The 72,089-nt window shown below is 38.7% G+C and overlaps 1 protein-coding gene across 1 annotated transcript; it reads right to left on the reverse strand.

Annotated features, from left to right (window-relative positions):
• Window positions 1-3,625: 3,625 nt before the first annotated feature.
• LOC139692142 (uncharacterized) lies at window positions 3,626-5,044 on the reverse strand. Its single transcript, XM_071590198.1, has one exon. The coding sequence runs from the start codon at window positions 5,042-5,044 to the stop codon at window positions 3,626-3,628; it is 1,419 nt and encodes a 472-aa protein (XP_071446299.1).
• Between the last annotated feature and the right edge of the window lie 67,045 nt (window positions 5,045-72,089).

The raw sequence follows: 72,089 nt of genomic DNA on the forward strand, positions 1-72,089 counted from the left end.
AATAAAATAGCCCACCCTTCGTTAAGGCTGAATAACGATGGAAAGTTAAGAAAGTGCATATACCACCATGATTGTGGGACTTGATCCCCTTTGGAAATCTTTGGCATCTGACCCATTAGTAGCATCTTGTAAATAGTGCTCATATGTAAATAATTATAACATAAAAATCAAATTTTGCCTAAGGACTGTCTTGGTCACTAAATTTAATGTTGGTTGGTAGTGAGACTTAAATTATATATGTGACAATATGAATTGCGATTATGCCCATTATCTGATAGGAAAAAAATTGGCCTTATTCTTGTTCTATATTTTATTATTTACATTGAACATATTATATACTCCCATGGATTAGTGAACTTCGATGACATAGAAGGGCGTATGCATTCTGATGGTTCCTGAAATTGAATTGCTAACAACTATGAAGCCCATACTAGGCAGATAGAATATAGGTGCCAGAAATGAGTAATCTATGTAGCATTTATACAATGGCAATTATTGAGCTAGGCTTCAAACGAAGGTGTCACTGTATCAATGCTTTTAAAAAATACCTTATTTAAATTAAATATGATTTAATTGAGTTGATCAATGAATGATGCCAGTGATATGATTCACCACTCCCCACGGTCTGCAATAAAAGTGCTAGAATTGTCTTTTGCACACTAATCACCCCTAGAGGAAAGAGCAAGGACAATTGTTCCTGGTGGAGTCATCCCATGGGTCAGGTCATAGGGGAGAAGCCAGACAAAAGGTAATTTGTGCAGCATCTGTCATGTTATAAACACAACTGAGGAAAATACCAGGCAACACCTAATCTTCTCATGGTAAATACAGACATGCAAATAGAATAAGAATTATGGCAACCATCGCCCACTGCAGTGGGCGACATACATTCAATTAGAGGAAATGATTGCATGTGCCACTTGAAGGAAAGATTTGATATGATGAGAGGATTCGAATGCATGGGAGGCAAATGGGTCGGAAGTGAGTTAGGGGAGTACAGTTAGTGAAAACGGAACAGACGTGGGAAGAAATTAAAGAGCTCTGCAGAGGAAATTGTTGAATCATGATGTACATGTGGTTTAGAAACCACAACAGATGTACATAAACATAAAAATGCCCAGGGACTCAGAGATATATCAGTTAGACTATATTATGATTAGGCATAGATTTTGGAATAGGGTAATTAATGGGTGTGGTTTCCTCGGAGCTGCTGTGAATTCAGATCATATTTGAGTGTTAATTAATTGTAATGCAGATTCAAGAGGAAAAAATGAGAGTATGAGGAAATGGAATGTAAAAGCATTCATGGGGATGAAAAGGAAGGAGTACCATTTATCCTCCAGACAGTGGAAACATTTATGAAGTAAAATTTAGTATTTATGAAGGTTAAGTTGTAGAAAGAGGGGAATATACCAATAAATAGATATTGAAAGTTGCCAAAGAAACTATGCGAAGAATTTGTGAGAAAATGACAAAGAAATCAAGGATTGCAGCAAAGATAAAAAGAAGATACATACGTGTGGACAAGAGAAAGAAATAGAGCAATATAAACAAAATTAGGAAGAAGAAACAATTGTATAATGAATAGAAACAGGGAACTAATGGGTCAAAAGAAGCATAATTGAGGCTAGGTGAGGGTATGAAGAGTTTACAGAGGATGGGTGGAATGGTTTTGCTGTATAGGAATGTAAAATTGCACTAAGTAAGAAGAGGAAATCCATGGACACTATCAAAGATGCTGCAGGAAAATTATGGATCAACCCCAGAAAGATTCAAAAGAAATGAAAAGAATACATAGAGGATCTATGTTGTAAATATATTAGGCTAGAAAATTTAGTCTTAAATAGAAACAAATAATGTAAAAGAGGATATCTTTAGTCTTTGGCATACTTGATCGTGAGACTTAAAAGGCATTGAGGTGATTGAAATCAATTCAGGGCAAATTCAAAATACCTATTGATGTGCCTGCAGAAGCTGAGAAGATCTAGAAGATATATACTAATGTTGGAATAAGGACATTGGATATGCATATACTATATGGTTGTTGAGGGAATGATAAACCAAAGAAAGGATTTAATGAGATAATGGAAACAGTGGGAAGAATAATGTTCTGTTTTATGTAGGAGGATTTTCTATATTAATTACTACCTACTGATAGCTGACACAATATGATTATTGAAAATATATTAATTAAAGATAGTTCCTAACAATTATCCTTTTGTATGAACTTTCTTAGTTTAGCCATATTATTTCCTTCTTCCATTATTTATATTTCCTAAGCATGCAATCTAGAAAGCCTCTTCTTTGCTCTTTAACGTGTAACTAAAATTCTTGTTTCTTTTACAGTATTTAACATCTTAGTATTTCCCCATCTACTTTTCTCCCTTATTTGAATTTTACATATTAACTTCCTCTCATCTCTCACCACATTTAAGCTTCATCATGCATCTATCTCTCTGTCCAACTTATTTTCTATATTCTTCTTCATACCAACATCTCAAAAGCTGCTAATATATACTATAATCTTACCTCAAGGATCAAGTTTTAGATCTATATAAGGTTAGAGTGGAGTTGAGTTCCATATTTTAGTTGTTACTAAAATTTTTGTACTTATATTTGGCAAACTATCATTGATTCCCCTCTTCTTGCAAATTCTGCTTTAAGCTTTGCAATTATTCTCTTACCTTCCAAATTTATCTCCTAAGCCTTCCATTTTACTATGTCAATTTTCCTATTCAATGGTGTTAAAATACCTGAATTAGAGTGTTTAACTTAGCTTTCCTATTTCTTGAGAACCTCAGCACTTGAATTTTCTTGCTTATATTTGTGCCATGTTTATTGAATTGCTCCTTTAAAGCTCTCAATAGTGACTGCAATACCTTGGCTAACTAATTATTGCTTGTTCATCTGCAACCCTAGTTGACATAATCAGCTCTCTATCTACTTTTATCCCCAGCTTAGTATCTTCCCATAATACCATATAATTAATCTCCTTATATAGGTTAAAAAGTCCTGGCAATGACAGGCAACCCTACCTCAATTCACCAGCAGTCAATCTCAGTCATTCATGGAATTTTATGATGCTGCTATATGATGTGTTTAGTCTTCATGAATTATTAATTGAAATTTTTTTCTGTCAAATATGACAAGTAAATACTCAGGCAAGTATCATTAGGAATATATAAAAATATAGATGCCAGCGTAAACTGGCTGAATAAATTACCTGCTGTAATTCTTTTCAAAGAAATTTTAAGTGCATTGTGGTTATATACAAAATGCGTTCTAAATATTTAATAAATGAAATCACTTGGGAATTTTTTAATGCTAAAAAGATGTAACTCTAGCACAGGTAACTGCTGTAGTAAAATAGATGAAAAGTTTTGCACCACTGGGAGTTCCTGACACCCTACTCAACGTCTTGAAGTAATCATTCCTCCCTGCTTCAGGGTGCCTTTGGGCTTTACCAGTACATTTGAAAAATAGAGAACGCAAGCCTTGAAAAATGATCAATGTCTCCACATGGAATTGTATTTTCAACGCTATTTATGAACAACAAAGAAAAAAAATATATACATGTATATTTTTCAATTGCAATGATAGTGGTTTTATGAATTCAACTTGAAGGTCATTGGCTTGACAGTGGATTTTTCCACAAGCCAATAAACTCTAAATATTCTTCATATGCCTCAATCAGTCGAATTTTGAATGAGCGATTTTCTTCCATTCTCTCCAAAATTCTTGGGGCTTGGTTTTCAAATAGCACTTGTGAATTATTCTGGTAATATTGTTCAGCATCATTTAAGCTATATCTTTTGGAAAAATGACTTTCACGTGGTGAACTAAAATTACCAAATCTTTCAGGACTAAAATGAAATTCAGCAGATCTTCTAGCAGGGCGATATGCCAAACATTTTGGAAGCAAGTAAATGGCAGCCATTAATCCAAACTCCCGCATGTCTTCCACACTAGTTTTAAGTGCTTCAAGTGGCAGTGTTTTATTAGCTACTTTTGGAGATACAGCTCTGACAAACTCAATGTGATAATAAGATAGGAGATTGGAGAGATGCTCATGGCGAAACATGCGTCTTGTGCAAACATGTAGAAACATTAGTATATCTGTAATTGGTGGAGCATATCTAAGCAACTGCATGTCAACAAATTTAACATCAACTGGCTTTCTTCCTCCATGATGCTCCCTTTCATAAGCAAAGAGTATATTATTACCACATAATTCACCATGACAAATAACTCTTTTGTGCCTATTCACAGTATGCAGCATACTAAACACATTCTTCCAGCTATTCCATATGGCATGTAAAAGCTTATTATAAGACCTTTCTTTAGGGTACATAATTGGCCAAATTTGGCATATGACAGAAGCAGTGGTTTCTGAACAAGCATGAAGAATTTTGTTTGATAGTGACTCTTCATCTGAGATAAACACACTCTCATTCACCAAAATGATGGCTTCATTTTCTCCCTCATATTCTAATGATTCTGACTTAGACTGCTGGAGGAGAACTGAACCACCATGAAATATTGCAAGTGCTCTCATGACTATCCGGCAGTGTGAGAGATCTAAGAGTGTCCACATGTCCATCGGTTGGTAGCCTAAAGGGAGCAGATCCTGAAGAATGATGGCACTTGCTTCAAAATTTGGGCAGGGCTGCAATGACACCGATTCTCTACTTCCTCCTCGAGCAAAATAACACATTGGAATCGGGAGAGGTATTTCAGAAGGTAACAATGTCTTCATTATTGAGGCAATGTGTGAATAAAAGTATGCTTCCTTCCCAAAGCAGTCATTAACTCTCACAAAGTTCTTATATTCTTCAATTTCAGGAACAAATTTGGAAAAAAATGAGTGTGTGCGCCTTACATCATCAGGATACTCAACAATTACCATTAATCGGCAGTGTCTTCCCATTTTTGTGTTTCCAAAGTTATAAACGCTATCAAATTTGTACTCTATTACTTTGAAATTAGGTGACATCATTGCTGCTGAAATCATGGCATTCAAATCATCTTTTGTGAATAATTCCATTTTTGTGAAGAGTGATGAAAATATGGCAGTAATTTAACCTGAAATATTGAGTAAGGAATAAGGTGAAGAAATAAAATATTGGATTGACTATTGCCACATGAAAATTATGAGGATGGTTCAAATAATCCTTAAAGAAATGAACAAATGACCTTTGTGTTATGGTATATGTATGTTACACCAATCAGGCTTAATTAAGTTCATTAAAAATTATCATTCACAGCAACCATAATGTCAGGTTTATCTGAAAGATTGAACAACATATTAGACTTTGTTGCATATTGAAATCATCTCCAGTCTCAAAATTCAAAATATTATATCTATATTTCCTCTTTAGCCCATACCTATAACTGTCTTTATTTCTGTTCTAGATAATGCCAACATTCACAATGAGTTTTTCATGTATTGTTTTCTTGTTTGTAAACGCATGTTTTTTGAGATAGTAGTCATTTGTTATTGAATTATTCTGCTTTCAATATCATATGAATCTATTCCATAGCAACCATAGATACATAAGCAGTACCATTTTAAACATATAGGGAACTTACTTCAAACACTGTCATTCGCTAATTTGCATTACAATGCAATAATTTCAAGGTGTAATATTCATTCGCCTTGACTGGGATACAGGTTTGAATCCCGGTCAATGCAAATGATTTTTACACTTGTTGCATATAGTTAGTATTTTTTAAAGAAATGAGATCTTTGAGATAGCTGCTTTTTTAAGATGCATAGAATATCTTCCAGGGTGCCAACTTATACCATCAGTGCCGTCTAAACCACTACATAAACATGTAACATGAAACTTTGGGAGGAAGCACCAAACTTTAGAATAGTTGACCTTGGCATAGGAGTATTTTTTTGGTATAAAGAATATTTAACTAGAACATACATCCCCCACTGGCTTAACACTAGAATATCCAGGCATAGCCATTTAGACTACTCTTGATTTTGTTTTTCCTTCAAACCAATTTAAATTTTTTGACCCTGGAAAAAACTTTTTGTGAGATTTTTCATTTTTTTTCAATACTACCATTAAGAAAAAGTGGTTACAGTTAATTGAAAAAAGTTGTGGCACCTAACTTGAATTTTGAATGCCATTTTAAAAAATTTTCTTATGATGGCTGTGGTAGTTATTTTGATTGGTCCTATATTTAGGTATTGTTATTTATAAATCCCTATTGCTTTGCATGTCATTTCATGCAAGTATTCTCAGACTCGTATATTATAGTTGAAGATCTGAGTTTTACATTTTAACCATTCAGTGACAAATGTCAACTAAGGTTAGACCCTTTTTCACAGTTTTGAATTCTTTGGAACATTGACTTGAGTTGTGGTAATATGACTGCAGTCACACTCAGATGAGTGTGACTGCAGACTCATATATATATATATTAGAATATGTTTAAGCACTCACCAAATGGGTCATACACAAAGATGTGTACTCTAATAAAACATCACAGAGGGACTAAATACAGAAGTTAGCAAAAGAAGTTGTATACCCAGAGGTTTGCCCTGCTTTCTGGTAATATAGGTACCAGCCCACGGAAAAGAACATTGAAGAAATATTGAAATTAATGTCCCTTACTTGTCTAAAACATTAATTAAATAAAATAGTTAAAGTTCCATGAAACACAATTTTGCTACTTTTTTCAATATTTATGTGTACGCAGAAAATAAATCAAAATGTTGTTCAAAGGTGTGAAATCATCAAAATGGGCCCATAAAAAAGTACCTATATGCTGCATTAGAGGTTGACTGTATTTGTTTGAAGCAACAAGGCATTAAGGTGCTTAAAGGAAATGCATGTATTAAAATGTTTAAAATGGTGTCTATGTACTGTATTACTAGTAAAAGTCCTAATTTCAGCCAAACAATTTTGAAAAATGAAGAAAATATACTTGTATACTTCATTGATATCATGTTACTTCATTGAATGCTCAAGGACAACACAGCAAGTTCTTTGCATCTTAGGTAAAGTTGATAGAAGACAAGTAGGGCATTCTAGTTTTGCTTTTTTAATTATATCTTAAAAATTAAGGGTATTAGCTGTGTGGAAAAGTAGAATTATTACTTGACATTAACCAACCAATGCATTGCACAAGGGCAGGATGTGTTTAGTAAGGAATACTACCAAGAACCAACCACAGTAATCAATTTGGAGTATGACTTAATAGGTGTGAATAGAGCATATCTAATACTTACGCTCTATATGGTGTGTGAAACACACTCATCATGGTTGGGGTGGTAGTTTCTTTCAATGTGCTTCCTGTGGTTTCCTGGGAAGATCTAGCAACCGAAAAATCACTAAGCTTGGATGAAGCTGAGGGTGCCTAGAGGCATTGTCCAGAATTAAGCCAGTTATTTAGTAGCTCTGCACTCTACCAACTGGATTAGTGTCTCTTAGTACCAATGATTTTGAAAAATTGATATGCTCATTAAATGCTTTAGAGTTATTCACAGTGTTAACATGTGTATGCTACATAAGTACTCGTATTTTTTCATTCCAGACATTATTATTTGAGATCTAAATACATAATCGCATTTAGTACTTCAATATAATGCACATGAGTCCTTTCTCACATAAAATTTGAAACTAGATTTCAGCAAGAGGCAGATCAAAAGGGAAGGCTTTAACTGTTTATTAAAAGAAAAGAAACAAAAAAGCACTTATGATGTGGCGATCCAGAATTTTTTATTTTCTCATCAATACTAATCAAATTATACCGATAACTGAAATAAGTATCAATCCATGACTCACCGGGAAATTACTGGGGGCAAAATAATTCAGTCAGCCCCAGGAAGTAGGCCACCAAACTAGCGTTTTCCTTTTCCTTCCGAATTAGCACGATATGGACGTTCTGCGGTATAAGGGCGCAGCAGCTTTTATCCCCACTTACTCTAATCTCCACCTTTTAAGCGAAGTGATCTGCCGCACAGGAAACCAACTCACAGTGGATAAAGACGTCAGTAATGAGGTCATATTGAGGTGTTTGCCTAAAAAACCAAAGGTTGGAGGGTGCTAGTATTTCGAGTCGGTATTCTACTGCTTAAAAGATTCCTTCCTAATAATGGGGAGAAGGGCTCTGGTACTTCGGCCCAAAAACTCTTTCAGGCGACCCTTGGAATATGGACTCCAAGAACGTAGTTTGCCAAGGTCCTAGATCTGGAAATATTTTGGGAATGCTTTCTTCATACCCTACATCGATGAAAGACAGGTGTCTATTGCGTTCACTGAAGTTATATGGGCATGCTCGTGGATTTGGATTTTAAAATTAATGTTCTATTTAGAACAAAATTATACAAAAGTGTTGCTGAAATCAACTGATCCTGCGGACGTATTAATTTAAATGGGGAAAGTTAATAGACCACCGGTGAATTTACTAAATGCATGCATTAATAAAACCGCTGCGTAATGTCTTCAAATGTTATATGGTAAACTTTCGATGAGCTGATTGAAACAGTTGCCAAGCAAAGTTAACCTAGCTCTCTGTTTCATTTGCCTTCAACTCAATTAATTTTAGTTAATTTGTGAAAAGGTATTTAAAATCCTAGTCTTTTTTATTTTTGCCTAAAATAAAAAGAGGTAAACCTGTAACATGTTCACTTACTTTGTAAACGCTACAGTCGAATGCCGTTTTAGTCTTAGGTCTTATATAAGTTCCTGATTGCAATTATTGAATCAATTAGATATTCACCATATTCACATTAGAAGGTAAACATGTTATGTAGTTATTATAACTTCGTAAAAAAATAAACATTAATGCGCTTTAAATGAAGTCAGTAGTTTTCCGCCAGGCAAGGCCATTGTTGCGCTTTTTGATTTTATTATATTTATTTGACCATAGCCGACAAACTTCTCGATTTGAAAAGGCTTGATTAAATCACGGAATTATTATTTGCTATCGACAATGTAGAGGCAAGTTTTTCAGGACCTGAAAGATAATGAGCATCCTTTATGACTTAAAAATTATAATATAGTAAAATGTTGACAACCTTGAGGTGCACAGATCTTTCTGAAGCTCCTCGTATTCACCTATCCCAGCGATGCACAACCTTATGCCATTGATGAACCGCACGAAGGATATACAGATCACGTATCGCAGTTCGAGTTTGCGGGTCCAATTAGGAAAATGATAGAAGTTACTTCGCGAATTGGAATTATTTACTACATTTGTAAACAAAACATTTGGAAAGTAAACAAGAAAAAATCAAACATTAAATTTAACAAAAGAGTTATTAAATATATCGAGCAATAAATAAATACAATGTGAAATTTCAAGGGCCGCAACATTAAAAAGACAGCAGTTTAATAGCAGCGGTCGGGGGCTTAATTAAAAGTATGTAGCGGCGGGCTTTTTAGCCTGCCATTTCTTATTCAAACATCTTTTTCCCCTCCTATATATTGATCACAATACATTCTCCTTTCTATAGCATCATTATATCTCTTTTGTCTATTTTCTAAGTTCTCATTTAAATTTCTCGATCTTTTTATTTTTACCCATATTGCCGAACTTGGTTCACTTGTCTTCTCTTACCAAATTTATTCTGCGACGCATAGTTTTACTCTCATAGCACAAGCCTTGAAACTTTGTTTGTTTTCAATCCATAAAATCCAAGTTTCTGATCCATTCAGCTTCACAACACGCTAAGATTTGAACAATCCATTGCCTTTCCAAAGCTAACGGCGAGTCAATAGTAGCTGATCCATACGGGGCGAAAGGGAAATGGACAACATTAGGTCTGACATTATTTCACGCGTCCTTATGCTTTGGAATCTACATTAGAGAGCCGATAAGATTATAGGGTTACATGAACTTGGGTATTGGTTACTTTCATCCGCATTAGTGGTTAACAGGAATGGCATTCGCTCGCAGGAGGAGAATGCCCTTTTATCCGCGCGCCCTCACAACTCATCAGCTTTGCTTAAGTTATATATTTTTTAATTCCATGAACATTAAACCCAATACAAATAAACTTTAGGTGAAGGTAATCAATAACCATTAACATTTAAAGAGAAAGAATGTATAGTCACCGCATGTTAGAAAAATGATGGCTAATAACTGCCAATTCCCCAACTTATAAGTTTATCGGGGCCCAAATAGTCATCCATACGAACATTCTTATTACATACATATATTCTTGCACAGAAATATCATGGTGTAAAAATAAGGTAACGAAAAGGAGGTACTAAATTAGATTTACCAGTTCTGCAAACAAAAATGATCGCGTGAGCAAAGGGGCGAATTGGCCTGGTGTTTACGGGGTGGGAAATTACACAAGATAAAATGCCTACATGTTTACCTGGCGGAGACATGGACATTTGTTCTCGAATGTCCTTTGGATGGTGTGACCGCCACTGGGTGCGTGCGTAGGGTTATGCATACGCTGCAAGCGTCAGCGACATTCAACTTTGTTTGTGAAAGGACAGTTTTAAACTTTCTAATTTTGTTTATTTCAGGACACTACGGATGCCTTGTATCTGCACTTTTGATAAATATTACTTTTACCACCGGTGAATGCTTCATCTAATATCTACGGTCACAACTTTCTCGGTCGATGGTTTATATATTACAGAGACTCAGGGCACGAGAGGTTGGAGATCCATGCAATTTTCTCTAATGAAGGTTGAATTAAAAAATTTAATAGAACCCCTTATTTTTACATAAATTGGCGAGAAAAAGCGAGGAATGATTCCAATGACAAGCATGTATTTTAAATCGGAGAAGCAACTTTGAAATAGCATTCAGGAAGAATAGTTATGTTCGTATTTTCGAATTTGTTATTTTGATATTCTACTGGTTAAGGTTTGATATGTAAACATGCTAGACAACGGTACATCGATTAGTCCCTTCAATTTCCTAACAAAAAAAAGAACCTGACAACCAACACTAAAGTAAGATCCTTTTCAATTCCGCATACAAAGAGAATAATTCCTTCTTTCATATCGTCCAATATGCTATCCTATTCCTGCCCCTTCCTCGCTTGTCTAACATTTCCCCTCTATCACAGTCTTCAACATCCCATTGTCAATCAATATGCTCTGTATCCATCTTCTCTAGCTCCTTTGAATTTCTCCCAATAATCCCCTCTCCTCCCTCACCATACCTAGCACTTCCTCGTTTATTTTCCTTTCAGTCCAGTTCCCCTTTTCCGTCCTCTACACCCACATTTCAAAAGCCTCCACCTGACGTCTTGCTTATATGAGCATAGTTTCGCGGCGTACAAAACCACGCTCCATGCCAAAGTTTTGATGAGCCGTTTCTTAACACCTTTGTCAACGTCCCTGTTATCAATTCCTTCCTCTTTGTGACAGCTTCTTTGTCTAACATAATTCTTCTCCTTACGTATATCCCAACTACTTTGGTATTTTGATCCTAAACATTTCCGAGATAGGTGAACTGTTTCACCTGCTCTCATTTATGAACTCCTTTTTTAATATTATACTAGTGTTTCTATTTCTCTAAAACCGTGATACCATTGTTTTGTTTACATTAATTTTTATTCCATACATATCGCACTGACTTGTAAATCCGCTCAGCAATACTTGTAACCCCTTGGTGGACCAGCAAACTAATGTAAAGCCTGACTATCCGTAAACCTAACTGATTTTATGAATTGTACAACAACTTTCATTCCTATCTCCAGTTCTGCCCACGCCTTTTTAATCATTCCCTTCGCACATACATTGAATGGCATCGGCGATAATGGAAAACCCTGCCTTAATCCTCTCCCTAACGCTGCCCATTCGGATTTTCCATCCGCCACTCGCACCTGAGCAGTCTGAGACAGGTACAGCATATGGATGTCTCCTATTCCTCCAAATCTACTTATATTTCCTTCAACACATCAATTAAATCCACCCATTCATTCTGTTAAAAGTCTTTTGGAAATTTACGAAACGGATTAATACATTTTGATTGTATCCTATGTAATTTAGAAGTATCCTTTCGGAAATTCAAAGCATCATAGGCACCTTGTGTTACATATTGTTGGGGTAACTTCGCTTTTAAGCCTTGTGCCGGAATCCTTGGGAGTGTTTTATCCCCGAGGAAGTGGCAGAAGCTTAGCTTAGTGCACCAAAACATTCAGTCCCTGTGGCGTCATGCTGGCTTCTTCTCAGGATTATCAGTTCCCTGTCGCGTTTTCACGCCGCTGGCTTTTTCATTTTCCATCAATTCAAAGATGTTTTTCTTCTTTAAGCTTCAGATTTATCCAGGAGATTCATCATCCAGAGATTTTATTCATCCAGGAGATACATTTGCTCTATCCAGCAACAAAAATTTAGCAAACTTGTGGATCTTATCCAATTTTTTTCCGACCTCAAATGAAATCTCATTTCACATAGTTTCCCCGAATCACCAGTCACTAGGAACCAATCAACGAAATCTTTAGGCTTAAAACGGCAGGGCGACGTCACTGCCGTCCATAATTATTCTAAGCGTACCCTTCATTTTGTCATCGATTTTGATCCTGACCGGATGAATATGTCATTGGCCTCTAATTCTTAACGGGTATCGGCGTCACGTTTTCCCCTCGGAAATGTTCCTCCAGCTCTATTATGCACCTAAAGTACCTAAGGCTTGGACGCACTAAAAAGTACTCTTTTTTGACACTTAATTGTGTGAAATGCGGTTAGAGTAACCCCTCGTCTGCGTTTACCAAGCATCCGGATGCAGGTCCACCGTAGGCAAAACCACACCGTCAGCTATGGAGGATGCCAAACATTCAGGTCTGCCAGAAAACTTCCTCCGCCAAAGCCAACCCAACGTACTCGCAACAGGAACTGCCGGCCCTGTGAACTCAATAGCCTCTCCCGCTCCTCCGACTGTTCCGCCCTCCCCCCCAATTACTCCCACCGCCTGCTTTTGACTCAACACTTCAACCCTCCTCATTCCAAGAAACTACAAGTTGGCTCTCGTCCTTTTTTCCGAAACTTAACTCCCCTTCCTCCCCTCAAGAAAATAATGGTTATCCTGCCGGCGCTGTTTCTCCTGCATTCATCAAATGCCATGGGGACACTCGGCTCTCTTCATGGTAACCAGTAAATGAGTCCAATAATATAACTTTCTTACATTTGAAAATAGCCTCGAAAGAAAAACGAGGTCTGTAAATTAAGTAATTGGACTGGCAACGTAGCGTTCGACCTGGCGACACTGGAGGCTCTGGGCTTGGAGGGGCGGCAGGGGAACATGTGATCCACCTTTAGTACGGGTTTTAACTCGCTGGAGTCATTTGGTTGTCCGCGGCGATTTTTTTGTGAAACAGTTTTTTCTATTGTGTTTTAAAAATGAGTGGTATCAATTTCGAGCAACGGTGTGCCATCAGATTTTGCTTCAGACTTGGGCACAGTGCAACGGAAACTCTTGCTAAACTTCAGCAGGCCTACGGAAATAGTGTTTTGTCAAGAGCTCAGGTTTTTCGGTGGTTTAAGGTATTTTTAGAAGGAAGAGAGTCGTGTGAAAATAAACCACGAAGCGGAAAGCCTGAAACGATGGAAATGTCGACAGAATCTGGGATCTTGTGCGTTCAGATCGTCGGTTGACATTCACAATGATCGGGAAAGAGTTAAATTTGACTCACACCACCGTTCATCAGATTTTGACCAAAGAATATTGGGATGAGAACTGCAGAAAAATGGTCCCAAAAAACCCTTCACAAGACAAAAGGACCAGTAGTTTTTGGCCAGTGAAACATTTCTGTGGCTTCTCGGCCTCCTTATTCGCTTGACTTGAGTCCTTGTGACTTTTTTCTCTTCCCGAAGTTGAAAAATCACCTCAAGGGAACTCATTTTGGGAGTCAAAAACATTCAAACGGCTGTAACCGACCAGTTGAAGGCTACTCCAGTAGATGCAGCACTGCTATGAGGAGTGGAAGAGCCGTCTTCAGCACTGTAAGGCTTCAGAAGGAAGTTATTTTGAGGGTGACAATATAAATTGTAATTATATTCGACTGAAAAAAATTAAAATAAAATCAGTCTCATAACTTAATTTTCAGTCCTCGTATACGTGTTTTCAATCCTCATTCAGTTGATATAGTTAAGTGATCTGTTGAAACTAACTTTCTGTCAGTCAGTTTTCAAGTGTTTCTCACGAACGAAAGCATTGCAACACACGTCATCCTTTGATATTAAGCGACTGATTGTGATAAGTTTCGCAAGCTAGTAATTTCTCAGGGGCGAACCCAGTTACTCTTCCGCTGGTAACCCAACCAAGGCTTTGGTTATGGTTTATATTCTTTTAATTTCAGTTTTAATTTGAGAGATGACTTTAAATTAAAACATTTCATGGCATTATTATAAAAATAGTTCGAGGAAATGGAGCACTACTCGTAAATGCTTAATAAAATAGAGACAAATGCTTCGTAAATAGCAATCCAATTATTTTAAAGCATGCTAATTGCTTACATTAAATGCACGAAACGTACTCAGCGGTTTACTTAGCCTGATTGCGTTTCATGTAACTTACTTAAGGCCATTTAACTTCAACAAAAAACTGATAACAACGACTTTACAGCGATACGTATGATTTTATCGCTACGCAACTTGCCTGGGATTTATAAATCATTTTCGGAGATCAATGCTGAGTGTGCATCGAGTTTTAAAATCGGGGTTCTGCATTCGAAGTTATAAAATAAAAGTGTATGAACTCGGGGAAAATGAATGCTAAAATTAAAACACGGGAAGAAGAGTAACGAAGGCCACACAACGGACCCCCAACAGAAACGCCAACTTCGGCTCTCCTGCAAATTAAATTACGCCTGTATTTTTTCTCCTGCAAATTAAATGACGCGGCATTATTGCTCTCTATCCTCAAAAGTCCATTGACTGATGAACCTTAATGCAGTGCCGAACAGGGAAGACCTCCAATTAATAAGAAATTGTAATTGTAGAACTTCATCGATACACCGCTACAACTGATTACACTAATGAGTGGTGCCTTCGTTCATGATGTGAATTTGATATTAGGTTATCATTAAATAATCTTTGAAAATATTTTACAGTTTGATAAGATGCCGGAAAAATGGTACCTTTGCTAAAACGTAGACAAATCTGAAACTTGGGAAAAAAATGGTACTCACCTACTCAAAACGGAAATATGGCCAATTTCTGTGAAAAAATGAGAGAGAAAGGAAAATAAATGGTCAAAAACCAAGATAAATATGATTCACTCAATGCAGACAAAAAATTATGCACGTTAATCATTAATTGATAATTCTGACAATTACAAATAATTAAGTTACAACTAAATTGAGTTATGAGTGTCTTCCGGGTATTTATCAATATTCTGTGCAGGATAGATGAACAGCTTTGATTTAAAGTGGACATGTAAGTAGTTTGATTTGAATAAGAATCAGAGAAGATAGCTTTAAAAGGAAACGAAAAGTTCTCCACAAAGTGTGTTCAACACTTTAATGGCTTTTAGTTCTGCCAAAGAATTTGAGTGATGATATCTGGTAATTACAGGCAATAGTTATGGAATAGTACACTGTCACTCAGTGTGAAATTTGGACATATTTTAAGAACTAGTTTGACCACATGCTAAGAGGTTCTCAATTTGACTGAAAAGTAGAAACCTTAATCTAAAAGTCGCTTAGTAATAAAAATATCCATTTAATTTTCCCTGGAAAGTGAACCCACCATTGAATGAAGTATATTGTTTTGTTCTGTTAGACACCTAATAAATAAGAAGGTAGAGACCTTATTGAAAACAATACATACCCATTGCTTCGTTACTGTTGAACGTGAATGTTAACAATATAAAGACTTTCTAAAATTCGAATGGCTACTAAAAATTTGAAATATATTCTAAATAATGTCCACCGATTCCAAAAAAGAGGTGATTCTACCGACTGTAGCTTTAATTTGCGAGGCACCCAAAAATATACGAAATTAACATTTGAAAGAGTTTTTCTCCAACTTTAAGGAAACTGTTATGAAACTTAAAAAGCTGTCGATGGCTGATTCAATCAATGAACTCCAGGGAACGCCCAATCTGAAGCCAATAGCAAAGTGCTTCTGAACATAAGCATCATCTGGGACCCCTTTTTTCTTGAAACATACTCTCGCACCATTAAACTGGCAAATCGTCACGTGGCTTTTGGGGGTGGATTTAATCGAACTGGCATTCATTCTTATTTTATGGATGGGAAAAGAAACTAAAAGTGGCAGAATTAGATAGTATAATCATATTTTTCTCGTATCTTAAAAAAGGATGCGTGGCTACAGGTGACTGTCCTTACGAGTAAAAGCCAATTTGAAAACCATTGTAGTTTCCCGAGGTAAAGGTTAAAAAACATATTTTTACAGCATTCTTAACGTTGAAATTTCTCTGAGCGGTTTTAAAAATGCTCTATGCTAGAGTTACAGTGTTTATTTCAGAGATTTGTCTAATTTGACTTTTGTTTTCAGCAATTGGCACTGAGGGCTACAAAATCAAGATTAAAGGCTACTCACATAGTATTTCATTTCCTTAAATTCAGTATCAAAGCATCTAATCTATGTATGCATTGTTGGCTAACATATTTTGGCGTTTCGGTTAAATATGACAGAAAAAAATAGATTCAGTATTCACTGAAAGACATTATTTTTCGCGACCGAGTAAAATTTCCCAAAATCTCAACTCTGGGTACGTATACGCTTTTGCAGTGATATTAGCGTGACCTTCATGCAAAAGATATGCATCATTTCGAAGGATCAGAATTAAGAGTAATTATAAAGTCAGAACATAAATCAAAACTTCCTACTTTTAAAGTAATAAACACGATCTGCAACTTTTACACTCGTATAGTCCCAATGAATGAATTCCTCTCTTAATGAATTAATGGATTCTATACTGGACGAATAAAAAAATTCTAAAATAGATTTTATGCTAGGTTTGCCCATACAAGTTAAATCCGTTAAAATTTCTCCATTACCCAAAATATAATGTTAATAACCGTAAAATAAATTAGCTGGCTTTTGGTTTTGAGTAGTTGCCAATAATTCCAATTGAAAATAATCCTAGTTTTTAATACACTGCCGATCTAGAGTAAACGCCAAGGTGGTCAGAGCTAAATACCGTGTGTCATGTGGCGTACGAGGTTACTACTGTATTTTCGCCGCTAACCATTTCACAGTCATAAAGAACGGGTTTCAGCGGGGGCAATCATTCGGTTTTGAACACGAATCCCTGCGACTAGCAGTGGAACGTCCAACCCACTATAATAGCCGCTATACTTGCTGTTCACAGAGTTAATTCTATTTCATCTAATTTTATAAACTATCGAAGTAGTCTGGGTGCTTGCATGAATATATATTTTGTCGATCCGCACATTTTTGGGTAAAGTTTAACTTTCCTAACTTTCACATGATTTTTGGAGCTGTGCCAAACATAGAACGAATTAACTTGTGGCACTCGATTGAAAGTGTTCAGCCTGCTTACTGGACATTTTCAGTCTAATGCCTTTTGATCAAATGAGCCTGCTAGAAGGTTAAAATCATTGTTACCAAACGGATTACACCGTGACGGCATCAACTTACTCGATATTTTACGTAACTATCATCTGGACAAATCTAACGTCTGGGTTACACGCCCCTCGGTTTACATCAAGATATTTTCCTTCTGCTTTTCCCAATCTTTTTTTTGGGTAAAAAAAATAGACGGTACCCACCTCCGGGTGGATTTTTCCAAGATTGTTTCCTTTTTTCCGGTTCGCATTACAAAAAAAAGAGACTTCGTCCTTTAGTCCTCGACTCAGTCCCCAACTTCCATCCTCACTCCCATAACAAGCGTCTCTTTTGTGGCGTTTATCGAGTGGGTGGGGAAGGTGGACCCGATTCTGCCTCACCTCACCACCCCTATTCCCTTACGGGGAGGGAGAAAAAGAGAGGGTGAGGGAAAGAGAGATAGACGCCCTATCAAACCCCCTTACCTAACTCCCCATTCATCCACCTCCCGAGTTCCACACACCAAACACAGGCACAGTAACACACACACACACACACACACACTACGTGCAGCCTTCCTTGCGCCGAACCGAAGGCATGCATTCGTAAAGTGTCCGAGATCTTTGACTGGTTGCCCGGGGGATGGAGGGATGTGGGATGGGAGGGGACTGATGGGGGGGGGGAGGAGAGAGGGAAGCGTTCGTGGGACGTTGTAGGGTGGGTGGAACGGGTTTGGTTGTGGGTGACTGGGCGGTTCGGGGATGTGGGGGGGTGAGAGAGAGGAGGGAGATCCCCCTCAACTATTCATAGGGTCTCGTGAACTATTCAATGGGGTCTCATCGATAACCCACTCGGGACACAATTAGAACCTTCACCCACAGCCCAACCGCCTTCCCGACGTTTCCCGCTCCGCGCTCGCCCCCCCCCCTCCTCTCCCGGAACCTCCTCCGCTCACGTGCCTTCTTTCTTCTCCCCGGGCAAAGTTACACGCCGCTTTCCCGTGCCTCCGACACACGGCCAAACGCTCTCGCGCGCCAACACAGACGCACACAGCGCCCGGAGGTTCCCTTCCGTCTTGTTACCAGCCAGTTCCCCTCACACCTTTCCCCCTCGCCCCCAATTTCCAACCCATACCCAGGTTACCCCTTCCGCACAAAACCCTGGTCTCGGGTTCAATTTTACTTCCCGACACCCCATCCAACTCCTTACTCTCTCACTCCCACCCTACCCACAAAGCCTCCTCTCCCTCTCTTCGACTCCCCCCCTCCCTCCCTAGCGAGCGCTAATCGTCGCTCGACGGCATTCACTTGTTCGTTCAAATCGAGTTCCGCCTCTTATTTTTATGAGTACGCGCGCCGACGCTCGGAAGGCCAATTTTCGAAGGTAGGGTGGTGGAGAGAGGGAGGGAGAGAGGAAGTGATAGGGAGAGAGGTGGGGAGGGAGGGTTTCCCAGGCGAGAGAGGAGGGAAAATGCCTCGGCATCCTGGGGGTCGTTTGGGAGGGGGGAGGCACGGGGTTGAGCAGAACCGACGGCTCCTAAATGACATCTTTTAATTCCCATAATTAATTGAGGGGATATCGAGGGAACCGCACCCGCTTCATTACGGCCCGGAGGACTCCCAAACGACGCACCCGATCCCCGCACCACCTGACCGGCAGATAAAATTGGCTCAACTTCTGCTTTCAGCCATCCCCTACTCCGGATCGAACTGTTGAGGCTGTTCCTTCCTCGAGGTAGAGTAGGCATCAAATGGGTGCGATTTGGCAATTAATGATTCAATGCCTCAATTTTAATTGGAAAAAAATCTTCATTCATTGGAAACAAGACCACAGATTGACGTCAAAGGTGCATTGACGATGGCTTTGATATAAATGTGAAAACGAAGCAGTGGCCGCATTTATTCCGTCTCTATATTCACACCGTTATGCATGCTCAAAAGTTTTGCAAATATTTTTCAATATTTTTTACTTAAATAATGAATAATGACGACAAGTGGTTAGAAATCTAAGTGCGATAATGATGCGCTTTTTACGAAAAAATTAAAATAGTCTGTCACTCAACGTAAGTTGCAAAATGTGGAGGTGGCACGCATAATTTGTAGCTTCTCTGCCATTTAGAAACGATATCATGGACACAAAATGCTTCTGGATGCAAGGAAATTAACATCACTTGTGTCGAAAGTAACAGAGTACATCAATGACGTAGTATTAATAAATAATTTTTACGGAGGTTTTTCATTTTTTATGTAAAAAAAGGTCCTACATGAGAATATTTGTGATATTAATCCTTCAGCGCGCTACACCATGTAGCATGCTTTTCATCATACATGCAAATGGTTTGATGCAACATTACGGCCTATAAGAAAATTTTAATAATACCCTGCCGGCATCGTTAACCAGGGTTACCATATTCACTACTTTTCGAACGAAGATTTTCATTCCGGAAGACGCGTCCTACCACAAATTCCTATATGGCGTTCATGACATGTAGTCTCAATGACCTAGTGAAGGGTCTCTTAACATATTTGCTCACACACGCTCTTTGAAAGTGATCTGTACGTTCCAAACCCCATAAACAAATAATTCCTCAAAAATAAATATATTTGCAGTAATGATCTGGAAAAGAGGGAGACCTCAAAACACATCTCTACCTCTTCCGCAGGTCTAAAAAGTAGGCACACGCCACAGATTCACTCTCACAAGCCATAGGAATGGAAATCCAGGGGTCATTTGAGGCCCAGACTTGTATGCGTGATATCAATGAAAAAAAATGACTGCAAAAGTAAATGTTCACCTTATTCAATGTAGCGAAACGGTACTTAAGTGGAATAAGAAACAAGATAGCGAAAAGAGAGAAATTGTAGAAGCAGAAAGGCTACGTTGAACAGGAGCTCTTTGTAAGAAGATTTCAATCGTGATATTTTGAATTATTTATGAATTTTGATGATACTTAGGGTGGATACGGGAATAGTACCGATAATTTATTTTGCTAATTTGTATTTCTACATATATTTAGAGATGATAACTTTGAGATTAATTGGCAGAGAAACGCTAGGGCTTAATTTTCTCCGAAAGAATTATGAAATCATCATCTCTAATGTTTGGGGCGTGGAGCTCTTGATGATTAACAATTTCAATGCATCTAGGATTAGTCTGACGCCAACTTGTTATCAATTAAACACTGCAAGCTCCACTTGGTGGAATATTTTCATCCTAAATCAAGCAAAACGTATGAAATATACCACATTACCGAATGCAGAGTTAATTTCTTGCATTATTTTCAAGGGTAACTCTGTTAGTGTTGAAAATAATTTTTGAATGGTCTGAATCCCGAAAAATATAAGAAATATTATAGTTTCGTGAATTTGAATATCTTATGTCGCTGCGTAACCGTGAGTATAAGTACTTGAGGGCAACTCCATTTTGTGGAACTATGTCATAATCATATATGATAGTAGTATTTGCCCACCGAATTTATTACCTATTGCGCGTTTCAATAGACATTGATCATCTCCAGATGCAAAATATATTGCACCGGAAGATGATGCTTGTGAAACGCGCATTACGCGACACATTTTGTGTAAAATGAGATGTAATTTTAAGACGTTTTTTACACTCAATAATCGCTACACTTGGATCATATTTCTTAATTTATAGCATTGAGGTTTTCTATCAGATTTTAGGAGTGAAGTATATAATAGAGAGACAAGGCCCACTCAGGATTGTAACCATGGATATTCCTCATACGATGGTTTGTCTTTGAGAGAGAGGAAAATGTGACAAATAATAGGAGAAAATACATTAAAGAAACTGTAATTTAAAATAAACCACAAAATAATGAAACGATGAATTGTTCGAGTGCTACTGTTTTTTGGATCAGAACTCGTCCCTTAGCATTTAACTCCAGGATCTGCGAAGTAATCTTTTATCACTGTAGTGCTAAGGATACAATAAAAATTGGCAATCTTATTTAGTGATAATTTTAACGCTCGAATTGCGGCCTGTCGAAGTCCCCGGGTGCTTTTTTGTGACGGTGCAAATTCGCAGTGGGAGACCCACCACCGACTGTGAATTTGTATTGCCACGTGAAATGGCTTTTCTTTAGTTGGTGGAAAGGTGGAGAAAAAGAGGCCTTCCATTACGGAATAAACCATGAGATAAGATAAATCATATTCCATTAACTTGATTGCTTTGGCAAATGCTCATCTGCCATAAAGTGGACGAAAATACATGGCGTGGTACTTTGTGCAAATTAATGCATTGAAATTCACTACGATAAATTAAAAAAAAATTAGATGATTTTACTTGATTGGGAATGTAACCCGAAAATCTCAATAGTTGTGCTAACTAATGAAACTACCAAGAACAAACCAGCAGGTACGATTCCTGGCAGTCAATAATATGATATACTAATGGTGAATTCCGATTATTTACTCCATTAAAAAGTGTTCATATTCGAGATAAAATAATTTATTACTATTCTACGTACAATATATCCTGTTGCAATAATTACCATAAGAGTTTTGGCTAATTCATACTATTACTTTGTGAAATTTCAATTATCTCATTTTCCGGACTAGGGATTTGAGACGTCTTCGTATTTCGGAGTCCCTCGCACGAATTATATGTGCAGTACACACCGCCCTGTGTCGGGAAATCATATATCGGCACACTTAACTTACTTTATGTAATGGGTGTAGTGATGTTATTAACAGTAATCTAAGGGTAGAGATGAGTCAGTGGTGGATCCAGGGGTGAAGCACTGTTACACGTAAAATGGAAGACACTAAATACTATAATATATGCATTTTAATAATGCAGTGCTCGTAATATATGCATTTTTAAAACCAGTTCCTCTCTACCATCCTTCCTTCCCTATCTTCCTCTCATTCCATAATGTCTATTCTTTTCCTCCCTCTAGCTCACATTCCCAATTCTCTCTTGTCTTCAACATTTCATTGCCTCTCAGCAGGCTGAAATCCCCTGAAATCACTTTCCTGTCATCTTTGAATATCTCCCAAAACCCTATCTCTTCCCCTAGCATACTCTTCCCTCTAGCGTTTATACATTTGTTTTCGTTCCAGTCCAAATTTTACCACACCTTTGCATTAAATCTCCAATATATGTTTACCTTCAAGCCTCAACGACCAAGTGTCTGAGTTAAAGGATACACTGCGGTACACGAAGGGAAAGAAATGGTATCCTCCGAGGAGAAATTCGATGAATGATTTGCCACATGGAAAAATGGAGGCAATGATTCATCTCAAGGCATTAGGGTTCTTCGTAGCTGGAAGTATTGGAGCACTTTTCATGCCACAGCAGCAATTTATTGAGAGACCTCGAAGTATTTACGCAGCGATTTCTAGCAGCATTCAATGTCAGAGCAGGCACCGCGTTTGAAGTGAAACTGATGATAAACGAGCTGAAGGAACTTGTGCGTCCCGAAAAAATATGCTTGCATTCATTTCCACTGTCGACCTGGAGTCGAAGCTTTCTCCTCGGTGGAAAATCAATCAAAATACACTCCGCCTGACGCAACCACCGGTGGAAATACCTCTTCATTGGAACGCCGGGTGGGTTTTCGCACGGACATCGGCAGTATGATTTCAAAAATATACGATAGGTATAATGCCAGCACTTAGATCTTACCGTGCATATTTCCGCAACTATGCAATGTGCAGTAAAAGATTTTACGAGTAGAACGGATTTACAATGCACATCAGAGTCTTTGAGGAAACTCTTATTATGAAAATAGGTATCCTGTGAAAGAGTGGTGTATTTATGACACGTTTAAGATATTTTTCTTCAGAGAAGCATGAAATTTTGTCAATAACAGGTGTTTTGAGGATGTCAATTGAGCTAAAAAGACTTACGAAAACTATAGATATCTGTAAATAAGAATGATAGCGTCCATGACTACACTATAGCATTCAGCTCATTACCACCTCCCCTTCCCCCCTTCTTCTGCTCGAAAGATTCTGATCTCCGAATGAGGAATCTTTACTCTGAAGATAAGATAGCAAGATTTAAGGCCCTTTCATTTCCTACCAAAATATCAAAAATACAAGAAGACATAATAATTTCCCCGTTACGCACGGGTTTATTTTCATTCTGTATTAATGAGGGGTGTTTAGAACTTCAATATCTTACTAAGTGCCATTTTCTGGTTCTTAAAAATGTTCTGAAATTAACATTTTCTAAACTAGAGCAACTGCAGAAAACCAACATCCCCACTATAGTGCCAGTATTTACTCGCGGTAAATATAATGAAACATTTAAATCTACGAAAATATAAAATAAACACGATAATTTAATTATTTCTCGCGAGTTATTCATCCAACTATGTCAAGAAAGTGAGTAATGTATCCCGAAATATACTTTAAGTGATAGTAAATCCACTCCAGTGATGATGTTCAGTTTTCATTCCTCGTGACGCATAAACGGTAAATTTCGGTGCAAAGTAATTTCAGCCACTCGATAAGTTTCTAAATGATCATGTTCAATGGAGATCTATGCTATCATACTCTGAAGATTCCTTTAATTTTGGAGATAAATTTAACCAAAAGACACTGCGTAGTACCAGGGAGGATTACAGAAAAATGGGAATAGAAGGAGTGGGAGGTAGGGTATCAGGGGAGGTAAGAGCAAGGGACCGGTAGAGATACCAACCAGTGAAACTGCTGGGCCACATGGCCATTAATATCTTATGTTGGGGGTTCTCGTCCCTGCACACTCCTCACGGTTAGTTCCCCTAATCCACATATAAATCCAAGCAACACTTTTAATTTGACCGCTGAAGATGCTTTTCCCAGGATGGGAGTTGAACGCAGGATTCATTATTGGGATATTTCTCCCTAATCGGACTTCATGTACCGATGTCATCAGGAAGGAATTCATCTAAAAATTGATATTTGGACACCAATTCCCCCAAGAAGTCCCAACGTTCCATCGCAAGGTTATTTACTACACTTATTGGCATTTGCTTGATTACATTACTTCTAACAAGTTCACTTTAGACCTTGGCCATGTACCACTCGGATTCACCCATTATTAAAAAAATGAATTTAATCCACGGAAAATTTTAAGCAAAGCGTTTCAAGATTTATTATACTCTTATAGCTACACATCACACGGTAGCATAAAAATTTCTCAGCAATTTTCCAGGCACATTTCAATGACGTTGGGCTGCCTTTACTCATTCGTGAGACGTAACTATAATGGCACATAGAATTGGAGAGCATCATTAATCGACTATCTACAATAAATAGGCATACTTCAAATGGTTATATGTTGGTATATTTTTTTACCAAATGTCAATATTAATCCCTGTTGTACTTTAACTACAGTAAATGTCAACCAAAAGTCGAATGAAGTAGCTATTTCTAGAATCTTCAGCAACATATTCCCCAGAAATACCTAGATGTAAATCATCGTTCTTGACTCCGCACACCAGATGTACATTTCCTGGTTCTAAGAACGCTTGTACGCGGAACGGTAAAGACCGTTTTCGTCAGATTATGAAAACCGCAGGTGATAAAATTGACATTCGGTGAATTATTGTAGTAAAGCTTCCTTGTTTTTTGGTGTGATTATCGTCACCAATTAAAAATTCACTCTGATCGCCAAAGGCGTTCAAAGCAACGATAGTTATTGAGTTCACAACTTAACAATAACAGTTGGTACTTCTTCGTCTCAAAATATCGTCGGTTGACGCAATATCGCTCGAGAACGTTCGTCAGGGCTAGGAAACCCCGACGACCCGAACACGCTAAAATATCTTTCCCTTGCCGGTTTGCAGCCAATTGAAACAGCAATTTATCCCACTACCCTTTGAAAATTGCAACGAACTGTGACGTTGGATGGCAACGATTCCTTATACCTTTAACTTATGTCGAGCCCTTTTATTTTGTCGGTCCTAACTGGAATTAGAAATAAAAGCGAAAAAAATCTGCCGACGGAAATATCTTCATTTCGTGCGCTGGGAGCACTTATCGTGGAGCTCCCTCCTCCCGGGAGCATCATTCAAAATCCGTCCTACGCGACGCTTCACCTGCCGTTACGAATCAATTTTGAACTCCAGATGATGATGCCGAATTGCGCCGTAAGAAGGGGCCCCACCGACTCGTGTTCGGTCCGGGTAATATTTCTTTCCCCTCCCCCGAAGCCCTCCAGCACACATCCCAGCAACCCTAGAGCGAGCGTCGACCCCCCACCCCACCCCACTTCCCCCCATACGAATAGTCTCCTCGCGGTCGTCAAATCGGACAGGTGTCGCACGCTTCCGCCGACAGAGGCCTCCACCGGTCTCCTCGACCCTCGCAACGCACACGGAACCGCAAAACACCTGTCCGTCGGCACCCTTTGCGTGTGGCGTGGGTGGAGGGAGGAGGTGCTGGCAAGGGGTGAGGGGGAGGAGGAGAAGGGAGACTGTGTGTGGGTGGCCGAACGCCCTTTTGAAATGCCTTCTTATGTTCTCCTCCCCCTCTCCCCTCCCCATACTTCCATCCACGCCGTCGGACCCCTTCGCTCGCGAGTACCTCCCCCTCTCCGCGCGAGGGGGTGAGGGGCACTTCGGGGGAGCTGAGAGAGGTGGGCGCAGGGGGGGGGGAGAGGAGGGTGCGTCGACCGCCCTTTGAAAACAAACTGTGACGCGGCCCCCAAGAGCTTGACAGACAGCTGAGAATCAATACGCGAGCTGCACGACGACGGCAAATAAAAAAAAGAAAACGGAAGAGCGATGGGCGAGAGCTGAGCACTCCTCTCTCTTCCCCCCCTTCCTCAAACCACCACAAACCCTTGCAACCCCTGTCCCCGCCCACTCTCCCGCCCGACCCCTTCGCTCGTGATAATCCTCCAGTAGCTGCCATACGCCACACGCAGACACAATTCCATCCCTGCCCTCCCCCTCTCCCCAATACACACGACTCCTCTCTCCGAGAGCGCGCGCACACACACATACACACACACACACGTACGTAACCACCTCCCCTTCCCACTCCCCCAGTCGAAGCCTTCAATTTGAAGGCCCTGAAGGCTATGTGCCAGAGCGACTTGTTTGGCCGGCCCTTACCCCCTCCCACACACCCACCTACCCCCGGTGCTCCGCTCCGCCGCCACCCCTTCCTCTCCCACCGGCACCGCTTTGTGTCCACTTTGTTTCGAGAGCGGGGAGAACAATAGGTGGGAGGGTGTTCTTCCCCCCTCCCCTACTCCCCCTCCCTTTCCTCTACCCGTTCTAACCCCACGCCCCCCGGCGGTCGGAATCCTGCCTCCCACCTCTCCTCCCTCCCACAGACCTCCTCCTCATCCTTCTTCTCCAGCAATATTCCCTTCTTTCCCGAATGGTCTAGCGATGAAATAATCGAGCGCGGGGTCTCCTTTTAACAATGACTCTCCCTCCCACTCCCCCACCCTCCCTTGTAGGACCGCCCCGCCACCCTCGCCTTCTCCCACCCACCCCTACACCCCCTCTCCCCATTGTCATCCTCTCCCATCCACTCTCTGATGCAGCATTCTTTGTTGTTATCCCCGAAGTTACTAAGTTAAATTGACCCTCTATGGAGCCTTAAGTCGAGGCTCCCGGTTCAAGTCCTAAGCGTGCCGGATATCTTTTTTCCTCGGTGTTGCGATGCCTAACTAGAAGCCAATTGGGTTGCAGTTCACTCTGTCCGTCGAATGGAACGGTATACCTTTAAGAACCCTCGGAGTCTTAACTGGGAGAGGGCCAATGACGGAGACGTTCTCTCCTCGGCCTTACCCTTCCCCCTCGTCATAATTGGCTGAAATCATTATCAATACGGGATAATTTCCATAGTGAATAATTACCGTGGATTAATATATTGCTGTAACAGTAAATTTTGTACAATAGAATGACACCTATCGTAGAAATCGGGCGTGTAGCATTTAACTGTGGGAATATGTGTTTTGGAATTTATTACGCTGGTCTCGGGTTGTCGGAGTGGGTCTTTGCATGTCTGTGGATTACACACGACAGTCTGGCAATTTTTTTTGTGGACACCCTGTCAGTTTATCTGATTCATCATCGGAAGTATTCTAACTATTGAATTTTGTTTCGGATGGTTTCTATTAACTATGACATTTTGTATGATAGGTTGACTTCTATTGTTTGTCTTAAATTATTTTCATACTTTCTACCACCGTAGATGTCATCCAAAAGATATCTTTGCCTTCCTCTTCACCGTTTATATAGTCCTCTCCATTCTAAGTATTACATCCTTCAAAATCCCACTCCCTCTGAATATGCCCATTATTTTACTGTGCGCGATTTGTTTTGGTGTAATGATGCATGCCTAGAATTCGCACAGTGAGTTTTCCTTTCAGAAGAAATACCGGTTTTGTTCTCAAGGTAGTCTCTTTTGTCCTGGACACAGTGTGAGTGTCGGGTGTTTATGTCGGCAATATTAATTGTTACTTCATAACTACGGGTATTTCGCAATGTGAAACGGCGAGGATATGAGTAAGAGAATTATATAAGAATAGATATTGTATACCTACATATGTTTTTTTCACCTTAATCGAAATGTGACGTAACGAAACTTTTTATTGTACGTAAACTTTTATAGTTGGGCGCTCTTGCATAGTCATTAGACTTTTCCAACACTATTAGATCAGAGGGCAACGCGAACGCTTATTAATGATAAGTCAAGGGGATGGAGAACATTAGCCATTGTGGGAGAGTAGGCTTCATGGAAATTTGAGAATGTGAATGGAAATGTGGGAAAGAGGAGCATGGACACTTACGAGCACTTGTTTCCTCTCTCACCACTGCCGCCCACAACATCCTGTCACACGCCCCACGACAGTGGCCAGCACAACAATCCTGTTCCCAGGGGGAGCGATGGGGGGTCGCACGCCCCCTGTCGAAGAGGAGGCGGAGGAAAAAAAGTGGATGGGACAGCAGAGAACTAAAGAAAGGGTTCGTTATGTGTGCTTACCCACTCGTTGACATTATATAAAAGTCACGGATATAACCAAAGTTATTCTATATGCCACTGCTATATCACCCAGATATATAAAGCATGCCATACTCTTCAAGTAAGTTCCAAGTCCAACGTTGGTGACAGATGCATCCATCCGTGAAATTTATCTATATTGCGCGGTACTTGCAATTCAACCGAGTACTCGTAGAGTGTATGTGTCACCCGGACATGTTTTTTAAGATTAGGAAAGTTTCAAGATAGAAATTTTGACTTTCTTTCCATGCGCATACGTTTTGAAACAACGTTTATGATGACTTATATCAAATACGATTGTTAGAATTATCGGCTAGAGATTATCGCCGAGCAATCAATGTAACTCTTCTTTAACCCCTAAGGTTGGGCCCAAACACGCACCCGTAAGCATCCTCAAGAATATGCTTACACTTAGCAGAACGAGGAGAATAGGTCATCACGATGTCCCCAAGGTATGCAATTTCGTGCAGTTCATGCGACGAAAAATGTCTTCCAACGTTCCTGTCCGTCAAATCAACAATCCCACTATCCAAAAATGAAACACGCGTCATGGCGTTAGATTTTTCATTCTATAGATTATTATTCACGATTATAATTAATACTTCTTCGGTTCTTTTAATTTTTCAATTATGTTAATGAAAAAATGTGCTATACCCAGCAATTTGGTACTGTGTGCACTTCGTAAGTAAATAGGTGTGATGTGACCTAAATCCGGAAGTATTAATTTATATATTGGGGGATTTTTAAGTACCCATGTGTTGGTATTCTATTTCTTTAAATCTGTACCTTGACTTAACAGGTACTCAAGCAACCTAAGCGGTAACAGTGATTGCCGAGGCCTCATTAGTTTGTACAGTTCTTTTGCTTTATTTTAAATCCTAATTTTCATGATAACTACTCCGAGAATATATAAACGCAATTCAAATAGTTTTTGGAACGACAATTACTCACAAAGAAATACTGAAAAATTTGACAATCTAAATGTTCAATTAACTAAGAAAGGTGGTGATGTGGCGATATTTCAATGATACTGATTGAGATTCAATTGAGACCAAAACTATATCTTTGTGTGACATATGTGGGAGGTATTTACAAAGGTTTGTGGAAACTAGAGATGATGTTGAAAGAAAGACGACCAATTAATGCCAACTTCCACAAATCCTCTCTTTCGATTTTGATGGGACGAACCGATTTGGAATTGTAAAGAAAGTAAATGTGCTGGGAGTTAACAACTCGTCAAAGAGATGACGATAAACGTGCAAACCAACGAGTGATCGGCTCAAAGGAACGGATTCTGCAGGAGAAGGGTTGGCAAACGCCTCCAAGCAATCCCCTAGTTAGGTCGTCAATCAACGGGCGACCAGCGCCAAACAATCACGGTCCTGCGTTGTTAACAGCGAGGCTTGCGTTTCGTTGATTGACACTCCAACAGAAGTAAGCCTACAACATATTAGAGAGTGCCGAAAGGCAAAACATTTTCTTGTATCAAATTAAATGAATAATATATACCAGCAAAATTTAATTTCATATATGTCAATACATGACTGTCTTGGACGTATTGTTCAAAACTACTTTCAAGTTTTAATGCAGTCAATTTTAAGAATGTTGAAGACCTTCAAATGTTAAAAGTTGCGAAACTCATGCCACCATAGAGCGATGCATACTTTGCCATTTTGAGCTCACAGGCATAATGATAAATAGTACATATTACGTCACAATTCCTCATAAAGTCATTCACCATTTTTGAAGCTTGGTGCAAAATACCAAGTACTTGCAATGTTTCACTCTGCGTCAGAACAAATAGGAGTACTTGACGACGAAGGATAGTCAAGAAATAGCGAGTTATTTCTCAACGCGAACTCAATGCCACGGAATTCTATTTCAAGCAAATAGCTACTAGCCACGGCAGTGGAAATACTCGAGCAGAGCTATAAGAGCAATAAAAAATATACTGAAAACATTACGAGGTTTTACTCTCCTTTATCTCATTAGAATAATGAAAAAAAATCGCTCATCTGATGAGTACAAAACACTTATTTTAGGTGCACACCCCACAAAAATTTTGTTTCTGCTTAATTTAATCCGGCGCACTCAATGCAACAAGCACTCCCGGAAAACATGTTGTTGGCACCCTTAGTCAGGCAAAGAGAAGGCGGGAGGGTTGCTGAGGGGGTGGGGGCGTGAGAAAGGCGGACAGACAGAGGAAATAAAAGGGAGTTAGTGGCTTTTGGGTCGCTGGGTGGCGTGCGGGACAAAATGGCGGCACGTGTTTTTGTCGGGTCGAGCGTGCGGACGGCGGAGAGGGGGGGAGGGGAGCCCATTGGGCGGAGGGGCGGATAATAATGGATTGGAGAGAATTGTGGGAGGGCTAAGAGAGTTAAGGAGGAGGCCCCTGCTTTCCTCTGTCGGAAGCGTGGGGGTGTTTTGCCGTTGGAAGAAAAGAGATGGAGAACCCAAGGAGGAAGGAAGGGAGGAAGGAAGGGAAGAGAGTAGGCGTGCTTTAAAGGAAGAAGGGGGAAGATAGCACTTGTCCCAAAGGGTGTAATTAGGTGGCAAGAGGAAAGATATGCGCGTAAAAGGCTAAGTGTATTAAAGGGCTTTGGAGGAAGCGGTGGTGGTGGCGTATGGATTTTTTCCTCGGGAAGGAAGTGAGGGGGAGGAGGGAGATGGTGTGTTTTTTAAACCCCCTCCCCCCCATCCCAATGAAAGCGGTTGGTGGTGGTTCGGCACGCCGCTCGGGGAGGATAAAGGGAGGGTAGGGTTTTTTTTGTGGGGTGGAGCAAATGGCAGGTTGTGCGGGGGGGAGAGTAGGGGGTGAGACGGAGTGGAGAGAGGGAGTTAATAAGAGGCCTTTCCACCTGCATGCTTTCAACCCTCCCCACCGTCTCACTCCTTCACTGTCGACTCCCTTTCTCACGTGACCGGCGAAATCGAATTGTCGCTTTTTAAGTGGTCCCGCAATTGAAGTCTACACTCACACTGTGCAGCCGATGAAACCCTACCCTGACCTTCGTCTAAGAAAATTGTCAAAGACAAATGAGTGACGCGTTCTGCAGTTGGCGTGCACGTCGGCCCGTCTTCGCGTCACGAATATTGATCATAATAATCAAGGGAGTAATAATAACTACCTACCAATGGATTTCAAACTTTAGTGCTTTTAAAGTGAATAGTTATTGGTCTGCTTGTATTTACTACGATTCTATAAAACTTTTTGTCATCAGAGGGTCTACGCTGATCTTAACATGTATGTTGTTGGGAGAAAACGCAACGGAGAAACATCAGCTGTTACTGCTACTCATTTTCCTTCCTGGTATTTAAACAAGAATTTCGAATTTGTATTTGAATTAGGGATTTCTATTTCAATTTTATTATTTCCGCAATCAGTTGAGCAAAGTATTTAAATTTGACAATGTGCACGGGTAAAAAATTTAAAGCCTCTCTACCTTCTGAGCGAAAACTTTGGAAGGGATCACCCGTTTTGATTTAAGGGTTCTTCAATGAAGATGTTGCCAAAGAATGACCACGATTACCATTTATTACCTGTGATGTTTTGTTTTGCATAGGAAAAGTTCTCGTGATATTTAAAGGTCGTCCTTCTAAGACCTCCATGGCCTTACGTGGAAGAACAGGAGACTTAATTTTCTAGTTTTCTCGAATATATGTATTACATCAAATTATGCTCATTTCTATATGTTGTTTATGAAGGTGGAATTTATTCTTGCGTTCTTTAACTCTTGGTTTTGAATGGAATATTTCTGAGTTCGTTTCCGTAAGAAGAAAAAGAGAATGGTAAAAAACGAATGAAATTGTGGGTGTACTAATAACACAGCAAAAAACAGATATTATAAAAGTGATGAGAAATAAAAATTATATAAAAATCAGGTAATTCATAATCGAAAAAAATAGGAATAATTGTGGGGTATCTAGTCGTAAAAGGGGATAGTAAAATTCACTTACAACGATGCTCGAAAACTGAAAACATACTATGTACAGGTACATAGTAAACATACCTGTACATACACTCGCTTGTTTTTCCATTTCTTCCTTAGAAAGACTCGACGCATCGAAGACAGTCTTACGTATCAAGCCTATAGCGTAATTTGTGTCTGAATCCATGTATCATCCTATCTTCGTATCACCGTAGCCGTTTTTATGATGAAAGTGCCATTTAATATAGGCTTACTGTGTGTACTCAGCATTTAATAAAGTTTTCAGTCTTCAAACAATTTTTAATCATCACCATTAACAATATTTATAAAATAAAAGTTTGGAATTAGAACTGCAATTATATTTTAAAATATACCTCTAACAACAATCTGAAGGAAAAGTTTTTATTATCAGATTTCAAAGAATTTTCGAAATGGAATCACTTGGTAGCAAAAATCATGAAAGTTTCCCACCCAAGTTATTTTCACTTTCCACTGTTAACATTTTGACATGACAGATTCACATAGTGTATCTCATCGATTTTACTTAGATGTGGTCGGGCTAATGTATGGCTCTTTAATTTTATATGCAAACGTCCTTGTCAATAGTTTCCAGTTATTTATTTAAGAAAAATAAGAAATGGCCTTGTTACGGGTCACAATGGAATCAATAAATTCCGGTGAAATCGCGTAATTTAAAAGTTATATTTTTGGATTTTAATTATTTAAGATTTTATCATTGAGTCAGTTTAGAGCTTCTAATATTTTTTCCTTCTGAAAAAGAAAGAACAGGGAGTTCTACTTGAGGGTGGATGTCATTTGACAGTGAGGGCGGCGCAGGAGCTCGGGATATTTCGATTTCGTTTTCTGCGTAGCAAGAGGCCCATTCTCAAAAATCTCTCTCGTCAGCGGAGAAGCATACCTTAAAACTAGAGTCCCTTTGCTGAAAGCCCCTAAGCCCAGGAGCCTTTTGGCGGAAAAGAGTTTTGTCATTTTATAAATTCGGACGCATATATATATATATATATATATATATATATATATATATATATATATATATATATATATATATATATATATTACGGTCTGTAAGAGATCAAAGCAGGGGCAATTTCGTATGCATAATTTCATGCAGCTAAACCGCGCAAGTTTGAAAAAATCCGGTGAATAACCGTTTTCTGAATTTTCATAGTGCGTGTTTTTCAGAGGAAGATTTTATGCTTAATTCTAAGAAACAATATTCCAATATTTCATTAATTCATACAAGAAGAGTGACATTCGTAGTGGTTCATTCATCACAAACTATTTTTGCATTTTTACAAAAATCAGCTATAAAGACATGATGGGACAGAATGAAAGCCTTAAAAAATTCTAAGAAATGATAGCTGATTACAATAACATTTGATTAAGAGTATGATTGATAGAACGTGAAAAATTGGAGCTCATACTTTCAAATAGCCATCTTCAAATTGGAGACAATCGGGTTCCCTTCCATCTCACGATCGTAGTTTTACAATATTATCATCACGGGTGATTGCGGTGGCTGTCGTCGAAGATCAACACGCTCACTATTACATCACCAGATATGGGATTATAACAGTCTCCTTCCCCTTAACTTTCCCGGGGTTAGGGAAGAACTCGAGGGGTTAGAACTCACCCTCCTTCCTCTCCCTTCACCGTTGAAGCCCTTTCCGAAGGAACCCTTTCCACCCACCCCATTTCCTCCACGCCCCCATATCCCCACATCCAACTCTCCACGAAACCCCGAAGACCGCACCTTGTCTCTCTCGCGCACCCACACTTCCCCACCCACGACGGGAAAGGGGGCCGGAAGCCTTGGGACTGTTGCTGCGGTGGTGGTGGCCTCTGGCGACCGGCCTGCCCACCCACCCACCTACCCAATCCATCCACCCACCCAACCCCTTCCATCCCTCCACGCTGCCTCACTTCATTCCTCCCCAACTCCTTCGCACCGCCGTTACCTCCTCACCGAAGGAGGAAGGCGGGTGGAGGGTCGCTGGGAAGGGGGTAAGACGACCCTCCCCCGATCCCACCTCCAAACCCTCTCACACCCCCTTGCGGCGGATTCATGAATGAGTGAGGAGGACCCCGGTGTGGTCTGACCCCCGCCAACCCCCCTCCCCATTTCACTCTCCTCCCCTCCCACCTCGCCTCCTCCACCGGGGAAGAGGAGGAGGGAGGTAGGAGGCAGGCGCGCGAGACACGCGACTTGCCCCGCATGCGATCCCTTGGTGGATGCGGGGAGTCGGAAAGGGGAAAAGAGCAAGAGAGAGAGAGAGAGAGACGGCAGTGTTGGTGGGAGGACGGTGCCTCCGATGGAATGTGATTACGAGTTCAAAATGTTTTCCGCGCTCTGCACCCTTTTCCGCCTCCCGTGCGGTTATCACCGCGACGCTGCACCCAAGTTTTTTTTCACGGTTGGAAATTGCAGCTCGAAAATTTTCCCTTGCGTGATATTTCTCCGTTGAACATTTATCCGAGTCTGCGTAAAGTTTATGATTTTCGGTAATCTCCATCATCAGCTTTTGCCCATCGTCAATTCGTATTGCTCGTCGTGAAATAAGTGACTAATCTTATTAACCTTCTGTCTAAAAGCAACCGATTTAGTACATTTCCTCAATTTAATATTTTTAATCTATTGCTACTTATAATATGCTATGTTTGTCTCTTTTTTGCGGTTGGATATAACGATATCTGGGCGACTTATCTTTTTTTTTAAACTAAATATTCGCTTCAAAACTTTTCAAAAGAATCCTTATCCGAATATTTCTTGAAACTTTCATTACATTTTATTTTTGTCAAGTCGAGTCAGACTCATGTTCGGCATGCGTAGGTATGCGTTTTAATCGTAACGTAAGGAATATCTTACATGCTTGTTGTGAACAATTTCTTTCGCCATTGTATTTATATCACATTAACTGGAGCTATTGTAGAATATGGTTGCACTATGGGTGTATCAGGTAACTACTGCAATAAGCAAAAAATAAGTGATATGCAAGACAACCTAAGGACATGAAATTTGATCTCAAGTGCTAAGAACACATGAAAGTATCTCTCTAAATATTGGAATATGCGAAACATAAAGTTAAGTGATTAATAACGTTGAAACATCATCGATTTGGGACTTATTTTGGCACCACCACACTGTAATCTACCCTAGGGTTGTTTCGGTAGCTGAGAAGAGTAGGGCTCACCTGACGCCAAGCCCATCATCGTATGAAATTCACGTATTAGGGTAGAGTGGGCAGCCACTTTCCCTGTGCCGTCGGTGGTTTTCCAGAAATATCTAGTAACTGAATAATCACGGAGCTTGGGTGAAGGTGAGTAGCCGTATTCAAAACCGGGCCCTCCAATCAGTAACCCAGCGCTCTACCAACTTGACTACCAAGCTCTCTTATTTTGGTAAAACACCTGTCAATAAATCTTATCCAAACAAGATCAAAGGCGTTAAAAATTATGAAATCATGTTCTATTGACGTTTTGGATTTGTGCGAAGACGTAATCAAGGAAAAATATCACTGTTTTAAATCACATCCGTTAGGTACGCGACCGGCGAATCAATTTTTATCCATCTTAAAATACCATGGAATAGATGAGAAAGTTTCAATGACAGTAACACTAATTGGAAGACGCCATTGGGATCACAATTATCGCCCAATGATTGTTGAGGTGAAATTATCAATTTATTCATACGGTATCCACGCTGGGAGAAAGGTGTGATTTGAAGATGTTGCCATAACTGGGAATCAAACCTGAGTTATGATCCCGGTCAAGGCGAATGATTTTTACTAATTGAAATGGTTGAAAAGGAGCATTAGCAGATGAATCCATTAAAAGTTACTATTGCGGAATCTCCTGCAGTTTTTTTTAATATGATCTATGATTATGGAAACTCATTTAACGCTAACTTTGACAAATACGATTCGGGGTAAATAATATTTTCAACCGGAATAATCCTGTCAAGCATATCTAAACCAGAGTCATCGTAAATCGTTCAGATGAAAGAAATACTGAGTAGCCATTATCAAACCTCTTTTATCGTACCAATTTAAAATCATCAGTGATATATACGTAGGTATAATACCTGTAAAGGTAAATAATTAAGGAAATACAGTGATCATTGATTCTTCTTAGAAGGAATATTCTAAGCCAATTTTATTCTAATGAAGAAACTCATTTATTGGTTCTTCGGTCATATTGGGGTAATATATTTCGGTGTTTTGACCATGTATGGAGAGCATGGATGTTTTGTGAACTCGGGGAAGATAACCTTAGTCATGTACGGCCCAAGGGTAGTAATGCAGAGGGTCGATTGATCAAGACACCAGTATACGAATGAACTTTCTTCATTAGCATCATATCATATATTCCTTCGAACAACTTTAGACTAATGAGCTTGTCAATTTCATGTTGATCGTTCATCGATGCAAACAAAAATTCTCGAGAAAAAGCCTTAGCGAAAATTTTCAATTTATATTGATTACATTTTCCATTCATATTACATTTTCCATTCATATTACATTTTCCATTTATATTACATTTTCCATTACATACTTATTTCCATTTGATATTTATCATTAATATTTTGGTTCCAATGAACTTCACCATTAACGGTGATATTGGTGCCAAAATCTGCCACTCAAAATTAAAAAAAAAACCGTGAAAATTCTCACCTGGTGGTTTGTTCGCGTTATGACAAAGTCGAAGATTAAACAAACATATTTTCACCCAAAGTTTAGAAAAACCTTCAGTTCTCCGAACAGGTACTTAACGTTCTTCCAAATTCTCTTGACTTGCCTTTTAAAATCTATTTTTACGCCGAGAGAGAAGACGAAAGGCGATGTCGAAAACAAATCTATTTTGCTCAGCGTGACGCTCCGCGATTCAAAACCACGGCCTTCCCGTTGGTCTCCGATCGCATTACCCACAAAAAGTCGGGAAGAGGAAGGGAAGGGGGGAGCATGGAGATAGGGCCGAGGGCAAGGGACGAAATGTGGGGGCGGAGGGATACCCCGCAATTTATCCGATGAATAGTGAATCGGTGTTCCCCAAAAAGAACGCATCTTCTTCCACTCCCTGACGCCCGTCCTTTCACAGTCTTCTCACACGCATCTCTTCCATCCTCCCCTCTCCGAAACTCTCGCTCTACCTTCGCCTGCCCCTTTCTCTCCATAACAATTTTTTTAAAGCTCCTTCTCTTCCAATACATCCGTCACTGGTCCTTGGACATTGCTCTACCATTACCCCTAACGGTCTTCGGCGGTAGAGGGGTTAATTTGGAACGGAGCGAGTCAAGAAAACTGCCCGGGACGAGTTGGGAAACCAGGAAACCGGACGATACACGCATCCAGGGCAAACATTACCGACTCGGTGGATTATCGCTAGGATTCCAAATAATTTCGAAGTATTTTTCGGGATAAGAGGTTTAAAATTTGACATCCTGTTTTGCATTCAAGCGAGCGTTGAATAAAGTTTAAATTTGTGACAAAAGTAGTAAATATTGCGTACATAGTAATGAAGAAATTGTGGCAGTTATTTTAGAATATCAAACTCCCGAACGATAACGCGCCCTAATGGGATGGAAAACAACTACTGTAGCATAACGGTAATAACCAAAGTACACGCTTATTCTTCTATTTCTATTTTTTCCTCAAAGTCCTAAATGTGCCAGGTGCCCAAAAATCGTCATCTCTAACATCCACAAAATATGAGTTTCAATGGAGTTCAATCCAACATCAATAGATTAGGAAACGTATGGCAAAATTTTACGACGACCTATACTGACCGTAATTTGTCAGACAAAGTTCTTGCTATTTTCATCACGCACTAAAATAAAATTTTCAAATACTTCGATTAGAATTAAAAACCTTATAGGAAACCATATTTCCGCAATTTTTGCTCTGCTACTCGACCAATTTTATCTTTATTATTTGATTTTCAGGAAACCACCGGCAACCCATCTGTTCGTCAAAACTGCTATAGATGTTCGATTGGAAGCAGAATTTCTGCAAGTAAACACTTCTTCATTAACCAACATATTTTAAACCACGGCAAACTGGGTTCTGAGATTCCCGCAGATGCATCTCACTCATTGTATGAGTAACAGAATTCATTAAAGAATATGACGACAATTAGTTAATATTCGTCAAGTGGTCTACCGCAAGGAAATGTAACACTTTAAATGAAAGTACGTAAATCCACATCATAACACTTGCTCATCACTTCTGGTTTGGTATTTTGAAACTATACATTTTCATCTACAAGCTCCATGAATCTTCTCTCTCTCTCTTTCTCCCTAATTCAACTAAGTTTGAGAGACTCCAATTTGACGGTAAAGACGACGGCAGCATGAATATATAGATGATGTGAATGAAATGAATATTGGAGCCACGCCAAAAATATATCTTCCGCCTTCCATCTCCTTTAAATATTTCAGTTCAGCGGTCAGTATGCATCTAATAAATACCACACCGCGTTTACTATCACGAGGGACGAGAGATTTTTTCCAAGGTGTTCTCTTTTTGCCAAGTTGATTTTTTTCATTCTTTTTGGATGGCGACATCTGTAGAGATTTAAAACGATGCCATTCACATGAAAAGACATTGATGCCGTTTATATTCGGTGACTCTCGTGGCTCTCATATAATTCCCTAGGTCTGCGATCGGTGTCTACTACCTCGGGAATCCATGACAATTTGATTTATTGCAGTGTATTTGTCCTTGTACGCGAAGTTTATCGGTATTGTGCATATATGAATAGTCCCATATGCATTGTGTAACATAAAATGATATACGAAAATGATAGGCCCAAATTGTAGGAATAAAACAAATTGTGTGCGTCATGCTTATCAAATATTAAATATTAAAAATATTGCTTCAGCCTCGTCTTCTACGCTGTGTATATGGTGCATTGGTGATACAATGGCTGAGCTAACAATACGATACTTAGTAAGAATGAGGTTTTCCGTAGGAAACTCTGATCCAATCTATATTTGATAAGTTTGTTTATGAATGTTTAGGTGTGTTTCATTATTCTGGTTAATGTAAAGCGCACGGCAAGTTATTTTATTTCTAAAATTTTAAGATAAGTTTTCTTCTACATGAAAAAAAAATTTATGATCCCGTATTAAACTTCATATTACTTATTTTGGGTTTAAATTTGTATTATTTGTATATCTTTCTACACTCTTTGTATTTATGCATATTCATTGCAAATCAATTTTCATTATCTAGTCCTTTTTTTATATTATTTAGCAGTAAAATGTAATTATATTTTCATTGAATGTATTTGATGATGTGTTATATGGAAGAAGGGACTGCCACAGTCTCGATCTCGCCCGGATAAAGCCAAATTGTTATTATTATTAGATAGTATTTTATATATTAACGTAATGAAATAGCATACATTGATGTATATTTGTGTTTTTGAAGCCCACCTTGTTAGGAAAAGGGGAGATGCTCAGAAATTGAGGTCTTTTACAAATGGGTGATGCCAATATTACGATGGCAGTGTCATTCATGGGATAATATTTGTAATGCACGCATTGACGTAGTTACTACCTTGGATTTCAAGACAGAAACAAGGACACCATTTTTAATTCCTCCTCGGCTAACATGCGATTAAAAATGGTCTTATATTTTCAATAGGGCATTATGCATCACGTACTATCAAATAATGACTGATGGGACACATTTAAAATCATCAAAAATTTTTGTATGGGTAACCTTAATAAAAGAGAAAACTAAATGCAACTTGGGAAGCAGGATACAGAGGATCGGATACACACAATTTTAAATTATTCTGGCCTCTACTTAATCTACTATGACATCACCTATCACCCTTTAGGTCTGGACTTAAAAATTTATAAAATTTTCTCAGTTTGACAGTCGTATTGGAAGAAAAATGGAAAAGAACCCTCTATTAAATTACATTTTTTGTCTCAATTTCTACTTGCTTTCATATGTGTACATTTCAGCTAATTGCTATCATGAGATCTTGAAAATATGCGGTTTCCTGACTTATACGGGACGCTACCGTGTCTGCGAATTTCATATAAATCGAATCTCGTTGGATAAATCGTCGAATCGGTACTCGCGTGATCACTTTTCATATTTTTTCTGGGATATTCATTTTGACGACCAGCACATGTAACTGATTCTATGACCTTTGATGTACTCTTTACCATTCGGTCGAAAATGCGCCTTGTATCTCGGGTCCCCGAAGGCGTTTAGGAACGATCGACGCTGAAGACAGGGCTTTCCTTTGTGTCGGGACCCCCCCACCCCTTAAGTGAAAAGCGAATCGTTAGCCAGAGTGGACATGATCTCCGTTTCAAAGAAAAGGTAAAAGAGAGAAAAATCTCCGGGCTGCGGCGATCGGGTAACGGACGGAAACTGGAGCTCGTGACATTTTTGGGACGGGTGAGCCTGCATTATTTACGTGCACGAGGGACAGACGAGGGAATGGGTCTTCCGTGACGATAATGTGGGGGTGGGGAAAAAGAGAGAGAGAGAGAGAGAGAGAGAGAGAGAGAGAGAGAGAGAGAGAGAGAGAGAGACCAAGCTGGCTTTTTGTCCACCCTTTCTCAACCTCTTCCTCCCGACCTTTCTCCTCACTTTCCAGCCCACGTGAACTCTTCTTCATCCGATAACCTCACTCGTACAAGAGTGGGGTCGATTTGATTCTGTGTAAAGTAAGTGAAAGGTGGGAGATAAATTTTTAGGGCCTCACGGAAATGGAAATACATTTGGTGATATCTACAACGGATTAGACATTCGTTAACTAAACCCATGTTCTGTAAATCAGTGACCGTTTTAGTTAACAAACATTTTGAGCCAGTGGAGCCACCTTCACCATCGACAAAACTTCAATGGATTTTTGTCCTGCTCCATTTAAAATCAAATTGGAAAATTCATGAAGGAAAAAGTAAGTGGTATTATTTTTCTTCCAAGCAAGGCTTACAGAAGAACGAAAAGTAGCTCTGATTGAGGGTCAGGAATGAGATTTAAGCGTGTGCAAGACTTACGTTAGGATCAGCTGCTCACAATGTGATTCAATACATAAGCTCTTTTTTTTTTTAAAAGTATTTCATTGAATTCTTATGACCTGGTGATCTGTAACGTAACCTCATATAGATTGTGCTAGAGTTAATTAAGAGCAAGTTTTGGCGAGAAGTGTTCTCTAAATCTTCTAAATTAACACTTTACATGGGATAAACGATAAATTATGAGCATTAATCATTCTTCGCATTACACATTGAGCTCTCATTTATGGCCTGTCATACTTTAAAGATCTATAATGTATGAGGTTATTATCAATCATGCAAATGATCAAACTTACCGAAAATGATTTTTTCATGAAATGTAATCAAAAGTATCCTGTTTGTCGTGGAGCTTGGTATCCTAGTGGAGAGAGTGTTCCGCTTCCGACTGTGGGGCCCTTATTCGATTCCCACTGATTTTGGACATCCAGCTGATATTTTACTAGCGCATAATTTCGAATTCCCAACCTCATCCGATCTGTATGATTTTTAGGGTACCAGATCTTTCTGGGAAACCATAGGTGACAGGATAAGGGACTGTACCTCCACCCAAAGACGTGAGAAACCTATCTATATTCACACGTTATAAGGTTTAGTTCGATGAAAGCTCTGCAAAAACCCATTTATAGAAAAAAACAACCGACTGACAAATATGGTTTTCAGGTTTTCCATACGTTTTTTTATCATATAAATCTAATTATTCTCCTATTATTACAATATTTTAGTTATTTTTATGAGCTGGACCTAAGTGGTAAATTTTCTCACACCTTCATGGGCCTCTCAAGCTACAGGCTTCAAATTATTATGCATGATATTCCGAAAGTCTGATACATGTAGTGTCATAATACATGTAAGCGCTTTGATAAAAAATTCTTGAATCAAGCCAGTATTTTCAGCAAGAATAGTTACCTCTTTATTACAAACATCTCCCATGATACACGCGCCACTTAATTCCGATTGAATATGCTCACACAAAAAGAAAACCCATTGGTCGTACGAAACAAAAATCTTGAACGTATAAAGCAATCAGCAGCTTCTGAATCGCTAAATGTGGTATTTTTCAGGACGATTATTGCAGTCAAAGGACTATCCATCGATGCGTAAGGATCAAAGGAATTGAATTTATAAATTTTAACAAGGTTAATGTTTTGCAGATGTAATTTCGGACGGAAATTGAAAAACCCATGTTTCACACGAGAAATTTTCCGAAAACTTGTCTGATGCATCTAATGAACCCGAGCAAATAAAACAAAAAAATGAAACATAAAGTAAATTGGAAAAGAAGGACATTGTAAGAGATGGAGAAGAGGCCGTATGGCTCTACGAAGCAACCCCAGCCAGTTGTCCTTCTGTGCAAGGGAAGGAATAGATAGTTTTTAAGGGAGCAGGATGGTGAAAAACACAATAAAGGGAACAGGGCACAGGGGGCAGTACCTCTGGAAATGGGAAAGGCGATGGCCATTTCGAGCGAATCGTCTCCCCGTTCGCGACCCCCTGCCGTACGCCGCCCGACTCTCCTCCCAGAGAGGAGGATCGCGTGCCCCACCGGGGGAGAGCCCCCGCTGCCACCCACCTCTTCCTCCCTCCCAACCACCCACGCCCCCAAGCGGCCGATTACGGAGCCGCATGAAAGATAAATGCATCGACGGAGGGGGGTGGGGGCGGTGAATGTAGTGGCTGTGAGAGGGTGAAGACAAGAGGGGGGAAGTGGGGATAAATACTACTTGAGGGATATCAAGAATGGGGGGCGTGGCGGATTGGGAGGAAGGGAGAAGGTCAAGGAAATGGAGATAGTTTTACGTTCAGGGCTAGAGAACTCCTTCTTTGCCCCCTTTTAGGCGCAAGTTAGTGAGCGTCGTTCGGACAACTGCGGCTACGTTAAGCCGAGTGGTTTATCTTGGTGGCCCTGTAAAAGGTGACGGGCTACATGTTACGAAAACGAAGTAAAGTAATTCTCAAGAGATACTGTTACTACTTTTTACGCGGTCTGAGCGTACTTTTGCCGACTTGTAGTTACAACAAATAGTTAATTTATGAAAATGTTATTTAGCCCAAAAAGAAAATACGGTAACTATAATGTAATTTGATATTTAAAATGTGAGTAGAGATTTTTCGGTATAATTTAAACAACCTATAATAGTTTTTTGTAAAATGTTAATATGTTGTGCCACGTTATTGTATCAAAACTCGAGATTCCACTTTAACTGGATCACGCGATATCCACGTGAAAGATTCGTCTGTAGGATTTTAATTTCTTGGGCCGGTTATCCTTCTCTATAAGAAATCTTATGATTATAATCTTTTTTAATAATTATTCATCGCATCAAGCTATTATATAAATGTGCAGAATATTTTCTTTCAATTCGAATTGGATTACCCAGAAAATAATCACTAAATGTTTGTTATTGTTGCTATTGGTAATGTCTGCCAATAATCATGTCTGCAAAATCGATGAGAAAGGAGAGAATTGCGATAAATCAAACTGTGGTCAAGACCTACCTAAATATTTTTCAACTTCTATCCTATGTTCTTGCTTGATGACATTTTTTGAAGAGCTGTCTCCTTCACTACGAATACGGAATTCTCTTTTTTTCAGATATATTTGATTTGGTTCTGCGGGATACTGAGCAAAATACATGGATTGGAACTGACTGAGACTGAGTGATACATAGAATCTGGAAGACCTTGCAGTTCGACCTTGAGAAGTAAATATATGACTAAAATATTTACATTTAATTGATGGAAACATTTTGGAAGCTCCTAAACGGGCATATAACTCCTATGACTACAAAATTAAGATTGTTTTTCATTCATATTTCAAAGTTCCTCTCCAAGTTAAGTGTAGGAGTGTTCGTTAAAAAATGATGCATTTGTTCAAATTGATCCTTTTCAATTTTGTTTACATCGGCCGCTGAGATTACTATATAAAACAAATTTCACGGTAAATTTTACCTCATGTGGTGCGATAGTATGCAGTGCTGGATTCCAAGGAATCGAGTCCCCGACGAATCGGTCCTCTGTCCCGGTGCAACGGACGTATTGCCGTCCCTGACCCCAGAAACCAAAAAACCACGAGGTGGAATGCGGCGCGAGCAGCCCGCACGTGGATAAGCAGATAAATCTCATACACGGTCACTTAATCACTCGTGTTAATAAAACCGCAGAAGATAGGACGGTACGAAAAGATCGATCCTTTAGAAATCGGGGCCAAAGTCCGGATGAAAATGCAAATGTGGACGCGAGACCGCGGGAAAGGGAATTTCAGGGTGTGGGGAGGGGGACCAAGAGAGCGGGGTTTGGGGGGTTGAGAAGCCAGCCGCAAAGAGAGAGAGAGATGTATGTGAGGGGGGTTGGGCGGAAGGGAACACACAGGTAGAGGAGAGAAGGACGTGGAGATGGGCAAGGTGGAGGAGGAAGGGAGACCGACACCAAGCGACAACCGCACCGCGAGCGGCAGTCCAAGCAACTACAAACACAGAAGTCTTCGCAAAGAGAGGAGAAGAGAGAGAGAGGAAGAGAGAGAAGTACGGGGTGTGGGGAAGGGAGAGACCGCAGCGCCTCCGCTTCGCCGGACGGGAAGTGGCGGAACACGTTATTAAGGATTCACCGCTGGGGGGAGGAGGAGAGGATGGAGAGGAGAGGAAAGGAGGTTAAGGGTTAGTGAGCGGGGAAAGAGGAGGAGATGAGTGTGGGGGGGGGAAGGGTATGAGAGAGGGAAAGGTATGGGAGGAGGAACAGGACTCCCTGCACGAGAAAGAGAGAGATTTCGGACGCCGAGATAGACAGGAGGGGGGAAGAAGAGGGAGAGGGTTTCGTGCGCTGGGAAGTGGTTTGGGAGGCCCAAGGAAAAGTTGTCCGCTGGCATGACGAGGCAGAGCAACAAGCGAGCCTATCCTTCTTCGCTTCCTCGCTCATTTACGACATCCAGCGGCTCGTTGCTGAATAACGGATGCCGTCTCCTCCCACCCCTGCCTGCAACTTCCACCCCCTCCCCTAGACCCGGCCCCTGACCCTCCGCGCAGTTCCCATCTCACGAAAGGCCCCTACAAGACCCTCCCCTTCCCCCACGTCCACTAAAACCCTACCCCTTCTTCAACTGACCCCCAAACCCCTTTCAGCCTTTTCTTTCCCACACCCAACTAATGACGTGAAGCAACAAACAAATTTTGTCACAGTAAGTGAGGTTTCTTTCGCCAATTTTTCTTATGTTTTGCAATTATTGTTCCATAAAATGTTTTAAAACACTTTAATAAAATGAAAAGTTGACCGCAAGAGGGTTAAAATTGGGAAATTCCATGTTAATATCAAAAGAAAGGTACTATGTAACAAATTTTTACAATTAATTTAATAACGCGACATGTGCTTTAACGTTTCGTTGAAATTGGATAATAGCATTGAAACATCTAAACACGTTACAATGCAACAATATCAGATTGTAAAAATCACTCGCCTTGATCGGGTTGAATGATTTTTACACTATAAATTTGTTGCATTGTAATGCACATAGTATTTTGCTGATGACTCCGTTTAAAGTTACTGTCACGATATCTCTCGCAGTTTCTTGTCATCTAAACACGTCTTGTTTATAATAAATTGTGAAAAACGTTTGCTAAGTATTTTAATATAATTTCTATAACGTGAATGGTGATTTTGGCATGCGAATTATATATTCAGTTTATATTTGAAACATGTTTTTCACAGTAGTTCATATATATATCTTATTAAAGAAATGCATTTTTGTCATTTCCGTATATTTAAAGCCACAAATGATATCAGGAAGTCAGAAAAGTGAATTGCTTTAAAGAAGACAATGAATTTGCATGTTTTGATGTTCCTTCAATTAAAATTTGTTACTATTTCATACAAAATACACGAAAAAATATTCACGCTCTTTTTTTTGCCTTTTCATTGAATAATCACCAGAAAATCGTAAATGAGAACCAGCACAATTAATTTTTTGGATACCAAAGTTAAAAAAAGTTAGGATTTTTGTTTCATACTTATCTACTGTACCAATAAATTATAAATTTTCTGTTCGTCATACAACAGACTAAAAATAAATGTCTACTTAAAGCAGAGAGTCTTCTAATTGAGCTTACTAGTTTTAAAAATGTAAACTTTATTGTAATGCATTTATCTTACGATTTATTTCGAATTCGTTAATTTTATTTAGTTTTGCGTCGTATTTCTGTTACGTGAATGAATATTAAGTAAGCTAAAAGCTCCCGAACGACAAGAAACTTGATAAGCTATGAAAGCACCTACCGTTATTGTTACCCTTATCTGCACATAGGTACGTACAATGGAAGACACAAATTTTATCCTCACTTCACACAAGAGTCGCTATACTTATCACATATTTTATGAATTTTTACACACAATAAGTTTAGATGTATTACATGAAAAACTTCATAGTTCCAACTGAATACGAGGAGATAAGGTATTAGAAAGTTGGTTGTTGAATATACAAAGGGTGGGTTAAATTACTTTTCTTGTCACTAAAACGGCCTTTTTTGAAGTGAAATAATAGATGCTCTACAACTCCCAACTGCGGAATTTCGGAATGCGTATCTGAAATTATGAATTAATTAATTGTAACTGTCGAAATAAAAACTTGAGAAAATTTAGTAATAATTAACTCGTTTCTTGCACGCGTACTAGAATATAATCAAGTCAATCTTCTTTTGTATTTTGGTATTTTTTATCTATATCATATTCGTCACAGATTTTTGAATTACAGTTCATTCAGCTATTATTTATTTCATTAATGCTTACTTCCTAATGTACCTTTATTATCAATTTCTTCCTTTCAGACTTATTTTACCAATGAGATTCCTATTTACTAACCAATATTTTCTTTTGATTTTATATTGTTACATCATTTTTTCGAGACCTTGGATATATGCAAAGACGTGGAAAGTCGTACCCTGTTTTAGGTAGGTTAATACATTACTAATAATATGCTAACGGCCATTATACCTGAATGTGTCAATAAATAGCAACATCTTATGACAAATTTATCCTAATTTCAATTTTTTTAAAATGTTTCCCCAAAGCTAACATTTACATCTATAAAATGAATTCTACAAGTTGAGTGCGACTATTTCTGCCAAAATTCTATTTGAATTCAAGTTATTTCATTTGATAAATAATTAAAAAACGTTTGAATGGCAAAATGAAATCGAATAGGCATGAAGTGACAATTCTAAAACACAGTAGTGAATGTATCCAAGCAATTCTAAGTTAAATTTAAACTACGAAATTATATCTTCGCCACGAAAAGAGAGTTATTGGAGAGTATCACCATAAAGTTCAAGGTACGTATCCTTAATCTCATGCTGAAACAAACTTCCAGAATATGCTGTAACTTAACTTGTTACTCAATGAATATTTTGACTGGTACACTTAACAATTAAATGGTATAGGCCGTCATTTCCAATATGGATACTGTCCGTTCACCAATAGAAAATGAACAAATGCACAGTTCAGAGCATTTCAAGCGGGGAAGTGCCGTTGTCAATGAGAGAGATTAAACACTCGTTGCGCAGAACTCTCGCATTTCATCCTGAGTGGCGAAGAACGGAACTCACAATCCATTTGTACAGTTCCCGAAGCAAAAATTTCCCTAGCGTCAGCAGTAACCCAATTGAAAAGTTTTTCCGAAATTTGAGCAAGTTCGCGAGGGTTCATGAGAGAAATTTAGTACTTCAGTGCTCTAAGTACGTGTAGTATAGTAATGGAGTGCCAATACCGACTTCAATGTCAATTATTCACTTCAGTGCCAACACTGGAACTGGGTGGCCATGCCACCGATGGCAGACCTTCATCCTTTACGAAGGTTTTCATAGTTGCAATGTAAAATATCCACGGCAATTGAACACTTTTTGATTGTTTTTCTCCTAACACATCCCACTAGTGATTTCAAAGGATTTTTTCAAACTTCCCGAGGTCTTCATAATTACTATTACATCATGTTTTACAGTTTTCAATTTTTTTTAACCTCACAGCCTTCAAAATACAGTTTTCTTCTGGAAAAACTGTTTAACTCTGAGAATAAAAGCGACACAGTTCTTCGTTCATTACATTTTTTACTCTGTAATCCAGTGTTTTTTTAGGTCACTATATTAAATCTAAAAAATAACTAATTGAGAAACTTTTGGGTCATTGCTGTTGTGTATCGCACGCAGCGCGTATTAGGTACACTACACGGGCGTTGAAATCTCTCCAAATCTAAATAATTAAGTCTCTTGATCATTACGTCTATTAATTGAGTCTCTTGGTCGTGACCACCTTTATCAAGGAATAGAGGGGCAGAACTCCGTCCTCCATCCGTCCATAACTCCGAATAAATAAATAAATAAATAAATAAATAAATAAATAAATAAATAAATATATATATATATATATATATATATATATATATATATATATTAGGTACATACGCACATCTATGTTTAGGCTACAAGGAGAGAATGGAAAGATATAAGATTAATTGAGTTTATTAATAACATAGCGTATTGAATTCCTATGAAATCTCTCTCTCTCTCTCTCTCTCTCTCTCTATATATATATATATATATATATATATATATATATATATATATATATATATATATATCAATCTCAATCAGTCAATGTATCCAATACGAATCACAGGAATTAAAAGGCGCAAATGACCTCAGCTGTCGGTCGCCTCCCCTAAATACTACTACTTCTACGAATTTAAACCTTTACATATATTATATTAAGCATGTGATAACACATGAAATATAATTTATAATTCCAGAAATACAAGTATATTATTCCATGCATGCTGGAAAACTTAACTGACCATGGATTATTTTCATTGACCAATTTATTTAGTAACCTTTTCCCCTCTATCATTTGAATTATAATTTAGTAAATTTTTATATTCATAGTTGTATTTTATCCTTCAATACATGACTTAAGAACGAATTCTCAACTATTCTTCATGAATTGCCGCTGGTAGCCCTTTGTTCGCCACTAATGCTTTCGGAGCAGCCATGTGTGATTAGACTTGGCTGCATAACTCTGATGATAGAAGGAGGTGCATAAAAAAGGGGCACTCTTTTTCACTTTTCTTGCTTTCTTTGCAAGCTACCTTCGGAAAGATTTGTTCCAAATTAAATTCATACCATTAATTTTAAAAATATTTGGTCAAAGCTGTCCTGAGAATTAAAAATAATCCTAGAAGAAAAATCTAGAATTGCCTATAGCTATATTTTTATGTTTCACAAAAATGTTGGCAACTAAATAAAGGTAAAAATGTATAGGATGCACTAAAATATGAACGTCATGTCTTTGGTACTTCATAATTTTTATTACAACCTCGTAAATGGAAGCTGATAGTTGTTTTCGAAAAGTATTCTCATATTTATTTCAATATTAGAATACGGAATTACGACTTTGAAATATGGAAATACAGAAAATATTAACAAAATAATGAAAGGATTATATGAAGGACCTGTATGAAAAAGATATTAGATCAGTGAGATTAGACATACGAGATCTCGTAGAAAGAAAATATGACTTAGATGAAGACAGCTTAGGTGTAGGATTACTTGATAGCGAGATAATAACTGCATTGAGGGAATTGAAATCAAATAAGGCCGTGGGAGTAGACAACATTCCCAAAGAACTACTTAAATGTTTAGGAAAATGTGAGCGGAGGAGTTTTTATAGAATAATTTGTAGAATTTATAAGGAAGGAATTTGGCCGGAATAGTTCGTCAGATCAGTGTTAGTTCCTACAGTTAGTTCTTACAGTTCCTCTATTCCAAAAAAGGGAAACGCATTAATACATGAGGACTACAGAACGATAAGTCTGATTTCGCACGCAGCTAAAGTGGTTGTCAGGATCATCAACAAAAGGATGGAGATCAAGGTAAATGATTATTTAGGAGATGATGAGTTTGGGTTTAGGAAGAGGAGAGGCACGGGCGATGCCATTGCAGCAATGAGATTATTAATCGAGAGGAATATAGAATACAACCAGGAGGTATTTGCCTGTTTCGTAGATTTCGAAAAAGCGTTTGATAGAGTGAATTGGGAAAAACTAATGAGTATATTGCAGAAAATAGGAATAGATTGGAGGGAAAGGAGGCAAATCCGCAAATTGTATATGTCTCAGACTGCTCAGGTGCGAGTTGGGTACGGGCAGTGTTAGGAAGAGGTGTAAGGCAGGGTTGCCCATTATCACCGTTGCTGTTCAACCTGAATGTAGAGGAAATGATTATAGAGGCATGGGAAGAACTGGAGGTAGGAATGAAAGAAGGTGGGGAATTCGTAAAATCAGTTAGGATCACTGATGACCAAGCTTTAGTTTGTCAGTCAGCCAAGGGGTTGCAAGCATTGCTAAGTGAATTGGAAATTCAGTGCGACAGGTATGGGATGAAAATCAATATTAATAAAACAAAGGTAATGCGATTTTCTAGAAAGAAAGAGGCTAAGATGAACATTAAAATAGGAGGGCAAAAACTAGAGCAGGTAGAACAGTTTACGTATATCGGAAGTTTTTTGGACCAACACGGTCAAAGTAGTAGAGAAGTAAGGAGAGGGATAGCTTTAGGCAAAAAAGCTTTCACATGAAGGAGGGATTTGATGACAGAGCCTTTGAGTAAGGATGTTTAGAAAAGATTTATAAAAACCCTTATATAGAACGTGGTTTTGTACGGTGCTGAAACATGGTCATTGAAGCAGGATAATAGGCGTAGATTGGAGGCTTTTGAAATGTGGGTGCTAAGCCATTCCTACCCGTTATTTAAGGATTATTTAGAGTGCCGTTCCACTAAAGTTTAACTTCTCTAAATCTAATAGAGAATTTTTACACACAAATCTTTTCATAATTTTACTATTTTCTTTTTCTGTGAAGTTTATTGAATTAATCTTTGGATCGACTCTTTCAAGAGTCACGACGATATTTAAGCCAATATATAACCAATGAGTGAAGGTGATACACCTAAAACACTATTGCGATCTCATCCGTTTCACCCAAGTTTTCATCTCTCTTTTGTGAAGAGAACCTATAGTGAAAGAAGGGCATTTTCACTGCCAGTCAGGGCTCAATCGTTTTCTGTTCTCTTCGAGCCATTTCATCTCCCAGTCCACATACTAACTCGCCAACTTCGAGTGAGTCTGTGCGTCCCAAGCATGCATTATGCACTTTAAGATATATGCTTATACAATACGCTTTATTTACATATGTTACGCATGAATACTCTATCTACTTTACGCACATAAAGTCCCTTGATACCTTCCTTTCAGACTATCCTCTTCCCCTCTACCGAAGCGTAGACGCACTCAATCCTTACGACGTCCATCAATATTGCAGGCTCTCCAAATGTAAAGGGAACTGGGGAAGAGTGAAAGCAGAAGTTGATATCGGAGTGGAGCATTCGAGTTTTAGGAAGGATGAAGAGCGACTGCTGTTGGAACAATGCGACGGAGGAGAATTGAAGTCAGTCACACACCGCCAGGGTAACATCAGGATTTTTTTGAAAAGAGGTCAATTTTGGGAACGCACTTTCAAAGATTGTATAGCCACGGCCTTATTCTTGCATTTTTGTCTCACCGAAAATTTTATTCAGCATGTTTATTTCTCGCTTGGTCTTTCTCGCGGAACCTTTCCTTCTATGTTCACTTCTATAATTTGCAATAAATCCATTCCTTCTCAAGCTATGCACATTCCATATGTTTTTGTCTCTCCTTTAAGGATACTATGGATTATATTTTTCTTTCCTACGTGTTCTTCTCTATCTTTCTTAGTTTTATCCCAATAGTTTATTTGAACTTAAGTAAATGTCTTCTTAGTTAAAGTTTAACTCTTCTTTGTTTGAGATTCACCAAGTTCCTTCGATTGCATTTTATGTTCTTTCCGAATTGGGTGAAAATCCGAATGTTTACTTTCCTTCCTCGCTTCCAAACTTCTGCTTCTGTCTTATGCTTCTCTCTACTTTTAAGCCTTATTTTCGACTAACTATGGTTTTAAATGTATTCCTGCTGAGTTTCATGTTTTTCACCAGAGAGATTAATCCATTTTGTTCCAGGAAACTTGCAGATCTTCTGGATTCTCTTGTATTGCCACGTAAATATCTTCGAAATAGAGTGTATAAATTTACTCCCAAAACGAAACATTTAGTTAATGTTCATTCCTTACGCTTCTTTTATGTTCTCTCCCAAATGCAGATACATTAAGGAGTGACGTACTCGTGTCTATATCATTGATTAGATTTAGTCTTAGTTTTTATTCCCTCACTCATTATTGGGGAGACTTGGTTATTGCGTAGTAGAGATGCTATTTTTATTTCTTTGTAAATCTTTTTAAGTCGTTCCAGCAATCATTTTCCTGACGCTATGGTCAAATTTATCCTCTAAGTTCCAGAATATCACTTAACTGTTGATATACAATTTTTTAACTAGTATTTTTAAGCTGAGAATGTCTCTCGTTGCTATATATGCTAAATATGGGAAAGCCGTCATCTATGTCCTTTGCTACTCTTGAGAAGCATATTTATCTTAGCATTTGGAATGTCTACGACCCCATGCTAAAGGTTTAGTCTAAGTTTTCTCAAAATCTTACGGTCTTAAGGTGTCGCAATCATTCTTGAAGCTCTCTGGGAATCCAATGCAACAATTTCAGAGCGTAAAAATCATTCGCCTTGACCGGGATTTGAACCCGGATCCCTCAATGCCCGGTCGAGTGCTTTAGCCAGTTAAGCTATCGAGGCATCCTCTTAAATTCTGAAATTTTGGGGCTTTTAAAGGAACAAGATGTTGTGACGAAATGCCGTACGTACAATGTCACAGGCATTTATTCAACGATATAGATGCCCATTTCTTTGATTTATTTGTACATCATATTAAACGCGTTCCCCTAAATTCATTATTTTACCTTTATTTATTTTTCATTTCAGGCAACTCTACATGACCATCATTTTATACCGCTAAGAGTTTCAGTGCCATCACACAGCTAACAAAATCTTTTTAGTGGAATTTATAGTTTTTTTACTTTCGCACTTGTTGGAAAACTTTCACAATGTCAAGGCTGAGACCGTCAGTTTTGATTGTTAAAAAATTGTTAAATTTGTATTTTGTACATCCGTCTGACGATAATGCATACAATTTCATATTTACACCTGTCTCCCATATCAGCTAAATTTTATGCATATGTTGCTCACAGAGAGCGCATACGACCGAAATATTCCTTAGTGACACATTCTTCTAAAAAAATCTCTGGTTTTTCTCCTTTGGCAATCAGATTCCATTGCATTTTACGCTATGAACGTCTTCCATTTTATGACAAACTGTTTTTCTTACCTCATTCGTCTGATTGGATGTCGAAATATATGCCTGCTCTATTACTGTATCTGTGGGTTGCCTCATGGCTTTAGCATATCGAAGTGTTTCACACCATGAAATTTCTTTCTTAAGAATTGAAAAAGGAGAAAAATATTAATACCATTCCACTGTTACAAGTATATTGGAAATACAAAAAAATACCTTTCTTTATGCAATATATCTCTCGAAAAATTCGAAAATAACAAAGGAAATAACAATGAACGATCTCGTCGACAAAAATATACCAGCCTTCATCCTTGGGAAAGAGACCATTTCGGGTAGTTTTTGGACTCGTGAGATATTTCCGTGGCGCTTTGCTCAAAATAAGAAAAGGGAATCATACAAATTTAAAGAGGAGATGGTAAAAAATTAATGCTCCTGAGAAAATTGTCTTTGAATACTGGCCCGTCCGCAGGCCAGTAAGAGACCCGATGGAGAAAGGAAGTTAAATAGCGTGTGTCGATGGGAGAGCCAATGGGAAGAGGGAAAATTAGTCACCATTTCGTGACTGGGAATCCTGCGGATACGTATTGACAATGGAAAGAGGGTGAACAAGAGGGAGATTGAGGAGGAGAGCACTGAAGCAAAGCAGTTCATTTTTGGCGATGAAGAGGATTTCTTTCTGGCGACCACATTATCAAATTTCGGTGTATTCCACATGGACGGAATAATTTATGATGCAGAATATAATATTATAATTTTAAGCACAAAGAAAATAATTGTCCACAAAAGAGTTTCATATTTTGATATATAGGAACATGATAACTATTAAATATCAATACATTTTAGGAATCTTAAGATGAATTCTTTCATAATTAAGCAATATGACTCCGTTGAGGGAGAGAGAGAAACCAGTGAAGCAAATCCAATGAGAGATAAAACCACTCCTTCCTAAGACTCCGCCGTTATAATGACTGCATTTATAGGCATGGGATGATAAACCAAAATAAATCCATCGTTTTATTTAAGAACTTGAGTTGGTTATTTTCAGATGCTCTGACGTCATCATATAAATACCGTTCCGTTTGGAAAAGGGCACTCGAAAAAATACAGACGATAGAAGGTTCAGAATTATTTTTCCAGAACCAAAATTATTCAATACAAATATAGCACAGCTATTAGTAGTCAGTTAAGCGTATCTTACTGATAAATTCTGACAATTTTTAGGCCTTAAAATATTTATTTTGATAATCGTTTGTTGGGTAAAATTTAGGTACACATATTGTTCAATTTTTAAGTATCGATTAAAAATAGCATAAAAATGTTTTAAATTGCATTATGGTTTGACATATTCTCCTCAATTTCAGGGAGAATAAAAGCACACATGATTTTATTTTAGAATTGAGAATTTTTCTGAAGCTGCTTTTCTACACATTAAAAAATCTTTTTGAAGACTAATCGTAGGATTCAAGATGGCATTGGAATATTATATTTTAAAAATTATTCCGTATTGGGTAATTCTTGAAACTTAATTATGCTTTTTTCATTACTAGTATCTTTTGAATTAAGGAGTTACGAACCCATTACTGCGAAAATGTTTCATCATGAACTCTTGGTATAAAAGATGCTATGAATAAATCAAGATTTTACTTAATCTGAAACATGTGTATACACACTAACATTCTTTTGTAATCTGTTTCAGTTTTATTTCCATGGCTCACGTACCTCCCCGTTCCGAGGTTGACTTTACAATTCACCCAGTAAGAAGATACTTTTTTCGCTTTCCCATAGAATAAAACACTTCATATAATAAATTTTAAGTAATTAATTGGAATAGGGAAAGCTCATTTCCTGTCTAATGAATTCTGACGAACTTCCTGTTCTAAGAAAAAATTATAGAAACTTTTAAAAGGTTCATCAATGAATTTGTACACCAAATAATTTCAAAAGTTTATAAATACTTTTTTATGTAAGCGATTGATAGGGAATATTTAATTAGAAAAAAAATCTTTCAAATACCTTATTATATTTCCAGGGCCATCCTTTATATTTATATATCGAAATATTTATTCAATCAATGTAAGGAGGGTTTAGGAAGCTCCCTTAATTATTTTTTCTTTTTCCAACGGATAATTAAGGCAATTTTTTGATACATTTTTCTCCGATAATTCAGTCTTTAGTTCTTACTATCCTCTTTTCTATTCTTTCCCTTCATCAGGCCTCGAATACCTAAAATATTCTTATTTTATCTTCTTGCTTTAATTTCAATTGACTATTCAATTGTGAAGTTCTACTGGGCAGCATATTCAACGCCTCTAACGACGAAATGCAGGGTGAGACAGAATAATTTGCTGATTTGAATTCAGATCCCCTTCAAATCAACAAGTTATGCTGTCGCACTCTGTATTCTTCGCATTTCAGCAAACAAGTCTGTTCTTTCCCTTCCCCAATCTCATAAAAGGGCTTTGTGGATAAATTGTAATTTCGATTTTATTCCCCAAACTGCACGATATGATCGGCAAAGCTTCGTTTCCTAATACGCGCCACTTGGTACATTCCCTCTTCCTCGCTATTAGAAACGAACTTTCGCCAATCGCGAAGCGGTACGGTTTTCTCTTCCCAAGGACTCCTTGGTAGACGAAGAGGGACGTGAATTGTAGAGGGGAATCTTTGATATATAATGTATATATATATATATATATATATATATATATATATATATATATATATATATATATATATTATATGTAAGTGTGTGTGTGAGGAGTTCATTGCTCCGGGTCACGTCAGCGCCTCTCCTCAGTCCAGTCCATGTTGCGGGCGGGTGGAGTGTCGGGCGTGGCGGTTGAGGAGGGGTCCACCGGAAAGGCGAGAAGAGAGAAGTGCGCCACCACGCCGAGAAGGTTAATGGACGCGGGGAAGAAAAGGGGTGATTTTGCGCTTCTTCTCCCTTTGCGCTCTCACCCTCGCCTGCCCCTTCGCCTTACCAACCCATCCGAATTTCCTCTCCCACCCACCATCCATTCCTTTGGAACGAACGAACACGCACGGAAGCATACCTTTCCACGCACACGAGAATGGCGAGACGAACGGACGTGTAAGGGAACGGACGTTCGGACCGTCCCTTTGCGGTCGTACTATCCGTCTCGTTCCTCCTCAGCTTCGCCACGTTACGGTGCCCCAGGGCGGAGGAGAGTTAGAGCGGGGAAGAGGAGAGGAGGGGGGCTTGGGCGAGGAATGGAAGGGGTAACACGCTCCTGCTCCCGTCTCACGTCCGCTATCCGCACCCAAGACGACGGGGTGTGGGGGGGGGGGGAGTGATGGAAGGGAGAGAAACGAAGGATTGTCAGCGATTTTCCCGATGACGATGAATTCCGGCCCCCTTCTGTTGGTGAGGATATTTTCCATGCTTTTAACCTAATTAATTGCTATTATTTTATTATTTTTATCAGCAGTATTCTATGAGATTAGAATATGTGGATTTTCGATGGACCCAGGAACTACACACTGCTGTAACTCTTAGTCGTACCGCGACACAAAATATCCTTGAACTCCATGTTACATCTCAACACAACAATTTCTAAGTGTAAAAATAATTCACCTTGACCGGGATTTGAACCCGGATTCCTCGATGTCCGGTCAAGTTCAGAATTTAAGAGGACGCCTCGATAGCTTTACTGACTAAAGCATTCGGCCGGACATCGAGGAATTCGGGTTTGAATTCCGGTCAAGGCGAATGATTTTTACACTCTGAAATTGTTGCATTGAAATGCATATTAGTGGATGACTGTTAAAAGTCACAGTTGCGATATCTCTCGCAGTTTCTTGGAATTTCCACGTTACATATTTCAATAACTAAGCTTTGAGCGTACCGATTCATCATTGGGTGCAATGTCAATGCGAACGTGTGAAAAATCGATTTTACGGATGTGCGCTACATGAAGAATTGATAGATTTCGATACATCTATCAATTCAATACTTCTTGGCCCTCAGGTGTCTACGTGGAACAATGATGAACAAGCCTGGACATATTCTATTAATTTTCTTTGATTTAATTCGCTCCCTCGGTTCTTCTCAGTGCCTCCTTAGTTACACCTCATACTTATTTCCACGAGGATATCACTTTTCCTTGCTACACTTGGAAACGCTTTTGTTTCACATAATTGTAACTTAAAATAATTTGTTGTCACAGATATACTTTCAAGTGCGTTCCCAAAAGTGAAAAAGTTAACAAAACTTAAGTGAAAGAGACACACTGTTTTATATGACCACAATGGTAATATTGTATTTTAAATTCAACAGACCCTAATTTTGTCAACTCTGTCGTTTTCAAAGTGAATGAGAACCTTCAAGTTCTTAGAAGGAATACCTGTAAGTTATCGAAACTATGGTCGGTTGAATATAAACTGCACTAGCAAATTTGTAATAAAGTAGTTTCACTCGATTAAATGGCTATTGCAGTTTTTTACAAGGTGGAATAAGATATAATATCCTACATTTTAAATTAAACATTATTGTGACTAATTATCATCACATCTAATGTTTCGTATCGTCTCATTGGCGTTGAAAGACGCACAAACGGCATTTACCTAATAAGTATCGTGCACGAGTATGGACGTGAATTATTTGTATAACAGATGGAAAACACATCAAAATAAAGAGAATCATTTGTATATTATAGGTAAAAATGATTGAAAAATAATATTATTAAAAATCGTAAAACGCTACATTTATGAAAAATAAAGAAATAGTATGACATGAAAGATAATCATGAAAGCAATATCGATCAGCATTTGCTCAAGTGCTAGATTGCTTCTAATTTCAAACAAAAAGGGGATCAGTCATGTTCGATTTACTTCACCCCATTATCTCTCTTCACATCCCCCACCCCGTTTCATAATCATTATTCCCCCCATACAGATTCCCCTCCCCTCATCTCCGAACACCCACACGCCCCTTCCCCTCTCCATCTTCCCGCCCCGCTCACCACTTGAGGCAAAGCGGGTTGAACGCCAAGCCATCGCTTTCCATTAAAAGGGCCAAATGAGCCCCATTCATTCCTCCAAGTAGGCGCTCGGTTTTGCGGGGTCTCCTGCCTAACGAAGAGGAATATGCGGCAATCGACGGGTGGCCCTTACGAGGGTTTCTCCGCTTGAACGGTTCTGGGTGGGTGTGGGAGGGGTGGAAATGCGTGCAGGGACTAAGAGGTCACGCGGTGGCGGCGAAAGGGAACAGTTAAACGAGAGAAAGGCGAAGCCGTGCGGGAGAAAGCAAAAAAAAGAGACGATCTGTTGCGACGCCATTCGTGGATTGACGTCAATCGACGGTACATCCTAATGCGACTGTGCTCGCAGGCTAGAGCCAAGGCCACCTGACTGGAGGACTCCTCTCTTCGTGGTGACGTCAACGGAAAGGAACAGACTGATTCGTCCGCCTTCAAAGGTCCGCCGCGACCTTTGAAGTCGTCCTTAAATTACAATTTTCGACTTATTTTTACGCCAATTCTCGATTTGTAAGGATCAGTAAGACACGTATCTCTTCCATATGTAATTATCAGCGCTGTCATTTATATACCAAACGGGCACATTTTCGTCAAAAAAGAAGGGCCGTTAAGTCTTGGACAAAATGAGTTTCCACGACGATTATTTACCAATCACATCAATTATCAACTTGTTTGTACTTAAAAAAAGTACAACGCCATTAATGACGACTGTTTTATTTTAATTCTACGGGTATCAGCGCACATACCGAGGGATTAGGTTAACAAATATTTCGAAACACTTTTAACAGGCTGATAATTGTTTAAATAATTCTGAAGTGCCAATTTTATTGAGCATGTGTGCAATGTGCTCTTTGGTGAACAAGGAAAATTAAAATTCTTTCCTAATAAACAATGGCTGAAATAATACTCGAATAAAATTCTGTAATATCTCTCCCGAACTCCCATTCGACACCACCTGCAATGAAATGTACGGATATGGTCCACTGTCCTCCACTCAATAGCATTGCGTAAGTTAAGGCCAACCCCTTCTTCCATGGTCATTTCATACGCACAAGTTTTAGTAAAAGCACGATTAATAATCTTTCTATTTACATGTGGCCCTGAAAACCACCGCGAGGGCGTGTATCAGGGTATTAGGGGTATTAATATATAGAGAAAAAATTAATTATTATCACCTGACATTATTTCATTTTCCCACTGGTATGGTAAAGAACTGTAACTGGGAAAATAATTCCTTATAATAATCTATTCAATTAAAAGAGGTCGAATGGTTTGATAGCAACCAAACTACAGGGCCAAAGGAGATAACTTCAGGCGTCACTTTGTGGAAACGATACATATTGCAAAAGAAACACTTGGTTTTTCCACATAAAATGTGGGAAAACCAAGTGTTTCTTTTGCAATACAGGGCCAATCTATAATACACTGCTTTGTCCAACGAATATGTCCACCGATTTTCAAAAATATTTTGACGAAGACCAGGGCGACGAATTCCTACAGATTATGACGTCAGATATCAACTACCCAAAGGCGATTGGTCTGAATTGGTATCTAGGCGGTCTATTGAGGAATATAAGAAGGAAACATTTGGAAGAATGTAATTCAAGGGAACCAAAGATAAACAAATTAAAAAATTGTAATTAAAGGTAGAATTCCGAATTACCGGACCCAATTTTTCTTGTCTATTTGATTGTCGAGATACAAATTACGCTTACCATTGATTCAGGAGAAAACAAAACAGCAAATTAGGGGAAAGAGGAAGGAAGCAGCTTAAAATATTAATTAAAATCGTACTCGAATGAGCAGTTGAATAGTTAAGGTCATGTACGCGCTAATAAGTTAAAAATAATCATAATAAGAAATGCCTAAGAAATAGAAGAAAATGTAATTTTATGTTAGTATGATCTTTGCGAAAATGGTAATGTGCCCGTAGATTGCAATCTCATCAGAAGAAGAAATTTTTGATGCGGAAATTCTCTGATATCGGCAAATTCAGTCCACACGTGAAAACCAACAATGAGCAATCAAGATTCCATCAGCTGCTAAGGGAGAAGAAAATACTCTTCTTTTAATTGGTTTTGGGTAATTTTATATAGGTGCTAGAGAATATCACAAGTGGCCGTTCCTTCCATGCACACACGAAGTACATATAGGTTAAGACATTAAGGGCAAACATGTCAGCTGGGAACTGCATAAACTATTTTACGGAATGACGACGATTTAGACTCGTACAGAAGCAACAAAATAAAATTTTCCATTCATGAACAACTTGAGCAGTTATTGTAATTTCAAAAAATATATGTCCTCGGCCAATTCACCCTATTACATCTGAATCAATTATCATAAATAAATAAATATCACAAAAGGCGGCTGATTAATATAATACGAATGGAAATCGTGCATGTTTTTCTTCCAGGCGAACTATCTCCGGCTTTGCCAATAATTTCTACTTTTTCAGCTAGTTTCTTCATAGCTTCTCTTCATTCCTTACTTCCTTTTCCCTATTTGAATTTTTATAGACAATGTTTTGTCCTTTCAAGATTTTTAAGGGCTTAGTTTGGAGAATTAGGATATTACATATTATGGAAAATGCTATGGTAAGTCAAATTGGTAAAAGGAATCAATTTTTCAAATACGTTGGCATACACTAGATTAGCATTATATAACCTAATTCACTACTTGATAAACGAACCATGGGAAAAGTTATAAGACTGAATAAGTACTCATTGAATGAAAACCCAAAATTCGATTGTCAAGATAGTAAAAAATCAGCGGTGGCAACGTATTAGTAGTGAGTGTATGCATATTTTCGCTACCTCTTGCTAAATATAGTAAATGTCCGCTGATTCATTTAGTCAGGCTGTTTCTTAAAAACCAATAAAAATGAAATGAGCTTAAGAATGAAAACAAATATTTTATTGGATGGCTTTCGAAGAAAACGACGTGGATTCCATTCCTTTGAATATTTTGACTGTAATCTGATCCTTGCTTGAAAACGCTCTGCAGATAACTTAAAATACAATATTATGCAAATTTAATTGGGTTAAAAGCGCATAAACCATTTTCAAAAAAGTGCTCTGATTCTGACGCTGATTCTCTGAGGCCACTAAAATTCCTACCTACTGAATGCCGACCTAGCCCAAATGGTGCCGATGACCTCAGAATTTGGCCACCTTCACAGCTATCACTTGAGACCAAAGTTGAGGACAGAAAATGTAAGTAAAAGGCTCAAGGAATTTAATGTAAATATATATAAACCGTAAACACAGTAATCAACCCGAAGGTCGGTTTGTTAGGTGATGGTAAAGTTCACCCAGTACTAAGCCCGACGGCGTGTGAAATTCACACATTCACAGGGGGGGGGGCAGTTCCTTTCCGACCTACGGATTGATGACTGTGTTTATGGTTTATAAATATAAATAAATATATAAATATATATAAACTTGGGCAGCAATAAATAATAAAAGAACACATAAAAAGAACAGTCACACGTTATTTCTGGTTTTATGTATTATCTTTTGCAATTATTTGGGACTTGTGTGCCACCTGACAATGTCTATTAGCACATGTGTATTTATAATAATAATAATGATTTCAACGGAATTTAGCTCCAGTGCTATTGTTTCTTCTGAGGAAGACGGAACTAAATTCCGTCGAAATTATTAAGAAATAACGTATCCGAGTGTCCTTTTTATGTGCTCTAATATTGTTTGTTGCTGTCCAAGTTTTTTATTCAACACTTCCGTGTTACTCCGACGACTTCATATATATATTCATATATGTTCATAAACTTGCCTTATATTGCTAATATTTCTGATTTTCGTAAACTCAGACAGTGAAACCTAAAAAGGATTCAATTGGACATACCACCTTTAGCAAGCGTAATTTACTGGGAGGGGAGATGGGAGAAGAGGCTAGGATGAAGATAAGGAAGAAGAGAGAATTAAAGGGCAGGGTGGAAAAGACGCAGGTTCGGACGAATGATATCCCATTAGTGTCATTAAGTTCGAGAGTCGGAACCGCGCAAACACTTCATTTCCGGTAACCGTTGCCACAGTCGAGCAGCCTCGCCGGGAAGTGGGCTAAGCGCTTCTCCTATAAACAATTAGCGGCTCCAGCGAGTGCGGAATACCCCGTTCAGTGGGTGCTGCGGTGTGGGTTCCAGGGTAACATTTCGAGAGGAGGAGGAAGCGCCTACGAAGGAGGAGCGGGAGGAGGGACGCAGGGGTTCAGCCGATGCGTTACAGGGAGCCCGGGTGCAGGGGAAATATCGACAGGCTGGGGAAAAACAACGGATCCTCACGTAACTCCCAACAGGAGGGGGAGGGGCACTAAAAAAAGCGTGGCGTGTGGCGAGTGCGTTTCAATTTACGAGCCATAATTTTTCGCCGAATTTCTCGGAACTTGGCGGTTGAGGATGATGGGTTTTCCCCCACTTTTGGGCCGCTCTCCCTAGAAAAAACACGGCCTTCGTGAACCGCTTACGTCTGTCTTTAACCACAGTGGTCCCTCTATCATTAGCAGTAGCCACCAATCCGAAGATTGGTTCGTTGCTGCTCTACATTTTCTTCTCTATCGAAAGAGTCTAATGATTTCTTTACAATTTTTTATCCTTAAATCTCTAATTTTTTCTATGTTTGACGGTTAACTCTTCCCTATCCATTATTATTTTCATTAAATTCTATGGTTTCGGCTCAAATTAATGGAACTTCATGATGAAAAGTGAATAATAACAACTTTGAAATTTCTACTAATTTTTATTTTAAAAACTTTTAAAAATAAAAAACCGGTGGAACTTAGAAATTTGTTATTATTCAATTTTATTATTTTCATTCTTTTTTTCACAGGTATGGATAGGAATTATGCTTTTTTCCTTATGAGGTAGAGCGGGAGAGTTTGGACTTTTAAGAACGATCAGAAAATATTTGAAAAAATAAGTATTTTTTGGAATTATCATAGATGACGTTGATTTGCACCCGGTGGAAATGGTGGTCGTGACCACTGTTGAAAGGTTTCGAAAGAAGTCCTCCCAATAATCTTCGACAAAGCTTACGTCAAGCAGTTCCACATCGTCCATCATTAGCTACGTATTTCGCGTTCTTCATAATCAGATCCTTAATTCATCCTTATTTTCATCATTGATGACATCATTACTATTAGATACATTTAACGATCGCTGTGTCTACACATGTATACTCGAAGATAAACTTTACAATGGTTGTGTGATATTGGTGTGTAAGTGAGGTGGACCGAGTAATAAATTTGACTAAGACAGGGTGATTTTTGATGGTGACTGATTTTGAACGGTGCGTGATGTTGTACTCTACGTGATTTAGGGTGGGATGTGACGATGAACAGTGCGTCATTTTGAACATGTTGTAATGCTGGTCCACGGGTAATGGTATTACTTTGTCCATGATAACCCATGTCGCGGTTTAGGTTTCATTTTATTTAATGATCACTTTTGTTATTATTCTGTCTAAAATGAATCGCGATTCGATGGGCTCGTGTGCCACCTGACAATGTCTGTGTGCGCATGTATTTTTATTACGTATATAAATGTATAAAATAAATAAAACTTGAACAGAAACAAACAACATGAGAACACAAAAAGAACAGTCACACGTTATTTCTTCATAATTTTGACGGAATTTGGCTCCGTCTTCATCGGAAGAAACAGAAGTACTCAGTATTATATTAGTATAGTATAGTATGATAGAATATATATATATATATATATATATATATATATATATATATATATATATATATATATATATAAATATATATATATATATGTATATATATATTCGTATTCTTAGTTTTCTTTCTATATTCAATTCCAAAAGAATGGCTTCATTACTAGAATTTAATTCCAGTTAATCTTTAATCTTCTGGTCGATTCAAATTATATACATACAGGGTTCGTCCGGAAAATAAGTGTACTGACTCCTGGACTGGGCGCGCCGCTCCAGGCGCGCCCAGCACCGCTCCAGGCGCGCCCAGCACCGCTCTGACGGGCTGCGATTGGAGGGGGGTATGTTGGTAAGCGACGCTGAAAAAGGCAGTCGGCTCTGAGCTGTGGTGTAGTGAGGAGCTCTGTTAACGCGAACCTCCACGCTCGACCCACGTCACGGAACGCGATGCCGAAGTTTTTGGAGCAGCGTTATTCCATCAAATTTGCGGTAAAGCTTGGGAAATCGTCTACCGAAACTGTCGGTATGATTAACCAGGCTTACGGGGAGTCAGCCATGTCCAGAAACATGATCTTTCGGTGGCACAAGATGTTCGTGGAGGGCAGAGAAGAGGTCGACGACGAGTCTTCGAGAGGTTCCCGATGATGCCTTCGCGGGAGCGTTCCAGGAATGGGAACGCCGCTGGAACAAGTGTATCGACTCACAAGGGTCCTATTTTGAGGAATATTAGCTTAAGATATGTAAAAGTGTAATAAATTTTTTTTCCTGAGCTCAGTACACTTATTTTCCGGACGAACCCTGTAACACTTGTAATAGCTTAAATTAAACGTCCGCACTGTTTGACCTATACGTCAATATTTACAGCTCTGATACTTATGCAATGATGTATTATAGTTAGATATATGGTGCACCAGGTGAGCTGATTTTAACCATCCATACTTGCATTAGTATTCAATTTTCATTTGGTCCAAGATTACTTTTTGATGTGCAAAAGAAATTCAGCCACAATATTCCCCCGTTCCCGTAGATGGTTAACGATACAGCGCTTCAAGCAAAAATTAATGGCAAAGAAATTGTGGGGGATGCCGTAACAGTAACTTTTAACGGAGTCATCCGCTAAAGTTGCATAACAATGCAACAATTTCAGAGTGTAAAAATCATTCACCTTGACTGGGATTCGAACCCAGATCCCTCAATACCCGGTCGAGTGCTTTACCAGGTTAAACTATCGAAGAGTCCTCATAAACTCCTCGATAGCTCAACCTGGTAAAGCACTCGACCGGGTATTGAGGGATCTGGGTTCGAATCCCAGTCAAGGTGAATGATTTTTACACTCTGAAATTGTTGCATTGAAAAATCAATTGGTTTTATTGAGTAAGGGACTCCTGCATTACACGAACTCATAATATAAAAGTAAACCCTCGTATGGGAATTTACATAAAACATTGGAAACGAAACTAAAAAAAAATCCGAATAACTGTATCAAAGACGACGGCATGTAATTCAAAACTGTAAAAATTTCCGCACTTATGATTTCACACCTGGAGGTAAATTACAATTTTTTTAAACAAACTCGTGCGCTTTAAATTTATGACCGCTAATGATTAACGTTAATCGTTTCCGTTCAAATATGCGCGAGGTATGCAACACAGCTGTTTCTGGGAGTCGACAGTGGACTCGGCTGATGCAGTCTACGTGTTTTCGTATAATTTAGTGTTGAATTAATAATTAATATTTGGGTTCGCCAGGCACTGTAACGCTGTCAAATGTCCTCATAATTTAAGTCAATGTTACTCTCGCAAAATGCTAAAAAAAGAAGAAAAACCGGAACGGAGGGGACGTGGACCTATTGTTTCGCGGAGATCGAGCCGAGTGGGAACTGACGAAACGGATTCCGTTCGAGTGAGTTGCGTGGAGCCCTAGTGCAGCGTGGAACACATATTGCACCTTCAATGTATACTATGTGCTGTATATAAAACACAACTTTGATAACTCTACCTGTTTACATCACCTCATAGTTCGAAATTTTCCTTTGTTACGGGATACAGTTCTTTGGTTAAATGCAAATTGACTTGAATTTTAATTGTTTAAATTTTCTTGACTATCGGTCAGAAGTTTTTACCAAACAGGAAACTTAAATGCAATTTTTTTGTAAGAGTATTTTTTTTGTATAGTACATGAACTTTGATCTGGGAAGAATTGATGGCACAATATTAGGAAGAAGGCAGTTGCTTTTTTGTGAGACAAAGTACAATGAGTTTAGTGTGAAGGCTTTAACATAGAGTAGATTATGAAGGTTGCGTGCTGTATTATATTTTAACTGCGTAGCTTGTTTGGGCTGACAAAATAAAAGTGTTGTGGCAATTGTAAACCTCATGACTTCTTGTCAACTGCGGGACTAAACAATTTCAACTCGTGTAAACTGATTTATTTCGTACTAATGATAATTAAGATAATAGATTAATTAATAGATATTAATAGATATAATAATTTAATAGAGAAAAGATTGAGAATAATTTATTCAAAATATTTACGAAATATTACATCAAAATATAGGAAACGTGATCGTGATTTTATAACGCGAAATGTGAATAATTCGCGCAATAAGTAATTGAACTACATTTATCACAACGGCTTATTCTCTATAAACTTTCCTGTAGCTTTTAACTACTTTCATTGCGCGATTTTCAATAAGTCTGTATCTGAAATAGAAATAGAAATAAGCAGTGGCTTTATAATATTAAGACATCACGGTGATTTTTTTTACAAGTACTGCATGCACCATTTAGAGAATGTACTGTTTGATACTAAGCGCGCAAATAGTTGGCGGTAAAGTATGAACAAAAAATATAAAGCGGACAAAGAAACAATTTGAAAAAGGAAGGAATTTAGGAGATGACTAGTGAGAGAATAGGAGGGTTGGTCCGGGAGGTGGGGAAACACAAGGTCGGCAGTATAGAGTGAGAGAGAGAGAGGGATCATGGGGGCGAGAGGGCGGAGCGAGGGTTGATAAAGGCCGGGGTGAGGGTGGAAGGAGAGGAGGTAGGGTCGGGTTGGGGCAGCTTTAGCGGGTTGTAAGGGGGAGGAGTGATAAAAGGAGGGAAGGGTGTGGGAGTTGAAGGTGCCATGAGGAGGGAGAAGGGAGAAGGAGGGAGAGAGTGAGGCCGAGTACTCAAACTGCTTTTTATATCCACCTGAAAGATGCCGTTTGAAAAATTCACGGCACACACACTCACACAGGAGGTAGAGAGAGAAGGGGGATTTGTAGTGCTGGGTGAGGGAGGAAGGTAGGGGAGGGAAGGCAAGATGGGGGGAGGAGGAGGTTAAAGAAAGCAGGGAGAGCCACCGAGGAGGTAACCTCCGAAGGAGTCGTCGGTTGCGGATGTGCAGGAAGGGTGAGAGGGGAGAAATGGATGAAACCCCTGTTAAACTTTTGATATAAATTTTCCCAGTTCTCACACTTAAATAAAAGCACTTTTGGTTTTCTGCGATTTATTCGTGTTGCCTGCCTACATAGACAAACATTTCACTGCATGATCCTGCCATCTTCTCCAGTGAAGTAACTAAACAAAAACAACCTATTTAGACCAAAGAATTAGTCTAGTACATATTTATCAATAGATGATTGTGCGAAAAATGAAAACAATGAAAGGGCATGTTAATGTGCGGCAAACAATTCGAGGTCAATGTATTAAACATCCAAAAAGATAAACATGCAAATGATGAAACTATCACTATTACAGTGATTATGAAGAATGTGCGAGCATGCGACCTCCTTTCAATCGATAATTGTGTCTGCTGTCTCGAGCATTTTTTTTACATGTGAACGAACAGCAGCTACTGATTTCTCTGTTTTGATTTCATACGGGGGGGTTTGAATAAACGAATAAATGACAACGTGACTCATCATTGATTCAAGCTGCAATCCATGGCAATAACTGGAAAATATACTGTCCTTGACATCTTTCGTAAACATGAATGGACAATAGCCTATTTTGTCTGAATTATATCAATTCTACCTTTTTTACGTGCGCTGAACTATTTGAAATCCAAACTGTAAATATACCAAATCACTAACATTCGAATAACTTATTTTGAAATACTCGAGATGACGGGGTAAAATAAAATAAAGTCCTATTAATCCGGATTGAATAATTGTCGCACGGAGGAATATTCCTCTGAAGAAGGGTCAATGGTCTATCAAAATCCGATGCTTTTATTATAAATGATTTTTTGCTCCATATCAAGTAGGCAGTTAAAATTCCCTATCAGTAATGCCTGACGGTTATATGTAATATTTATAGCAGAGTAAGGAACCATGATATGGGGGACTACTTTTAAAAGACGTGGTAAATATTGACTCTTAACTAGTATCCCGTCACGGCATTCGTAGTTTGGCAGCATTTGACTTCTTAGCTATAGCAATTATCTAAAATATCAACTTGGGTGTCATAATGTTGGGAATTTCTTCAGGCTAATTCATCCATTTTCATGACAGATGAGTAGAATCTAGGAGAATGTGTGGTTAAATTTTCCAATTTTACATTGGCGAGCTGACAGGTTTCTTCGCACGAATGAGATGGGTACATTCTTGTAGGGTGCTTTTAGTTCGCAGTTTAAAGATCTCAATAATAGGAGTGAAGAGCGAAGGAAAATAAGCTGACTTTCGCTTTTAATATGGGAATTCACTCTTGAGATATTCCCGAAGAGATCGGAGTTTCCGCTGATGAGACATCTTCACCTCACACGACGAGCCGAAATCGGACTCGGATTGAAGAACAATTAGGCACGTATATGTCCGTGAAGACGTTTCATTCAAAGAGGAGACAGAAGAAGTCAAACCGTCCTGGATCAGAAGGAGTGGGAATATGTGTCGAATAGAGGAGGCGGCTGTGCGTCGTCATGTGTCGTAAACGATGGAAAGTTCCTGCGTTTTTTTCAATTCCTTCTTGCTCGGGGAATAAATGGGTTTACGTGCAAAAAAATATTAAAGCATATATTGATACTAATATTTCAGAGTGTACCCATCAATAAAATTTTTCATGAACTACATGAAAAGGTACTTGTACGCAGGGATAAAATAACCATCTTCAAGAAAAAATAATGTGCAAAATGCGGAATATTTTTTGTTTATAACTTCTGATAGGGAGAGAAAGAGGGAGAGATTTTAGGCAGCATGAGTTCAAGGGAGGATGATATGAAGAATACGAGGATTGGAGGGTGAGTTTTTAGGGGAGAATGGGAATGGAGAAGGTCCAGTGGCCACGTTTGTTTGCGCTGTAGCTTTTGTGTGCGAAAGAGCGGAAAAGTGAAAGGAGAGCGCGGAGGGCTGAATTTTTTTCTCTCTCGCCGTGGGGGAGGATTTCGAAGGGCTTTCTATGTTAAGGCGGAGAAGGGCAAATGCGGAAGGGAATGAAGAGGGATAAAGGATCTTTTGTGGGCAAATCAGGGAGAAAGTCTTGAGATGGATCTGAATAGATGGACAAGAGTCTTTACTGTCGGTGAAATTGAAGGAAGACCATTAGGTACTCTCTTTCAGTTTGAGATTCATCTATCAAATTACTGCCAATTGAAACAGTTGAAATCTCCGCTGTCAATATAATACTCCATTGTTAGAGGCATCGTTTTGTTTTCAATAACTCTCCAACTCATTCTGTACTCCACGATTATCATCATCCTCTCAGAGCTCCTTTGTACCTTCTATAGCTTGATTCTTGACTTTATTCCTTTGATTACCAGTCTTGTTTTCTATTTCATGATTCTATCTATAGCAGTGAAGAAGTTAAATATTCATACTCATGTATTCAGTTTTATCCGACCGGCCTACGCGGTCCATACTATACTCTCCCACATATGCTAGCTTATTTATTATTCTTTATTGTATAAGCTACAATTAACTGCCTATTGGGCGTCGCGGTATTCGAATCGGTAACGGCAGGTAAATTCTCGATATCAGGAAGGCTGGGACCCAAAGCCTCAGGGTGAGCATATTAGACTTACCGACGTGGTAATCATTTAATCTTCTTCATATTCTATAATGACCCTTCTCTCTTCCAAAACGTCTTCAACAGACATTTTGTAGACACATTATAATTCATAATTATTTGATGGAAAAAATGTACATTTTATTTTCTGTAGTTCCATCGCTTACAAATGGCCATAGGAAATTGAACTCAAAAACATATAAAGAAAATTGAAAGATTTGTATCTAGTCGATTTTTTTTAGGGATTATATAAATCCATCAAAGCTTTTTCATATCAAAAAGTATGTGTTTGCAAATACGCGGAAATTTCTCCGATTTCTTATATTTCATTTCAAACTAAAACTTACCCCCCTCTGTAGCTAATATGACGTGTATTAGGAATTAAAAAAACTTAAATAATTGTAGCAGCAATTTGTCAGCCAGGTAGAAGTAACTTAAATCTCCAAAAAACTGGAATATACCTGTTATTAAAAGTATATTAACTTAGAGTATTTGTAAAATGAGATGAAAACTTTTAGCGTAAGCATAAATCATGTAAAAATAAGATTGTTCTGTATCCTAGGTGGTAAGATCAGCCTTAAACCGAAAATAAAGGTGCATGGCCGTCTATGTTTTCACATTATTTTATAATCTCACGTTTTCATTTATGTAAATATTCTCTTTTAATTGGTTTCCAATGAAATCTGTGATTATATGGGATGAAACTTTATCAAGAGCGCATCGGATTTTTTCCTATGACGAGTCTATGTAAACTGAAGATCCACGACACCAACGGCACTTAGCATCAACATGATTCTGCCAAATGGTTTAATGCAATCAGTACTGCAATCAGTCTGCAAATATACATAGGCTCCACACTTAACTGGGAACAGATTAGCGAAGAAAAGCGAAGGAGGGAAAAGCGAAGTTTTCCCCGCTACAAACAAATGTACAGCGTAGAAATAAGCGCGAGATCATTATGACTAGTTGATGATAAATACCAGCTGGCCATATAATAAAATACCAAATGGTGTTACAAACATTTTTTTATGTATTCATAATGACGGGCGGAATCATATATATTGCAGCTTAATCCACATGAAAAAGGACCATTATGTAGGAAATATTACTTAATTTAGCTGTGAAATGTACAACATCGCGTATTATTTACTATAATCATGATTATTAGCAATTGATTTATTTTTCACTCGTCCATTCTGCTTTAATTTTCCCCATTCTTTTCCATTCACTTTCGCTTGTACCGTTTTTTTTACTATTGTAGTCCTTTATTTACACTTAACATGCATTTTTGCTATAATACTATCAGCTATAATTTTTATTTTCATTCACCAACTCCTATTTTATAAAAGCTGAACTCAACATATCAGCAGTAGTGAACATAAAAAGTAATTTGGAGCATCTTATCCTCACCGAGGAGGGAGGAGGCAAACATAAGTATTACCCAGCAGAAACACAGCGTCCCTAGTTTGCTTATTGTTTACACTCATCCATCGAATTATTCCTCCGGGGGTAAATCATTTTAATAAAACTCACAAATCACATAAAATGGGCGGGAGACCCCTTCTCCCTTCCCTTTACTATTCAGGGCCGAAACAAATACACGAAAGGAGGAAGGCAGCGGAGAAAAAAATTCCTGCAGATGGAGGCGCTTACACAAATAAACGTAACTTCTTATTTTTAC

The sequence above is a fragment of the Hetaerina americana genome, unplaced genomic scaffold (genome assembly GCF_022747635.1).
Source record: "Hetaerina americana unplaced genomic scaffold, ioHetAmer1.1.p SCAF_4, whole genome shotgun sequence".
Lineage (NCBI taxonomy): Eukaryota > Metazoa > Arthropoda > Insecta > Odonata > Calopterygidae > Hetaerina > Hetaerina americana.

Coding starts and splice junctions, on each gene's coding strand:
- LOC139692142 (XM_071590198.1), bottom strand. CDS start 5,044: ATGGAATTATTCACAAAAGATGATTTGAATGCCATGATTTCAGCAGCA.